At 56.8% G+C, this 66,057-nt stretch overlaps 3 protein-coding genes and 4 long non-coding RNA genes across 12 annotated transcripts; 4 read left to right on the plus strand and 3 right to left on the minus strand.

Annotated features, from left to right (window-relative positions):
• Positions 1-1,414: 1,414 nt before the first annotated feature.
• LOC124505131 (uncharacterized) lies at positions 1,415-3,330 on the minus strand. Its single transcript, XR_006960565.1, has 3 exons — positions 2,908-3,330; positions 2,566-2,666; positions 1,415-2,205 (listed from the first exon to the last, which is right to left on the minus strand). It is a non-coding gene; the product is annotated as an uncharacterized LOC124505131 (long non-coding RNA).
• A 1,022-nt stretch (positions 3,331-4,352) lies between these two features.
• GRK2 (G protein-coupled receptor kinase 2) lies at positions 4,353-23,555 on the plus strand. 4 transcript variants are annotated; one of them, XM_047070027.1, is made up of 22 exons: positions 4,353-4,536; positions 11,525-11,725; positions 14,737-14,813; positions 16,577-16,650; positions 16,763-16,864; positions 16,987-17,061; positions 17,187-17,248; positions 17,979-18,030; positions 18,305-18,396; positions 18,777-18,876; positions 18,971-19,049; positions 19,139-19,269; positions 19,557-19,651; positions 19,726-19,833; positions 20,033-20,099; positions 20,381-20,481; positions 21,024-21,090; positions 21,170-21,265; positions 21,474-21,636; positions 21,793-21,929; positions 22,043-22,153; positions 22,264-23,555. In XM_047070027.1, exons 1-22 carry the CDS (start codon positions 4,424-4,426, stop codon positions 22,426-22,428), a joined length of 2,268 nt encoding a protein of 755 aa, XP_046925983.1. In that variant the 5' UTR covers positions 4,353-4,423; the 3' UTR covers positions 22,429-23,555. The 4 variants fall into 4 exon arrangements, with proteins under 4 accessions (XP_046925983.1, XP_046925982.1, XP_046925984.1 ...); XM_047070026.1 differs by having other exon boundaries at positions 4,355-4,536; positions 22,040-22,153; XM_047070028.1 differs by lacking the exon at positions 11,525-11,725 and having other exon boundaries at positions 4,357-4,536; positions 22,040-22,153.
• LOC124504591 (uncharacterized) lies at positions 11,485-15,097 on the minus strand. The gene is made up of 2 exons (XR_006960491.1): positions 14,762-15,097; positions 11,485-12,743 (listed from the first exon to the last, which is right to left on the minus strand). It is a non-coding gene; the product is annotated as an uncharacterized LOC124504591 (long non-coding RNA).
• A 2,842-nt stretch (positions 23,556-26,397) lies between the features above and the next one.
• Positions 26,398-36,614, plus strand: ANKRD13D (ankyrin repeat domain 13D). Its single transcript, XM_047071607.1, has 15 exons — positions 26,398-26,575; positions 26,999-27,134; positions 27,249-27,373; positions 28,136-28,181; positions 28,265-28,408; positions 28,661-28,850; positions 33,094-33,160; positions 33,560-33,641; positions 33,857-33,918; positions 34,022-34,152; positions 35,117-35,274; positions 35,363-35,485; positions 35,567-35,730; positions 35,810-35,901; positions 36,238-36,614. Exons 1-15 carry the CDS (start codon positions 26,486-26,488, stop codon positions 36,449-36,451), a joined length of 1,824 nt encoding a protein of 607 aa, XP_046927563.1. The 5' UTR covers positions 26,398-26,485; the 3' UTR covers positions 36,452-36,614.
• An 853-nt stretch (positions 36,615-37,467) lies between these two features.
• Positions 37,468-45,913, plus strand: SSH3 (slingshot protein phosphatase 3). 3 transcript variants are annotated; one of them, XM_047071298.1, is made up of 14 exons: positions 37,469-37,882; positions 38,388-38,425; positions 39,012-39,243; positions 40,443-40,561; positions 40,642-40,713; positions 41,066-41,131; positions 41,242-41,430; positions 41,514-41,607; positions 42,008-42,136; positions 42,214-42,260; positions 42,960-43,106; positions 43,302-43,502; positions 43,592-43,865; positions 44,931-45,913. In XM_047071298.1, exons 1-14 carry the CDS (start codon positions 37,817-37,819, stop codon positions 45,201-45,203), a joined length of 1,947 nt encoding a protein of 648 aa, XP_046927254.1. In that variant the 5' UTR covers positions 37,469-37,816; the 3' UTR covers positions 45,204-45,913. The 3 variants fall into 3 exon arrangements, with proteins under 3 accessions (XP_046927252.1, XP_046927254.1, XP_046927253.1); XM_047071297.1 differs by having other exon boundaries at positions 37,470-37,882; positions 38,385-38,425; XM_047071296.1 differs by having other exon boundaries at positions 37,468-37,882; positions 38,385-38,425; positions 42,960-43,502.
• Positions 40,185-41,519, minus strand: LOC124505357 (uncharacterized). The gene is made up of 3 exons (XR_006960641.1): positions 41,320-41,519; positions 41,052-41,188; positions 40,185-40,699 (listed from the first exon to the last, which is right to left on the minus strand). It is a non-coding gene; the product is annotated as an uncharacterized LOC124505357 (long non-coding RNA).
• A 3,232-nt stretch (positions 45,914-49,145) lies between the features above and the next one.
• Positions 49,146-55,962, plus strand: LOC124505715 (uncharacterized). The gene is made up of 3 exons (XR_006960705.1): positions 49,146-49,454; positions 52,442-52,564; positions 55,620-55,962. It is a non-coding gene; the product is annotated as an uncharacterized LOC124505715 (long non-coding RNA).
• Positions 55,963-66,057: the final 10,095 nt, after the last annotated feature.

Here is a 66,057-nt window from a genome sequence, read left to right on the forward strand (position 1 = left end):
AGGCTTAAGAGAAAGAATGACTGGGGTGCCTGGGTGGCTCAGTCAGTCAAGCATCTGACTCTTGATTTTCAGCTCAAGTCATGAGATTGAGTACCACATCGGTCTCTGCACTGACAGCACGGAGCCTGCTTGGGATTCTCTCTCTGTCCCTCTGTCTGTCTGTCTGTCTCTCTCTCTCTCAAAATAAATAAATAAATATTTAAAAAAAAATTTAAAAAAGGACGAAAAGAACAAATTTACAATCAACCTTCCCTCAACCACTAGAGGGCAGCATCACCCCCCAAACCTGCCTCCCCAGGGCCAGGACGCACCTCAACCTCTTCCCACCCAGGGCTCCAGAAGCTGCTTTCTGGGGTTCCAGGATTTAGCGAGGGCTGCCCTGGAGGCTGGCTTTCTCTCAAAGGACCCCGGCTTCAGGCCTGCTGGGGATGTGGGTTGGGCCTGAGCAGGGGTAGCGTAGGGTTTTCAGCCGGGGAGGAGAAGGTAGGGCCACCTCCTGGAGCAGGTGGCTGGCCTTTCAGAACCCACAGGGATTCTAGTCTGACAAGTTCATCAGAAAGAACTGATGTATGTATGTATTTTTAAAAGTAACTTCGGGGCGCCTGGGTGGCGCAGTCGGTTAAGCGTCCGACTTCAGCCAGGTCACGATCTCGCGGTCCGTGAGTTCGAGCCCCGCGTCAGGCTCTGGGCTGATGGCTCGGAGCCTGGAGCCTGTTTCCGATTCTGTGTCTCCCTCTCTCTCTGCCCCTCCCCCGTTCATGCTCTGTCTCTCTCTGTCCTAAAAATAAATTAAAAAAAAAAAAAAACGTTGAAAAAAAAATAAATAAATAAAAGTAACTTCTATATCCACCACGGGGCTTGAACATACAACCCGGAGATCAAGAGTGGCAGGGCGCCTGTGTGGCTCAGTCGGTTAAGCATCTGACTTCAGCTCCGGTTGTGATCTCACGATTTGTGAGTTCAAGCCCCGCATCCAGCTCTCTTCTGTCAGCATGGAGCCCACTTTGGATCCTCTGTCCTCCTCTCTCTGTGCCTCCCCCACTGCTCTCTCTCTTTCTCAAAAATAAACATTAAAAAAGGGGGGCTGCAACTGAGCCATGTAGCTGCCCCCTCAGGAAGAACTTTTAAAATAGGGGCTGGGGGCACCCGGGTGGCTCAGTCAGTTGAGCATCCAACTCTTGATTTTGGCTCAGGTCATGATCTCACAGTTCATGAGCCGAGCCCCACATCAGGCTCGCGGCTGTGAGCACAGAATCCACTTCAGATCCTCTGCCCCCCCTCACTCTGCCCCTCCCCCCCCTCAAAAAATAAACACTAAAGTAAAACTAAACTAAACTAAACTAAAATAGGGACTGTTCCAGAAAACCCAGGCCAGTGTGTGGCTGTAGTCAGTCCTGGAGAGTTGAAGAGTCGGGTGGGGTAGGAGGAGGGGAGGCCAGAGGCCTCCTGTGAGGCATCCTTGTGTGCCTCTGGCCCTGTTCTGCCCCCAAACTCTATATGCAACGTTGGGCTGAGGAGCTCATTCGTTCAGTCCCTCATTCATTGATCGAACAGACTATGCCCTTCTGTGTCAGGTCCTGTGGTGGGCCCTGGGGCAAAAGATGAACTAGGAGCATCAGTCACACTTGGAGACTGTATGTACGTTGTCTTTTCTCTTTTCCGTCAGCATATCCAACATCAGGATGCCTTTTCCAATTGATACAAACATTTAATAAAGCTCCACCCTCCCACCCCCTTCAAAAACTTGATACATTTTGCAATTGATGATGTTTTCAAATCAAGGAAATAGGTGCTAAGAACACAATTGGAGATGTACACAGTTTGGGGTCAGGGAGGCTGGGGGAGGTGGGTCTTTTCTTAAAAGGATGCGCAGGAGTCAGCCAGGGAAGAAGGCCCACAGAGCGCTTCTGGACACGGGAAAGAACAATGGCACAGAGGTGAGAACGGGTGGGTGGGCAGGTGCAGAGAATGGTGACAGTACAGGCAGGAGAGGGGAGCAGGGTCCAGTCATCCCCGTTCCTTGACTTAAGGAACTTGCTCACCTGATCTGCTTTGAGTAGAGGTGGGCGGGGGGGTTGCCTAGAGCACCCAACCCCCATCCGCCACTCTCAGCAGATTCCAAAGTCCCTAGTAACGCCATCAGGTCTAGATTTGGGAGAGGCGTCTCTGGTCAGGGCCTGCATCAGGGTAACAGCCATGGGGATCCTGAGAAGGGGACAAGTTTAAGAAGATTCTCAGGCCAGGGGCACCTGGGTGGCGCAGTCGGTTAAGCATCCGACTTCAGCTCAGGTCATGATCTCACGGTTCTTGAATTCAAGCCCCGCGTCGGGCTCTGTGCCGACAGCTCAGAGCCTGGAGCCTGCTTTGGATTCTGTGTCTCCCTCTCTCTCTGCTCCTCCCCCACTCATGCTCTGTCTCTCTCTCAAAAATAAATAAATATTTAAAAAATTAAAAGAAGAAGAAGAAGAAGAAGAAGAAGAAGAAGAAGAAGATGATTCTCAGGCCAGACAAGAGAGTGTGGCGAGAGATTCGGCCAGGGGACGAGGGAGTTGTTGAGGATGATACCTGGAGTTCTGACTTGGGGATCTGGGTGGATGGTAGTGTTGCCCACTGAGAAGGGACCTTGCTATTCCTGATGTCCTCTGGTGCTGACCTCAGACGGTAGCCTGAGAAATGCACAGAGAGGGGCTGAGGGGGCACTGCTTTGCCAGAGGGTTCTGGTTACTGGCCTGAGGTTCATAAACTGGCATGAGGCAGGCTTGAGTCCCATGTGCCCGGGGACTAGGAAGGGATCTTGTCATCTTGGAAAACAGAGAGAGGCTCTATAGAGATAGAGGGCGCTGCTTTGAGACACATGGACCTTCCCTCCCCACCCTGAGTGTTCTCCGTACAGTGAATTTCCCTTACCAGGAACCACTGAGACTCCTGTGTCCTCCTAGGCTGAGAGAGGTTTGATCCCACGTTGTAAAATCATGATGATTCCATTAGATTCCATAGATGGGATGGGGTGCAGGCCAAGCACAAGCTGGTCCAGGAAGGGTGGAGGTTGGTGCAGGGTCCTTTATCCTCGTGGAAATCCTTGGTCAAGAGTTGGGTCTAGAACAGAAGGGGTGGGGACTGGAGCTGGCATAGACCTGGAGTCTGACTGCAGTTGTCAAGTCCCAAGTTCATGGTGACCTGTTAAGTGTTCTAGGTCTAGATTGGGTCCCTGGTTGCATTGGATGTCCTGGTCCTGGGTCCATGTTGAGAGTGAGTTGTTGTTGTTACTTTGTTTTGTTTGTTTGTTTGTTTGTTTGTTTTGAAAGAGAGAGAGAGAGAGAACAGAGGGAAAGGGAGAGAGAGAATCTTAAGCAGGCTCCACACCCAGCTCAGAGCCCCATGCGGGACTCAGTCTCACAACCGTAAGATCATGACCTGAGCCGAAATCAAGAGTAGGACGCTTAACCCACTGAGCCACCCAGGCACTCCCATGTTCAGAGTTCTTGATATTGGGTCTGGGTCTGGGGTTCGAATCAAGGTTGGAGTTAGTAACCAGGATGGGACCAGTGTTTGAGATCATGGTCCTAAAACTATATCTGGGGTCCTGTGGGGGGTCTGGGGTCAGTGTCAAGGTCTGGGTGTGGAGAGAGCCACGGGGCTGTGACCTCCGGTCACAGAGTCTAATGCAGTGGTCTAAGGCAGTGGTCCGAGGTCCAGTCCTGGGGTCCTATTTGGAGGCCGGGCTCAGGAATGTCGTCGAGGACTAATATCAGGTCAGACACTTCCACCAAGATCCAGAAGTCAGCGGTTACGTCCGGCGTCTGAGGTCCAAGTCCGCGAGATCATGTTCTGAAGTGCCAGTCTGGCGTGAGGGCCACGGTCTGTTGTGGATTCTGAGGTCCGAGTCAGGATCCGAGCTGTGGTCAAGGTGTGGGTCCGGGGTCTTCTTCGGTCCCGGGTCCCGCGGCGAGTTCCAGGTCTGGGGTCAAGGGCCACGGCCCAGGCCCGGGGCGGGGTCAGGGTCGGGTCTGGGAAGGGGTCCGCGCGGCCAAGGGGGGTCAGGCTCGGGCCAGCCCGCGCGGCCTCCAGGGGGCGCCGCCGCCCGCCCGCCCGCCCGGCCCCTCGCGGGCTCGCTGGCGCTGTGCGCGGCAGGCGGGGCCGGAGGCGGCGGCGGCTCCGGGGCGCGGGCGGCGGCGGTGGCGGCGGCGGCGGCGGCGGCGGCCCGACTGCAGTCCCGGCGGGAGCGGAGCGAGCCGGGGCCGGGCCCGAGCCGGCGCCATGGGGCGGCGCCGCCTGTGAGCCGCGGCGAGCGGAGCCGCGGGCGCCGAGCGGGGCCAGGCGGGCGGCGGCGCCCGAGGCCGACGGAGCGGCCGGGCCGGGGCCGAGCGCGCCGAGCGGAGCGGAGCCGAGCCGAGCGGCGGGAGAGGCCGCCGCCGCCGCCAAGATGGCGGACCTGGAGGCGGTGCTGGCCGATGTGAGCTACCTGATGGCCATGGAGAAGAGCAAGGCCACGCCGGCCGCGCGCGCCAGCAAGAAGATCCTGCTGCCCGAACCCAGGTGAGGCGGCCGCCGGCCGGGCCCGCTCCCCGAACCCGGAGCCCGCGGCCCCAGACCACCCCGCCGCCGGCCCCTGACCCCCCCCCTCCCCCCAGTGCCCCGTGCCCCGGCCACCGCTCGGGGCTCGGCCACCCCGACCCGACCCCTCGGCCCCAGGCCCAGTGCACCTGAACCCGGGGCTTCCCGGCCCCGCCGGCTCCCCGGGCCGCGCAGTGCCCCCTGCCCCACTGCCTCCCTTCCCTTCGTACACGCTGCCTGCCCTCGCCCCCGGGGGCCCCGCGCTCCTGCCTTCTCCCACAGGGGCCCCGTGCTGCCCTTCATGCCCCTCCCGGCAGCCCCTGGTCCCCGTGGGGTCCCCTCCTCTACCTGCCACCGGCCACCTGGCCTGACTACATCCCCCATCCCTGAGCTTTCCCGACTCCCGGCACCCCGCCTTGGGGTTGCAGCACCCCCACTCCTAGCCCCCTCTCTCTGGTCGACACTTGCGTGAGGTTTTGCGGGAGGCAGCAAGTCTTCCTGGTCTTCCCCCACCCATCTGGAGGGTCACTGGCTTGGGGTAGGGTTTAAGAGTGCTTTGGGGGCCGGGGTGGTGGTGGGGGGGAGCAGGGTGTGGCGCGCGTGCCCCAGCCCAGCGGGGGAGACACCCACTGCCCCTCTCCCCTCCGATGCCTCCTCTGGCGGCCCTGCGTGTGGTGTCCCGTGGCTGCTGTTTGCCAGAGGATATCCCGGCACCTCTGCAGCAGCTGGACCACGGCTGCCACCTCTCCGTGAGACTATTGATGTCACTGCACCCGGTATCAAAGTTGAAACTGTTCAGGATGTAGGCACGTTCTCTTCAGGATATGGACCGTTGCTGAGGTTTGGCCAGCATTTTATGGCTCCTAGAGTATTTTCCCATCGTGTGAGCCGCACTGCAACCTGTCAGCAGGTAGGACAGGTGCAGTTTTGTCTCCACCGAACGGGTGGGGAAGCAGAAGCCCCGGAGGTGAGCGGCTCGCCCTGTGTCACAGGTAGTCCAGGCTGGCGCCTCGCCACCAGATCAGGGCTTCTGGCTTCCACGTCCACGTCATGTCTACTACTCAGGCCTGAGCCGGGGCCTGGCTGTTCTGCATCTGCGACAGCTGTGTGCCCACCACGATTGCTCATGCCTGAGAGCCGGCATGCTGGAAGCCTGGCTGGCCTGGGAACCTGGGCCTGTCCTAGCTGTCACGTGACTTTGGGCAAGTCCCTTCCCCTCCGCTTCTGGGCCTCGGTTTTCTCATCTGTGAAATGTGGGTAGCGTGAAACAAGGGTCGTGACCCCATGGCGTCCTAAGCCTTTGAAGCAGAGCGCAAAGCTGGGGGGAGTGCCTTGGCTACATCTCCAGCACCCTTCTCTGTGCCCTGTTCACTGGGTTTCGGATTGACTGAACACCAGGCCTGGGAGAGGAAAATTGGTCTGCATGTTGAAAAGGCCGTTAGGGCCCGTTTTTTTCTAAGACATTTGCAATCAGATTTCTCAAAACAGGAACCAGGCTGACTGTCAGCTGGGGGCTGTCCAGGGAGCAGCGACAGTTAGAACAAAAATGAGTTCAGAAATGACAAAGCCACGAGGGAGGAAACGGGGGGGAGTCAGCCTCTGGGGCTCACAACGGCTCTCCTTGGTGGCTGTGGCCTCGAGACCCTCCTGCAGGTTGGGGCTCTGCAAAGTGTCAGGCAGAACCTTTTCTGGAACTCTCTGTGTTTGGGTAATCTCTCCCCAGAATGCATTGCTCCCGATGGGGCCCCGCCTTGGGTTGGCCCTGCAGGTGTTAGAACCCTGAGAAATGAGATGTTCCTCTTTTCCTGTCCCCTTTACCATCTGTGGTAGTGACGACGCTGATAGGAACGATGGTGGAAATTATAACAATTTATTATTTATTATGACATCTGTCATCTCAGTTGATCCGAAAACCAACCCGTGAAGTTGGCACGGCCATGCCTCACGTGTAGCAGTTGCTCAAGAAATATCAGGACCGGGTGATGTCTGGAACCAGGCTGTGAGTTTTAGGGGAACAGCAGGAGACCAAGACCCAGGTGTCATGGCTTCTCATAGGGGGTCGCCATCCAGCAGCACAGCGTTGGACAGAGGCACCACTGCTGTGAGATGGATAGAGGCTCCCGCAGCGCCCGTCGGTGACCTGAGGCCAGGCCTCTCCTAACGGAGGACATGCCAGCCTTTGCGTTTAGGCTTCGCACACCTGGTGGTCGGATGCCTCCTGCCCTGGAAGGTCACGATGACTGTGTCTTACGTTTGCCTAGCGCTTCCCAGTTTGCAAGATAGCTTTTACTCCAGCTGATTCTTTCCACAACTGTGGGAAAGCAGGGCCCCGAAGGTGGTATTCTCCCGTTTAATATTTGGAGCAACTGAGGCCCAGGAAGGGGAGGAGACTTAGTCCCAGAGGCGAGCTGGAATTTGAACTCAGGTCTCCGGACCTCCTGCTGTGCTTCATTTCCTCCACACAACGCTGTACCCCCGCTGTTCTCCCCTCTGGCACCCCTCGTCTGGGTCGCCGTGGTCTGGGGGTTGGCCTGGAAGCGGCAGGGCACAAGGCCCGGCCCCTGCCCCGTCATCTGGGACAGAATGGAGCCGCTCTGACAAAGCTAGTACGCGGAGGAGGCAGCTCCTGCCTGGGGTCACGTCTTCCCCTCACCCACAGGGTCAGGGTCAGGAAGAATGGCCGTGGTTCGTCCATGACGAGATGCCATTTGGAGACGTTCCCACCTTGGGGTGGTCCGTCTTGGCAGCCTGCCTGCAGCTGGTGCCCAGGTTGTGGCTTGGCCGGGAGCTGGGGCTGGCATCAGCTCTGACTTGTCAGGGCCAGGAACAGGAGCTGTTGGGCAGGCACAGTGCCACTTTGAGTTGGCACAGGGTCCTCCCCTTCTGTCACCCTATAGAATCTGAGGGAACAGACCCATTTCTCGACCTCCTCGTGGAAGGAGGCAGTGTTGTGTGGCTGGGAGACAGGAGACCCGGCTTGTGATCCTGCTGCGATCCCAGCATGTCCCTTCTCCTGACCGCACCTGTCTCTGTTTTCCCTTCGGTAAAGCCAGGGCCCGCCCCCCCAGGGATGACCTCGCAGTGCTCCTTCAGCCCTCGGGCCTGTGGTCTGTGCTTCTCCCCGATGGAGCTGCTCTCCCTCCACCAGCAGCGGTCCTGTAATTACTGTCATTTGCTTAATATGACCACGGAGGCCGGGTGTAATTAATCTCTGGGCTCCTGGCTCAGGAGCCTCGCTCAGGCGGTCCCAGGAGATGCCCCTGCCCTCCCTGGTGACGGTGGCAGCCCCAGCAGCAGATTGTCGGAGCCGGGTGCCTCTTGCAGCCTCCCATTTTCTCAGCTCTTTCCTGGTCCCTCCCCCACCGTGGATTTCCTCCTTCCTGCCCTTTTCTGGCTTCCCTGTCTCCCAGACCGGGCCACTCTTCCTCTGCTTCTTCGTTCCTGTTAACTCTTTGCCTCCAGGACTTCCTGCCCACGATTTGTATGGGGGGGGGCGGGGAAGGGGTGCAGGGGAAGGTTTCCTCCCTTCCTCCTCCACTTCTCCATCACCAGCAAAACGCTGTTTATTTCCAGCCTTTGTCCCTCACCCAGAACTTTCTACCCCAGCGGTAGCTCTCCTCCTCACTCCCACACCCCGCCAAACAAGGTGATCTTTTCAGCAGTCATTCCCTCTGGGCCTTTGAAGCCCCTCCTTTGCTCAGGAGTGGGTCTCTGGGACGTCTGTTCCCATCTGCGCTCCTCTCCGTGCCATGGGGTTTCACATTTTTGCCATTAAGTTGCTTGCCCGCCCTCCCGCTGTTCCCTCAGTAAGTGGATTTGAAGGGAGCATGAGCATTATGGGTTGGAATCTGTGCAGGGGAATCTGGGCTCTGTCAAACCAGGAATAACGTGTCCTATTAATGCACGATCAATCCCTAGTAGTAAATTCCCGGTGACGTCAGGTGTAGGCACTCTGCAGCGGCGCTTCCTCCCCGCCCCGGGCACCCAGGGGCTGCGCGCGCACGGCTGGTGCTTCCAGGATATTCTGCTCCTGCCTCGGAGCAAACAGCCAACGCCAGGAGCACGTGAGAGTCTTTGAGGATCGCACAGCCTCCCTCACACCTGCCCCTTCCTCCTGTGGCCCCAAGGGGCCACTGTGCTCTGTTGGTCACGTAAGACAGAGAGTTGTGCTCAAGTTATCACTGATCTGTTTCAAGTAAGAGATACTGAAAATGACGTGTTTGGCTGCAGCTTTTTTCTAAATAACATTCCTTCTCTGCATCTCTGCTGCCTCGAAGGGTGGCATCTGTGTTGGCAGAGGAGCAGGGTTTCAGAAGCGAGTTTTCTGGTGTAAAAGTGTTAGCAGCTCTGTCTCTGAGCGGGGCATTCTCTGACTCTGGAGGCCACCCAGGTCGGGGTGGACAGCCCCTTCCTGGGAACCACGGGCCCCGGGGCCCCGGAACTTTGTTCTTGGTGCGTTTTAACATAATGGTAGTAAATTGCAGGGTGTGGTACTCAGGTCATGTTAGCATAGAAGCCGTGACATGTGACAAGGCCGCCAGAGAGCACCCCCCTCCCCCTCCCTCCCGCACATCCCGCAAGGAGCCGCGTCGTGGCCACCGCACTGACTGTTGGGAGCCTGGGTGGCTTGGGCGTTTGCGCGGGGGGGGGGGGGGGTGCTTGTGTGCATGCCACCTAGTGCGTGTCTCTTTCTCTTCCCTGGGCTTGGCCTTTCCGGGTGGCCTTCAGGGTTGGTCTCTCCCACTTGGTATGCGGCCCTGTTCTCGAGCTGAGGACACTGAGCCCCAGGGCAAGTCATTGAGAAATATTAATAAGAAGCCCCAGGGGACTTCCTCCTCCTGCTGCCACCTCAGTGCCAGGTTTCCTGGAAATGCCACGGAGGAGCCGCTGCCACAGCCACGGCCTCTGCTCCGCCGGCTCGTTCACTGTCCTCTCCCAGAGCGTGGCTATTCAAGGCGTGGCCGTGCCAGACCCACCAGGCCCTGCCGCCCCCGTGCCATCCTGCACCGTCCTGGGCTTTCACAACTCTGGCATCCCGGTGACGCCCCGGCCTGCCAGGTGCCAGCCGAAGCTGCCCGTAGCCCGCCGGGCTCCCAGGAGAGATGCTACCCGCTGCCCACAGCACTGGCAGTGGACGGAGGGGGAGGCAGCCGGGGTACAAGTCCGGGGTCCTCTGCAGAGCTTGCAGGGGAAGGCCCCTGCCTGGCGAGTCGCCTTTTCTCGGGGAGAGTTGGACGTTTTCTGGCTGCTGTCTCCATGTGGGATGCTGGGCAGGCCACTCAGCTTCCAGCCTAGATTTCCTCACCATCAAAACCAAACAAGCGCGTTTGCCCCCAGCCCTTGCTCGTCCACACGAGCTGCCGTCTGTGACCCTGTGTGGGAGTCGTCCGTGAGGGCCAGGATCGGCCTCTGTGCCACAGAGCAAGGGACCTTGCCTTTCTTCTGAACCGTGTGGTTCCAGAAGGCACCGGAAGTTCTCCCCCACAGCCCTCACCCCCTTCCTGCCTGCCTGCCGTCCTGTCACCCCTGCCCACACTCCGGGCTGCGGGGGAGGACGCGCTCTCCCCCTCAGTGTCAGGCTTGGCCTGCTCCTGGGAGCGGCTGGGGCCGAAGCGAACAGCCCTGGCCGTAGGCAGCAGGCCCTCCTGCCACGGGGCCCTTGCTGCTTCGTCAGGGGCTGGTATCAGGTTCTGTCCCCGCCCCCCTCCCCCCACCCCCCGCCCCCCACCCCTGGGTCCTCAGGCTGATGAGCATGAGTGTGTGAGGCTGGTCTGTGAGCCACTCACCCGGCCCCAGCCCTGGTCAGAGCTCGCCAGTCAGGAGGCCTGGCAGCAGGCGGCACCCTCTGAGGATGTGGGAGGGTGTGGGGCAAAGACCCAAACGAGACCAAATAGCTTATGATCATGTTCTAGAAGAGGTGCAGTCTGGGGGATCCCAGCGGGAGGGCTGCCTCCAGGAGGGGAGCTCTCACAGCAAGCTAGCGTCTTAGGACAATTCTGCTGTGTCCTCTCAGGCTCTCTATTTTTTTATTTTATGTATTCATTTTATTTTTTTTAGAAATTTTTAAAAGTTTATTTATTTTGAGAGAGAGAGAGAGCGTGTGCACACACACACACACACACACACACACACACACACACACTCACACGCATGAGGTGGGGAGGGGCAGAGAGAGAGAGAGAAGAGAGAATCGCAAGCAGGCTCTGCACTGACAGTGCAGAGCTGGACTCGGGCCTCGATCTCACAAACCATGAGATCATGACCTGAAACCAAACCAAGAGTCTGTTGCTTCACCGACTGAGCCACCCAGGCGCCCCCTCAGGCTTTTCAACTGGCCAGCGCGGTGGTGACAGTTCAGAAATTTGTTGACGTCCTCATTTCACAAGTGGGCCAACTGGACGGTTAAAGTCTGTGACTTGGCCTGGCCTCCTCCACGGAGGGGACTTGGGGAGAGCCGTTTGGAACTCAGGCGTGGGTGTCCCCCTGACCGCAAGAGCCAAGGCAGCCAGGGGCCCTTCCCCAGAGAGACTGAGCGTCTGAGGGTCCTTCTGGCGGGGAGGATGCAGGCGTCTGGCTGTCCTGACAACCCAGAGTTGGTCGGGGAGCCACGTGCTCCTGTATGTCGGACTTGTTGGCCTGGGTGGGGGCAGAAATGCTGCTCTGGGCTCGTCGCCACCCTAGACTCTGCCAGTATCAGGGAGCGGGTGTTGGAGATGAAGGTGACCCAGCCCAGGAGGCCACCACTGCTGCCCGTGCCAGCCTGTATTTGCCACCCGGCGGGAATGTGCCCCATAACACGTTTTTCTAAACTACCGGCTCCCTTGGCCACCAGCCCCATGAGAACAGACAGGAAACCCCAACGCTGTCGCTTTGGGGACCTTCCATTCAAGGCTTTGCTCAGTCCAATCTTGTGTTTGGATGGGGGGGCGGTTGTTTATTTTATTTAGAAAACTTTTTTTTTCTTTTTAAGGAAGAAAGTGAAGTGCTGTGGGCTGGGAAGAGAGGCGTCCCATGCAGCTCCAGAGGGGAGGCGGGGTCTGGCCACCGGTGCCCCACTTTCTGCTTTCTCCTGGGCTGACCCCACAGCAGAGCCACCGGGAAGGGAGAAGGCTGGGCTGCAGGCTGGCTCCCTCGTCCACGGGCCCTCGGGGAGAGGGCATTTCCCTGGAGGGTCCGGTTCCCAGCCGTTCTGGGGGTCACCGGGTCCTGTGATGGGAAGCGGGGGGTGTTCCCATCACGCTGCCTTCCCTAAGCTGGTGTCAGCCACGCCGATTCCCAGGAAGCCAGTTTGGGGCTCAGGGGGGCTTCCCATCTGGATCTGAAGCATCTGGACATCATCCCGCTTGACTGCACCTGACCTCCATCTGACCACTCACCTCCGTGGGGGATTGACATTTTGTGATTCCCCCGCCCCCCACTTTATTACCTTGTCCATCCCCTTCCATAGACCAAAATGTCCCCAAACACGGGATTTGGGTGCAGACATGGCGTGCCAAGAGCTGAGCCAAGGGGTGGTGAGGATCCAGCCTTCCTGTTCCACGTTACAGGTGAAATCCAGGCACTTGGCCCTTACAGAGCCCCAGGTTCCGAGCCCCTAACTCCTGGCTGCCTGGTCTCAAGACCCTGCCGGCCCTTCGCTGCCTTGCCCTGGGCCCTGGCTGCTATGCTGCACCCCAGCACGCCCCTGGCCTGCCCTCCTGTCCTCCAAAAAGGAGGTCCTAAGCTCTCCCTCACAGGAAATGAGGGGCTCTGGTCTCTGGGCTGCAGGCCCCAGGGCAGGTGTCTCTAGTTTCTGCCGTGTGTGAGCACAGAGCAGGCCTTGGAATCAGGCCTCGCCTCCCGAGTGCCTGTGAGTCTCTGTGGGTCCCCTGGGGCTGGGGAGATGTGTTCTTGATGGTGGCTGGTGGAAGTGAGCTGGCATGTGACGGTCAGGAGGGGAGACGGTGCCGGCCTGGGTGAGGACCACATCCTGGCCTCAGCCCCTGTCCACTGCAGAGGGCATCCTTGCTTTCCTGAGGGAACCAGCTCTGAAGTGGCCACCACTTTGGCGTGGGGCCACCAAGCCACTGGCCCTCAGCTGGGAGCTCCGCTCTCGTTGGTTGGAGTCGCAGGATAGGGACACGGGAGGGCTGTCCTGGTCATCAGCACCCTTCTTGCTGTTGGAGGAGGTCACGGCATCTTCCAGCCTTCTAGGGTGGGGAAGCAGAGGAGGGAGTCATTTAGATAGCTCTAAATTCTCCTGTTATCTTGCGTGGCCTTTCCTTGTGTGGCTCAAACTCGAGCGGAAGCCTGGGGGGAGTGGAGCCTGGGCTTCCGCTCAGACCGTCTCAGAAGGAGAGTGCTGAGCAGAAAAGGGCAGGAGTCCCCCCGCCTCCGAGCATAGGCCCAGCGGCTGGGCAGCGTCCGTGGGCCACACTGGCCCTGCCTGGAACGTTCTCACCTCAGACACCTCTCTCGTGGGCCAGACCATTGCAGGCCTGGGCTGCCGTCCCGCTGGCCTGGTCAACTCCTCTGCCTGCCCGATGGCCCGAGCCTGCTCGCACCCAGCCCTGTTTCTTTCCCTTCTTACTGGCCGTCCCTCTAGTGTCTCACTACCCGGGCTTCCTCCTGTGGGGCCTCCAGCAGACTCTGCCTTCCCTGGACTGAGCTTCCCAAGCGTCCCTAGCCGAGCTCCCTCCTGCCTGGGATAGCCTCTTGCTCACCTTGGCCGGGTCTTCCCCTGCTTGTCCCCACATCCACCCACCTGCCCTGGGCTTTGCCACCTGTTGACATCCTGTTTGCACTGAGGAACCCAGTGAAGTTCCTCCTCCACACAGCCTCTCGTGATGGCCCAGAACACTCTTCCCTTCCTGAGTGGGTCCTGTCAGGCTTTGTCACACACTGTGTCATGTCTTAGAGCCACGCATGCAGAACTTGCGCCCTGGGAGGGCCTGCCTGGAGGTCAGGGGTACGTGGTACCTTCCAGTAGAAAACGTGCAGCAGGCCCTGGTGACCCGCGCTGGGCTCCAAGAGGGATGCAGGGCCACAGAGCCCAGACTTTCTGATTCTGGTCCTCACCAGCTGCGACGTCTTCCGTCGGTGGCCTGCCGGTGGCCCCACATATCCTAAGGGCCTTGTGAGCATTGCCTGGCTCAGGTGTGACTGCGCAGCTTGGTCCCCGGTACAGGCAGCTAAGAGTGTTCCTCGGGAGCCTGAGCCAGTGGAGGCGTGACAGGCAGGCCGGCAGGGCTGGTGTACAGGTGACCCAGGAGCGGGGAGGAGGGGACGGCAAGGTCTGTCTCGGGCACAAAGGATAGCCCCGTGTCACTTGCCCAGACAGCCCTTGGCGTTGAAGGTGAGCTTTCCGGGTGGGGACCGTTGGGTTGGGCTTTCCATGGTCACAACGGCCAGCCTTTCCCTTGCTGCCCTCCCAAGCAACCCAGGGACAGAGGGGCATGTTTTTAATTCAGATGTTAGGAACACAGGAGCCGGGGCTTGGTTTTTGTTTCGTCTTGTTATTACTGTGTAAAAAAACCTGAGGTATAATTCACATAACATAAAATTCATCATTTTAAAGAGTGCGGCCCAGTGGGTTTTAGTACAACTCTCACCCTACCTAATTGGGCAGCTCTCACCCTAATTCCAGAACATTTCCATCACCCCCTACCTGTTGGCAGTCACTCCTCTTCTGTGCCCCAGCCCCTGGCACCCACTAATCTGCTCTCTGTCTCTGTAGATTTGCCTGTTCTGGACATGCGACATAAGTGGCATCATAGAACTGGGGGCCTTTTGTGACTCTCTTTTTTCGTTTCGCTGCGTGCTAGGGTTCATCCATGTCGTGGCATTTCTGTATATCAGTGCTTTGTCCCACCTTACGGCCGAGCAGTGTTCCGTGGTAAGGATAGGCCCCATTTTGGTTACCCATCATCTGCTGATGGTGAGGCCCGGCTTTTGAGGTTTGGCCAGGTTCCCGAAGCCAGCATGAGGCAGTACTGGGACTGGACTTCTGAGCAGCCACCTGCTGGCCTCCCTAGCTTTTGGGGACAGAGCCCAGGTGGGCAGGCCCGAGCTGGTAGTTTGCCTTCTTGGAGGGAACAGTGACATTCTGGATCCCGGGGGGAAGAGGCAAGGCCAGCAGGCCTGGCAGGAGCCCCGGGGGCTCCGGCTCACTGAGGGCACCCCCCCACCCCCGCTGTCTTTCAGCATCCGAAGCGTCATGCAGAAGTACCTGGAAGACCGGGGCGAGGTGACCTTTGAGAAGATCTTCTCCCAGAAGCTGGGTGAGTACGAGGTCTGCCAGCCCCAAGGACTTCCCGCCACCGTCCAGCTGCCCCGGGCCTGGGGCGAGGGGGCAGGAGGACCCTGAGGCCGCTCTCCTGCCCCCACCCCAGCCGGCTGGCCTCTGTTCCCTCCCTGGAGGTCTGGCCTCCCATCTGATGGGGCAGGATTGTGACGAGCACCCCGCGTCCCCCGGGATGGTGACCCACTGTGCCTCCCAGCCCCTGGCGGTCAGCCCCGGGAGCCCCGTGAAGGGGGTGGGGGCCCAGCAGTCTTCCAGGGCGGCCGGGGAAGTTCCTCCTTTGGGTTTTTGTTTTTGAGAGTTGCAGCTTCCCCTTGGCGCAGGCACAGCTGCTGCGGGGCCGTTGGTAGAGCTGACAGGAAGGGGCGGGGCCCTTCCTGTGGCGCCTGCCGAGCTGTGGTCTCCCGCCCCCGCCCCCATGGGCCCTCTTTGAGAGCAACCTGCTTCAGTGGCCCCTCGAGCCTCCTCCTCCAGTGCCCTTGTTTTACAGTGCCGCTGCTGCAGCACTGGCCCACGGGGCAAGGTTGGGTTGGGGTGGTTCCCGGGAAGCAGGCTTCAGGCACACACAGCTCTGGTTCGGCCTTCCCGAGAGGAGAGCAGGATCTCAGCTCTGAAGTGGGAGTGGCCTGGCCTGGCCTGGCAGGACCAGGCATTGGAAGTCAGTGTTGGGGAGCCAGTGCGTCAAAAAGCACAGTTTGGGTCGGCCCCCTGCCTGTGCCGTGTGACCCTGGGCACGTGGCTTTACCTCTCTGAGCCTGTTGGTGTCCTCACCTAGGAATTAGGACTCAGAAGCCTTGCTGCCCAGGACTGTTGGAGGGCCAGATGAGTTGGCCTCAGTGAGAGCCCCTTGCCCACTGGGAAACCCAGGTCACGAGTGACTCAAAGGCCAGGCCGCCTTTACCAGAAGTGACGGCTGTGTGCTCTGCCGGAGGTGTCCAGGCAGTGCCCCCAAAGAGGCATGGAAGCTATCTAGTGCGAGGCTGGTCACCCATGTCAGGCTGGAGGGAATGGGGACTGCCCTTACTTCCCCCTTGCTCTCCAGGGCTGCTCTGGGGCCGGGCCTCGGGTCCCCATTCCCTGGGAGGGGTGAGGCCTGGGAGCCCTTCCCATAGCTTGTCCCGCCTCTTACTTTCCCCAGTGGCCTCGGGCCCTTTGAGGCCCCACCCCCTGGCCTGTCTTTCCCAGCGCCTCCCAGCGGGTAGTAGAGCCGAACCTTCTGCTCGGCCCACCCGACAGGCCTCCGCCGGTGTGTTTCTGCAACTGTTCCTCAGGGCTGCTGTGAAAATCGGCCAGATACGGCGGGGGCACGATATGGGGCGTCCAGGGAGAGGGACGTAGGCCCCTTGGGAGGCTGCCCTCCTCCTTCCCGCCGTGCTCTGGCCTGACCCAGGTGGATCTGCACCCACACAGCCCGCCCAGTGGGGTGCGGTGCAGGCCCTAGATGGCAGGGAGAGGGCGGGGAGCCGGAGTCAGCCTCTGCTTCGCCAGAGCGCCCGGAGCACCCATCACATTCCAGCTGACATCTGGGGTTCTGGGAGACGGGCACCCCTCAACCTGAAACTGAGAATCTTCAGCTGGTGACAGCTTTTGGGGCGCCTCGTCCTGTCCCTGCCTGGGGCAGAGACCACCGCTGCTGCCTCCTTGGCCAGTTCTGCCCAGGGAGCCCCACGCCCACGCCGCCCGCCCTGATGGGAAGGCCAGCGAGGGGCGTGGCCCCCTGTGACCCAACACACTTGCTTTCAGGGTACCTGCTCTTCCGAGACTTCTGCCTGAAACACCTAGAGGAGGCCAAGCCGTTGGTGGAGTTCTATGAGGAGGTGAGGCCCCCGCTGCCTGCAGAGAGGGGAGAAGGTTGGGCTGCTTTCTTTCAGTCTCTAAGATGCCTGCTATTGGTGCCTCTGTGTCACCTGTGGGGATCTTGTCCTCTAGATCAAGAAATACGAGAAGCTGGAGACAGAGGAGGAGCGCTTGGCTCGCAGCCGGGAGGTCTTCGACACCTACATCATGAAGGAGCTGCTGGCCTGCTCACACGTGAGTGCCGCGGCCAGCCCGTCCCTAGGTCTAGACCCCAGCGCCGGCCCAGAGCGGCCTGGGGTGTGGGCAGAGATGCAGGGGCCCTGCAGAGGATTCACAGCCACCTCTGTCTTCTGCAGCCCTTCTCGAAAAGTGCCACTGAGCACGTCCAGGGCCACCTGGTGAAGAAGCAGGTTCCTCCGGATCTCTTCCAGGTGCGTGCTGGGCTTATCCCCGCTGCCTCCCTGCCCAGCCAGGGGCACCCTGGGACCGTTGAGGTCACGGAGCCTGGCCGGCTCCCAGTCTGGCTCAGTCACCAACCTCCAGCTTCTCCCCTTAGCCATACATTGAAGAGATTTGTCAGAACCTCCGAGGGGACGTGTTCCAGAAATTCATCGAGAGGTGAGAGCAGAGCATATGCGGGAGGGGCAGGGGAGGAAGAGGCAGCTCTGAGAAGGGGTGTGGATGGTGTGGAGGAGAGAATCCAGGCAGGCGGGTGCCTGGGCCCCGCCAACGGCCCCATGCAGGGACTCCTGAGAAGTAGGACAGGCTCCTAGCCGCCACCTCCTCCACAGTCCCACCCTGTCCTTCTTAGTGCCAGGCATCTCCGAGCCCCAGGGGATTCTCCCGGGTGTGAAGGACCACCTAAGCGTCATTCCTTCTCATGGACTGTTGAGCACCTTGCTGGGCCCATCTATGCTGAGAAGCATCAGGGCGGCACAAAAGGACACACCGTCTTCTTCTGTGGCCCCCGTGGCCAGAGCTGGCCTGGTGGGTGGGAGTTGCAGGCAGATTTCAGCTTAATGTGAGCAACAGCTTTCTCAGGGTCCCAGCTGCCAGGCAACGGAGGGGGAGTTTCACAGGGGTGAGTGCTGCGTCACTGGAGGTGTACAAGCAGGGATGAGATGAGCATTGTCAGGGATACAGTGGGAGGAAGTCCAGGTCAGACCGGAGGTCCTCTTTTCTAAGCTTATCTGAAACCCACTTGGGCCAGCGCTACTCCTGGGAGTCCAGGAGAGGACATCTGAGGTTCGGGACCCCAGACAACGGCAGTGGTGTGGGGTAGGCTCGCACCCAGCATCATTTTGCCCACTTTCTGAAGTTCACCTGAGCCCTGGTTCTTCTCTTACAGCGATAAATTCACACGATTTTGCCAGTGGAAGAATGTGGAGCTCAACATCCATGTGAGTGGGCCGGGTGGGCATGGAAGACCGCTCCCTCCCTTCCACCCTTCCCAGGGAGCTGGGCACCGAAGCTCGGCCAGGGCTGGGCGGGTCAGGGGAGCCTGCCCTTCAGCCCCCAGGGCGGTGGCTGTGGGCTCGGTGCCAGGATCCCAGTGAGGGTGGCTCAGGGCAGGTAAGTGCGTGGCGAGGGTGGTCCCGGGCCTGGGACTGGCCCCCCCGCTGCCTGGGTGTCTCTGCCCTGGGTGCTCTGACCCTGCTTGTTGCCGCCCCACAGCTGACCATGAACGACTTCAGCGTGCACCGCATCATCGGACGAGGGGGCTTCGGCGAGGTCTATGGGTGCCGGAAGGCCGACACGGGCAAGATGTGAGCGCCAGCTCAGCCAGTGTCGAGTGGGATGCCTGAGGGCGGGGAGGGCCCCCTGGGGGTGTGCATGGAAGAGCCGTGAGGGGATCGGGGCCCCCAGGTCCTACGTGGGCGGGTCTCTGCAGAGGCTACTGTCTCCCCCCTTTCTGTGTTGGTGCTGCCGCCCCCCACAGGCCCCCAGAGGCCCCGCCTCACCAGTACTCTCTCCTGCCTTCTGTCTTGCCTCGTCTCAGTGTCCAGTTCTCACCGCAAGAGCCCTGAGGACTTGCCCCCCCCCCGCCCCCCATGGACCGCCCCCCCAGACACAGCCCTGGGCTCTGCGCTGAAGGTGCGTGTGGACTGACTGACCAGCCAGCGCCCCCCCCCCCCCTCCCCACCAGGTACGCCATGAAGTGTCTGGATAAGAAGCGCATCAAGATGAAGCAGGGGGAGACCCTGGCCCTGAACGAGCGCATCATGCTGTCCCTCGTCAGCACTGGGGTGAGCCAGGAGGGCCCGGGCAGGTCACTGCAGCAGCCTCAGGTCCTGGAACCGTGCGCGGCCTCTGCTGACCTGGCCTCCCATGCCCTCCCAGGACTGTCCGTTCATCGTGTGCATGTCGTACGCATTCCACACGCCGGACAAGCTCAGCTTCATCCTTGATCTCATGAACGGTGAGTGCGCGGCCTGGCCCCCGGTGGGCCGCGGGGCTGGGGGCTGGGACAGGCAGCTGAGCGCCACCCTGCGGGGCTGCCTCCCTCAGGCGGGGACCTGCACTACCACCTGTCCCAGCACGGGGTTTTCTCCGAGGCCGACATGCGCTTCTACGCGGCCGAGATCATCCTGGGCCTGGAGCACATGCACAACCGCTTCGTTGTCTATCGGGACCTCAAGGTGAGGCTCTGCCCCCCCCTCCCCTCCACGCCACTGGCCCGCCTGGCCCAGAGCAGTGGCGTCTGGGACAGAGTCGGCTGGCTGCTGCCTTCTTCACCGGCCCCCCTACCCAGCCATTTTCTGGACTCCGGTTGTAACTGGGGAAAGGAGGGGAAGACCCCACCCGGGGCCTTGTCCCTGGACACCCACAACACTCCAGGGTGAGGACAGTGACCTAGCTGGCATCTTGCCTGGCCAGGCCCTGTCCTGAGTCACCCTTGAGGCTGCTCACTGGGCTTCCCCCACAGCCAGCCAACATCCTTCTGGACGAGCACGGTCACGTGCGCATCTCAGACCTCGGCCTGGCCTGCGACTTCTCCAAGAAGAAGCCCCACGCCAGCGTGTGAGTGCCCGGCCCCCCACTCTCCCTTCCCGCACCCTCCGCCAGACCCTCTCATGGCCTCCTTGCTCCCACAGGGGCACCCACGGGTACATGGCCCCTGAGGTCCTGCAGAAGGGCGTGGCCTACGATAGCAGCGCTGACTGGTTCTCCCTGGGCTGCATGCTTTTCAAGTTGCTGCGGGGGTGAGTGGGCCCTCCCCGGCCGGCGGGCGGGACGGGACAGGGAAGAGCTCATCCCTAGTCCAGGTAGGTGTCTAGGGGAGGGGGGCTACAGCTGCCTGGGTGTTAGGGCGGCACCATCCCTGGCTTTGGATGAGGATCATTGTCGCTCCCTGCCTCGGTTTCCCCATTCCTATCCTCTGACCTTGTGCCTCTTGCCCAGGCACAGCCCCTTTCGGCAGCACAAGACCAAAGATAAGCACGAGATTGACCGCATGACATTGACAATGGTGAGTGTAGGGAGGCTGGGTGGAGTCCATGGGGGGCGGTCACCGTGGGGATGGGGTCTCCTGTGCGTGTCAGGGTCATGGATTCTTGGTTCTCACCAAATAACAACAAACTTGGGCCACTCATCCTTACTCTGGCCTCCTGCCCCAGAGGCTTCCCATCCCTGTGTTGTCAGAACAAATGTGCCCGCTGGGGGCAAATGAGGAAGCTGGGCCCTGTCTTTCCCTGTGCCGGGGGCCAGGTCCCATCCTCGGACCCTGCCAGTGTCCACTCCTCCCCGCAGGCTGTGGAGCTGCCCGACTCCTTCTCCCCCGAGCTCCGTTCCTTGCTGGAGGGGCTGCTGCAGAGGGATGTCAACCGGAGACTGGGCTGCCTGGGTCGAGGGTGAGTGCCCGGGACCAGGGCCAACTGTCCCAGGCCCTCCCTCCCTGCCAGGCCCTGGGTATTTGGGCATGCTGCTAGGCTAGCCTGAGGATGAGGGCTGTGTCCCGTCACTGGAGCCCCCTCCTGGTGCCAGCCTCTTTTGAGGGGTTCACGGGTTGGGAGATGGCCAGCCCCATCCAGTGTTCTCAGGGGACGGGGCTGCCTGGCGCACAGCTGCCGGAGCTGCTGGGGGACCGGCTTCCAGAAGGGCCCCTGTAACAAACGTGGCGATGATAATGATGATGGCAACAGCTTTTTGTGTTTATTAAGCATTTACTAAGTTGTTGGGCACGATGTCGCAAGACTTACAAATGTGAAAACTCCCAACGGCCCTATGGTGTGGGAACCGTTCTCCCCATTTTAGAGATGAGGAAACAGGCTGAGGTTTGAGGAACCTTCCCGGGGTGGCAGAGCCAGAGAACGGCGGCAGCAGGAGTTAGCCTGGGCCACCTGCTCCGGCGCCCAGGCCTCGCCCCCGCCTGATGACCCACATCTCCCCACAGGGCCCAGGAGGTAAAGGAGAGCCCCTTCTTCCGCTCCTTGGACTGGCAGATGGTCTTCTTGCAGAAGGTACCAGCCTGGGGCAGGGCCAGGCGGGCGCCCTGTAGCCCCTGCCTGGTGCTGATGCCCAGCCTGTGCTCTGCTACAGTACCCTCCCCCGCTGATCCCCCCTCGAGGGGAGGTGAACGCTGCTGACGCCTTCGACATTGGCTCCTTTGACGAGGAGGACACAAAAGGAATCAAGGTACCGGGCCTGCCCTGGCCTCTCACATGAGCCCTGATCCTGGCCTGCAGGGCTCTGTCAGCCGCTGGGCCTCAGGCTCCTCCTCCCCAGACGTGCCTGGGAGGGTGGGGGGCCGTGTGAGACCAGACCCCCTCCTGCCTGGGAGCCCTGGGGCTGGGCAGGCCTGTGGCTGATGGATGGATGTCCCTGCCCTGTCTACTCGCTGAAGTTGCTGGACAGTGACCAGGAACTCTACCGCAACTTCCCCCTCACCATCTCGGAGCGGTGGCAGCAGGAGGTGGCCGAGACGGTCTTCGACACCATCAATGCCGAGACTGACCGGCTGGAGGCCCGCAAGAAAACCAAAAACAAGCAGTTGGGCCACGAGGAAGGTGAGGGTTCGTAGCTGCCGTGGGCACCCACTGGGCAGTTTGGAGATGAGAAATCGGCTCAGGTTTCGGAAAGCCACCGAGGTCGCTGGGAGGCCGAACCAAGGATCCGGCCCCGGGCGGGCCTGGCTGAGCGCGCCTCTCACTCTCTCGCGGCAGACTATGCCCTGGGCAAGGACTGCATCATGCATGGCTACATGTCCAAGATGGGCAACCCCTTCCTGACGCAGTGGCAGAGGCGGTACTTCTACTTGTTTCCCAACCGGCTGGAGTGGCGGGGCGAGGGCGAGGCCCCGGTAAGGAGCGGGCTGGTGCCCGCGGGTGCCGGAGGCGGGGTGAGTGCCCGGGCCGCCAGCCCGCGCCGCGTCCTCACCGCCCCTTCCCGCCCCTCCCGCCCGCCCTGCAGCAGAGCCTGCTGACCATGGAGGAGATCCAGTCTGTGGAGGAGACGCAGATCAAGGAGCGGAAGTGCCTCCTTCTCAAGATCCGCGGCGGCAAACAGTTTGTGCTGCAGTGCGACGTGAGTGGGGCCAGGGGCCGGCGGCGGGTGGGGCGGGCTGGGAAGGGAGCCTCGGGCACCCAGGCCCCCCCCCCCCCCCCCCCCCGTCTGACGGCCCCGGGTGCCCGCAGAGCGACCCTGAGCTGGTGCAGTGGAAGAAGGAGCTTCGTGACGCGTACCGCGAGGCCCAGCAGCTGGTGCAGCGCGTGCCCAAGATGAAGAACAAGCCGCGCTCGCCCGTGGTGGAGCTGAGCAAGGTGCCGCTGGTCCAGCGCGGCAGTGCCAACGGCCTCTGACCCGCCCGCCTTTTATAAACCTCTAATTTATTTTGTCGAATTTTTATTATTTGTTTTCCCGCAAAGCGGAAAAGGTTTTATTTTGTAATTATTGTGATTTCCTGTGGCCCCAGCCTGGCCCAGCCCCCAGGGGGGGCCCGCTTGCCTTGGCTCCTGCTGCCACCGACCCAGCCACTGTCCGGCCGCCCTCAGCCCCGACCCTCCAGGGGCCTCCCCTCCCAGTGTCTTCCTGTGGGTGGGAGCAGGGGGCGGGGGGGAGCAGCAGCCCCTGCAGCCCTCCTGGCCCTTCTCCAGGGACGATGCCGCACCGCGTTGTGTCCCCTCAGGCTCTGTGCCCACAGCACAGCGGGGTGGCCCAGCGTCCCCCACCCCAGGGGAGGCCGCAGCACAGGGATACTACTTGAATTTTCCCACCGAAGCCCCTCCCGTGACAGGGGCACAGTCCTGCACTGTCCTGTCCTCCAGCCAGTCGGTGGAGGAGGGGCCCATTATCTCCCTGACCCCAGGGCCCGGCCACAGTGACTCGAGCTCTTGTGCCCCTGCCCAGGAAGAGCCCCTGTATCACTGGCCGCCTCCATTCCCACATTCCCTGGACACTGAGGGACTCTGGCATTGGCAGCAGGTGCGGCTGCCCTCCCTGCGGTCCCCCCTCCCTCCCCCGCCGAGCATCCGGGCTCAGGGACCACAGAAAGGCAGCTGTGGGTTGTGTCACACTGGCCTAGCCTGGCCCTGAGGTCCCCCGCCCCCCCTGGGCTGGGCGAGGCCTCATCTGCCTGGGACCATAGGTGACCAGCTTTGACGGGCCGGGCAGCACAGTGAGAGGGGCCAGGCGGGGCCAGCCCTCGCCACCCTGGGCTGGTCAGTGTGCCCCCCCGCCCCGGGCTGTCCAGCCCCATAGCCCCACGTCCCGTCAGTGCCACTGCCCACAGGGCGCCACCCCCGCCCGCCGCATGCCCCCTTGTGCCAGTCGCGCTGCCGTGTGTGGTGTCGCGCCCCCTCCCCCTGGGGCTGGGTTGGTGCACCCTCCCTTCCCATCTACTCCCGGGGGCGCTCCTTTGCCGATTTTTGAATGTGATTTTAAAGAGTGGAAAATGAGACTATGCGTTTTTATAAAAAATGGTGCCTGACTTGACCGTGTCCGATTCTTTTGTGCCCAGTGACCATTTTCAGCCACCGCTGGGCTAGGGCCTGAGGAGAGAGGGTATTGGTGGTGCCAGGTCCCCTCTGCTGCCACAGCGGACATCAGGGCCAGCCTGCCTTGGCCCAATCCCTCCCCGGGGTAGGGCGGGGGGCTCCACGCCTCCTCTCCCGCCCCACCGGCTCATCCTCCCACACAAGGGGAAGAAGGAAGAGGGGCTTGGTGTCACATTTGGACTGATCGGCCAAGCACCTCAGCTCGCCAGGCATTGTGCTGAGGACACCCTTCGGGCAGTCAGGCACCTCTGCCCTTGGGGTCACGCAGTAGCCTCTGGGCCCTTGGACCGCTCTGGCTTTGGCCTGCCCTCTTGCCCTGCTGTGCAGCCCCCCAGTAGGGGTTCCTGCGGCCTGAGGGATCCCCCAGCACTTGGTCTCTCCCCGGAGGCTCTGCTCAACCTCATTTTCCCCACATACTTGCCCTACAGGCCCATGTGGTGATGCTGGTTGCCGCCCCTTCCGTGCTGGACTCTGCTGGGCAGGGCTGAGGGGCCCACAGCCAGAGCACAGCACGGCAGGTGGAGAAGGAAGGCTGCTGGGGGTAGAGGCTGAGACTTGGGAGGGAAAGGCCTTTGAGCTAGGCCTGCAGCACTGGGGTGGGGCGTTGGGGAGGATGTTCCTGATGGAGGAAACGGCCAGGCAGTCAGGAGTGCCTCAGGTTGGTAGGAGCACTGTGGGAAGGAGCCAGCCCGGGAGGCCCTGAACACTAGGCTAATCCTGGCCCAGAGCCCAGCGTGCACTTAGTGATGAAGTTGGAAATGGATGTGGGGTCTGAACTTGGCTAGGCTCTGGGAAGTCCCTTGAAGGCTCTGGACGAGCTGCATGATGAGGGCCGGCTGTAGAACAAGTCACTGATTTCCCAGCACATGATGCATGGAGGGAGGCAAAGGATAGGGGGCAGGGAGGCCAGATGGGAAGAACACTGCCCACCAGGAATGGGCTGCACCTGAGGACAAGAGAGAGGTAGGAGTCTGAAAGGGCACACAGGGAGGTCTGGGGCATGCCCAGCCTTACAACAGGCAGTGAGTGCAGCCTGGGGAAAGAGGGTGAATGTGACCAGATCTGGTTTTAGTAATGCTAATGGGACAGCATGGGACACCAGGCATAGAGATGTCCCATGAGAGTCCCATGATGACTGATGAAATGCAGTCCTCGGGGTGGCATCAGGGTGATTAGAAACAGGCTTTCAGGCAGGGAGAAAGAAGCCTGACTTGGGGGTTGAGAGGGACAAGGGGTCCTGGAAAAGGGTTGAGAAGACAATGGAATTAGGATTCACAGGCTGGTGGGGAGTTGTGTTCAAGACTGCAGAAATCGGGAGAGGCTGGGCCTGAGAAGTGCTGTTAGATTTGGGTTGAAAAGGTGGGGAAAGGGAGGAGCCCCTTTCAAAAAAGGTGGAGGTGAGAGAGGGCTGCAGCGGGGTGGCCAGCAGGGCCTGATGTAGAGTTCCGGACCTTCAGACGCCTTTGAACTGCTAGAGAACCAAGGACATCACAGTGACCCGACAATACCACAGGGTGGGGTGGCAAAGTGATCCCAGATAGCACAGGAGCCACCTGGCCCCAATGAGAGGGCAGGGTGAAAATGGCAACCTGACCCTCCCAGCCCAGAGATTCAGCGCAAACTTCTAGGTTAAAATACGTAGTCAGTCATTTTACAAACCGGGAGACTGAGACCAGAGGATCAGCCTTGGCCAAGCCTGGCGGCTGCCTCATCACCCACCAACACCAGACCCCAGGCTAAGTCTAGGGTAACAGTGCCAGAGTTCAGGCAGCTAGCTGAGGCCTGCACCCCAGTTCCGGTGTGGGTTGAGGGACCGGCCCTGATTTCGAAACTCTCCTTCCTTTCCCGACACTGGCAGCACAGTGCAGCCTCTGCAAAAGGGATCTGTGCGGTGGGCGAAGGCAGCCATTTACGGTGGGCAGTCCACCAGGAGAGGTCTGACTCCAGCCAGGCCCACTGCCCCCACTCCCCAGTGCTCTCATCCCTGACTGCGGTGCCCCCGCGGGGCGTCTCCCCGCATGGCTGGGCCCAGCCCATGGTGTGGCGACCACTAAACACTGGCCTAGGTCCCTGGGGAAGGTGCTTTACGCTAAGCTGGCCAGCAGTTAGGGACATCTCGGAGGCGACGGCAAAGGGAGCCAGGCTCCCCCAGCTCACCCGCCCTTACAGGCATAGTCGGTTCCCGCGGCGGGTAGGAAAACCCGGGAACGGGCGGACGGCAGCGGGAGAAACGCGGATAACCCAAGGACAGGAGGACCACTGCCCGCTGAGCACGCACGCGCACATGCGTGCGCACGTCCCGGGGGCCCAAGCTCCGCCCCTGATTGAACCGCCCCGCCCCCGGACTCCCTCCTTCCTTTTCCGGACCCGCAACCCGGGTCTGAGCTGGACCTGGGGCGCCCCCTGCAGGCTGAGGGCGGAGCCGTAGTCAGGCCCAGCCCGCCAGCCCGCCCCTCGCAGACCCAGGCCCGGCTGAGGCCAGGGTCCCGCAGACGCGGGCCCCGGCTCCTTCCCCGGCGCGCGCGGCTGCCAAGGCGACTGGGCAGCGCCCCCCCCCCCCCCGCCGGCCCCCCGCGCGCGCGGGCCCGGCTGCGGTCGCCATGGCTGCGGGAGGCAAGGGGTCGCGCGGCCCGACGCCCCGCCCCGCCCCAGCGAGCCCCGCCCGCGCGGCCCGCCCTCCACGCCGCCAGCGCCGTAGCCGCCGCTGCCGCTACAGCCGCGGGGCGCGGGGGCTGCGGTGGGCGCAACTCCGCGCCGCGCGGACTGGAGGCGAGGGGGCCGCGCCAGGCCCGAAGCCGAGGCGGGGCTGGGCCGCCCCCGCCGCGCCCGCCCTCCCTCCCGGGATGCGGTGCTGAAGCCCAGCATGGCCGGCCCGGGCCCCACCTTCCCGCTGCACCGGCTCGTCTGGGCGAACCGGCACCGCGAACTGGAGGCCGCGCTCCACAGCCGCCAGGTGAGGCCCACCGGGCACCCGGGCCGTCCTCCGGGCCGCCCACCCAAAGCCAGGTCTCCGTCCTGGAGGCCGCCAGGCCTGATCCGAAGCCCGGGTCACCTGCCCCTCTCGCTTGAGCCACTGGCCTCCGCTTCCAGCGCTGGGCCTTGCCCAGCCCGTCACCCCGTTTCACATTGCATCCAGCCCCCGAATTCGCGCCACACCACCCCTGAGCCAGGCGGAGAGCCAGCAGCCTGGTTCTGGCCCCCAGGCTCTTCCCACCTGCCCCCTCCCCCTTCCTATTAGGACACGCAGGCCATCCTCTGCCATTTCCATGGTCTGTCTGCTATCTTTATTTCCCACAATGACTCCCGACCAGGTTCAGCCTAGTGGCCTTCTTGCTTCTCCTTACTTGCCCTGTGCTGAGTGTCCCATCTCTCCCAGCACGACATTGAACAGGAGGACCCCCGGGGGCGCACTCCCCTGGAGCTGGCTGTGTCCCTGGGGAACCTGGAGTCCGTGAGAGTGCTCCTTCGACACAATGCCAATGTGGGCAAAGAGAGCTGCCAGGGCTGGGCAGGTACTACAGAGGGCAGAGGGGCTCCCCCGAGGCTGGCAGTGGGGTTGGTGCGGCAGCGAGTGGTCAGGCCTGGGGCCGTTGGTGAGCTCCCCCCCAGCAGCCCGGTGCCCCTAGTCCTGCAGGAGGCGGTCAGCACTGGGGACCCGGAGATGGTGCAGCTGGTGCTCCAGTACCGGGACTACCAGAGGGCCACACAGAGGCTGGCTGGCATTCCAGAATTGCTCAGCAAGCTCCGCCAGGTACAGCAGGGTGCACAGGTGTGGCCGGTAGGGAGGGGTAGGGTGCCACGTCAAGGGGCCATGACGGACTGCACGGGGGTCCCTCGGGTCACCTACTCGGTCCGTGCAGCCTGTTTTCCCAACGCTGTAGACGACATCCCTCTCTCTGGACTGCAGCCCGGGGTTGTGTAGGAAAGACGGGAGTCCAGGCCCACACGGGTGACATCAGGCCCTGTGGGAGGAAAGCCGTGGCCAACGACATCCCGGGTCCCTCATACCAGAAGTCTCTGCAGAGCTTTAGATGTGGGCCTCCTGGTGAATGCATATTTCCTGGAGGGAGAGTTTCATCTGACCAGCGGGTGTGGCCTGGTACCCCGGAGTACCTGTCCGCCCTCCTCAAGCATGAAGAAGCCTGGCTGGGAGGGCACCCTACCTCGTGGCCCCCGCCCCAGGGGCAGGCCCAGATCAGTGATGAGGACTCTGGGACCCAGGGGGAGCAGAAGTTCCCCCAGGGCCCCTCAGCAGGCTAGTGGCCAGGTGGAGACTGACCTCCAGGTCCCAGATACTTACCATCTGATTATTCCAAGACCTTTTTAGGGCCCCACTTAGCCCACCCTTTGCTGGGTGGGGTTTGGTTGTGGTGGGGGCATATCTGGGACATAGCAGCACTTTAAGACTTCCTGAGGGGCTGGGCTCCCAGAGGGGGCTATAGACAAGGAGCCCCCCAGGCCCGCTGGTCCCCGGCACCAGGCACACCCTGACAGGTGCTCTGGTCTATCTCAGGCCCCCGATTTCTACGTGGAAATGAAGTGGGAGTTCACCAGCTGGGGTGAGTGAGGACCTCTTGGCTTCCCGGGGGCCGGGGAGGGGCGATTTGGGAAAGAACCCCGGTGACCTCCACACCCCCTGCAGTGCCCCTCGTGTCCAAGATGTGCCCGAGTGACGTGTACCGAGTGTGGAAGCGGGGCGAGAGCCTGCGGGTGGACACCAGTCTCCTGGGCTTTGAGCACATGACCTGGCAGCGCGGCCGGCGGAGCTTTATCTTCAAGGGCCAGGGTGAGCTGTGGGGGACTCACCGCGGACACGCGGCAGGCCAGAGCAGCCCAGGTTCTCCCGTGGCTCGTGAGGACAGTGCCCTTCTTCTCTGCTTCCCAGGTGTAGAAACAGAGGTTGAGGGCGGAGGGGCCCCGGGGGCTGGGGCCTCACCCACTTAGCAGCAGGTGGCTGAGGGCACCGTGGCGGCCCTTTCCCCACTGTCTGCGGCCCAGCACTGACGTGTCCCCCTCACACACCCGTTCCGGCTGGCAGAGGCGGGAGCCTTGGTGATGGAAGTGGACCACGACCGGCAGGTGGTGCACACCGAGACGCTGGGGCTCGCCCTGCACGAGCCGGAAGCGCTGCTGGCCGCCATGCGGCCCAGTGAAGAGCACGTGGCCAGCCGTCTCACCTCTCCTATCGTCTCCACCCACCTGGACACTCGAAATGTGGCCTTCGAGAGGTCAGTTGGAGCCTGGCCACACTGTAGGTGGTGCCCTTGAGGCTCCCGGCTCGGGCCTCTGGGAGGCTGGGCCACCCACAGAGGCTGCTCAGATGGGGGCGGGGGTCGCTGCGGGCCCAGCGGCTCGCTCAGACCCCCTGTGGCAACCTTCGGGGCCCTGTATGGCTGTCCGTGGGCAGAGGAGGCTGGGTCAGGGGTCCCCAGCGCCTTCACTTCTGGCCTCACGTGTTTTCCCATAACAACAAGGGTTTAGGTTGTGGCTCAGGGCGCTGTGTGCCCCAGTGTTGGTTTCTCAGTAGGATGGCTGTTTCTGGGCCAGAGTCCTTTGTGGGTAGTAGCTGAGGAATCTGACCCTACCGGCCCGGCTGTTCTCGCTGACGACGTATGTCCCAGTTCCAGGAACAGACTTCAGGACTACCTTAAAAAACAGACAGGCAAACGGCTTAATCGGAATATAGTTTTATACACCATACAGTGCAGCGATTTTTAGTGTGTTCACAGATAGGCAGCTATCCCCACAGTTGATTTTAGAACATTGTTCTCACCCCAGAAAGAAATTCTTTAGCTACCAGCTCCAGTGCCTGGAGCCCCCGACCTCCTCAGCGCTAGGCAGCCAGTGGTTGACTGTCCCTACAGATTTCCTTATCCTGGACTTTCAGATGCATGGAATCCTACACTAGGGCGTCTTTTGTGACTTCGTTCACCGAGCAGAGTGTTTTCCAAGTTCATCCAGGTTGTAGCGTGTGACCACTTCATTCCTTCTACGGCTGTCCATCGTATGGCTATGCCACATTTCGTTTATGGGTTCATCTGCTGACAGACAGTAGGATCGCTTCCATCTTTTGCCTGTTATGAATAATGCTCCTGGAAACATCAGTACACGAGTTTTTGTGTGGACATAAGCTTTTATTTCTCTCCGGTGTATACCTCGGAGTGGAATTGCTGGGTCACATGGTAACTGGATGTTTAACTGTTTGTAGAACTGCCAGACCCTTTACCGAGGGGGCTGCAGCATTTTACACACACACACACACACACACACACACACACACACACACCGTGTATGAGGGTTCTGGTTTCTTCACGTCCTCACCAACACTTGATGTTCGTTTATTTATTTTTGGATTATAACCACCGTGGTGGTGGGTGTGAGAAGTGGTATCTCATTGTGGCTTTGATTTGCATTTCCTTAACGATTAGTGATACTGAGCACCTTTTCATGTGCTTATTAGCCATCTGTATATCTTCTTTGGAGAAGTGTCTGTTCAGATCCTTTGCGCATTTAAACAATTGGGTTATCTTTCTAAAAAAAATACATATATATATATATATGTATGTATATTTTGAGAGAGAGGAGAGAAGAGAGAGCACGAACAGGGGAGGGGTAGAGACGGAGGGAAGGAGGGAGGGAGAGAGAATCCCAAGCAGGCTCTGCGCTGTCAGCGCAGAGCCCAACGCAGGGCTCAAACTCACAAATGTGAGATCATGACCTGAGCTGAAATCAAGAGTCAGATGCTTAACCAGTTGAGCCACTTAGGTGCCCCAACAATTGGGTTATCTTTTTATCATTGAGTTGCAAGAGTTCTTTACATACTCCAGATGTACATCCCTCATCAGGTACATGATTTACAAATGTTTCCTCCCATCTTATGGGCTGACTTTTCACACGTCTTGATGGTGTCCTTTGAAGCACAGGTTTTTAATTTTCACGAGATCCGATGCATCTGTTGTTTCTTTTGTCACCTGTGCTCCTACCATCACACATCTACCAATATTTGACTTTGTCAAATCCAAAGTCACAAAGATTTTCCCCTGTGTTTTCTTCTGAAAGTTTTATACTTTTTTTTTTTTTTAACATTTCTTTCTTTTTGAGACAGAGAGAGACAGAGCATGAACGGGGAGGGTCAGAGAGAGAGGGAGTCACAGAATACGAAGCAGGCTCCAGGCTCCGAGCTGTCAGCCCAGAGCCCGACTCGGGGCTCGAACTCACAGACCGTGAGATCATGACCTGAGCCGAAGTCGGACGCTTAACCGACTGAGCCACCCAGGCGCCCCATATACTTTTTAGTTCTTACTTCTGACCCATTTTGAATTCATATTTGTGGGAGGTAAGGGTCTGACTTCATTCTCTTAGAGGTGACGATCCATTTATCCCAGCACCGTGTGTTCAAGAGACTGTTCTTTCCCCATTGAATGGTCTTGGCACGCCTGTGGAAAATCAATTGACTCTTCTTTCCATTCTGTTGATTTCTGTCGGTCCTTGTGCTGGTGCCACACTGCCTTAATTAAGCGCTGCCTCGTAGTAAGTTTTGAAATTGGGAAGTGTGTGTCTTTTGACTTTGTTCTTCTTTCTCATGATTATTTTGGGTCTTCTGGGTCCCTTGCAATTTCACCTGAATTCCAGATTCAGTCTGTCAATTTCTACAAAGAAGCCAGGTGGGATTCTGATAGGGTTTGCGCTGAATCTGTAACTCAGCTTGCAGAGTACTGCCATCTTAACAATGTTGGGTGCCCCCTACCAAGGACATGTGATCATTTCCCACTTACTCAGGTCTTTACTTTTTTCTTGTCATTTACAGCTGTAAATTTCCCTCTAACCACTGCGTCAGCTGCGTCCCTTAAGTTTTGATGTATCATATCTTTCTTTCCATTTATTTCAGAGCATTTTCTGATTTCTCTTTTGATCTGTTCATCAATCCTTTGGGTTTTTTAGGAGTGTGCTGTTTACTTTCCACACATTTGTGAGTTTCCCAAATCTTTACTCTGTTATTGATTTCTTATTTCATCCCCTAGTGGTTGGGGAACATACTTTATAGGATTTTTCTCCTTTCAGTTTTATTGAAGCTTCTTTTATGGCCTCGCGTGTAATGCATCTTGAAAAATGTTCCACGTGCACCTGAGAAGAAAATGTGTTCTGTTGTGGTTGGGTGGAGTGTTCGAGGGAAGTCTGTTAAGTCTGGCTTATAGGGTTGTTCAAGTCTTCTGTTTCCTTGTTGATCTTTTGTCTGCTTGTCCTGTCCATTATTGAAGTGGATGTCTGTTGATGTGTTGCAATTATTGTTGTCGTACTTTTATTTTTCATTTTGTATTATGGCAAGTTTCAAACATGTACGTATGAGAGGAGAGAGAATAGTTAGAAAGTTCCCATCACCCCACTTCAACACTTATCAACATTCTGCCTATCTTGTTGAATCTATTCTTGCTTTTTTTCCTTTTTACCCCAGATTATTTTATTTTGTTTTGCTTTGTTTTGTTTTATTTTATTTTAATGTTTATTTATTTATTTTTGAGAGAGAGAGAGAGAGAGACAGAGAGACAGACAAGAATCTGAAGCAGGCTCCGGGTTCTGAGATGTCAGTTCAGAGCCCGATGTGGGGCTTGAACCTGTGAACCGTGAGATCATGACCTGAGCTGAAGTCGGACACTTAACTGACTGAGCCACCTGGGATTATTTTATTTTATTTATTTATTTTAAAAAAATTTAATGTTTATTTATTTTTGAGACAGAGGGAGACAGAGTGCAAGTTGGGGGGGTGGGGGGCAGAGAGAGAGGGAGACACAGAATCTGAAACAGGCTCCAGGCTCTGAGCTGTCAGCACAGGGCCCAACGCGGGGCTCAAACCCACAAACCGTGAGATCATGACCTGAGCCGAAGTTGGACGCTCAACCAACTGAGCCACCCAGGCGCCCCTACCCTGGATTATTTTAAAGCACATCCCAGCTGTCCTATCATTTTAACAGTAAATGCTTCTGCACACGACTCTAACAGAGGATTTTTTTTTTAATTTTTTTTTTTAACGTTTATTTATTTTTGAGACAGAAAGAGACAGAGCATGAACGGGGGAGGGTCAGAGAGAGAGGGAGACACAGAATCTGAAACAGGCTCCAGGCTCTGAGCCATCAGCACAGAGCCTGACTCGGGACTTGAACTCACGAACTGCGAGATCATGACCTGAGCCGAAGTCGGACGCTCAACCGACTGAGCCACCCAGGCGCCCCCAGAGGATGTTTTTTAAAACCAGCCCCAGCACCGTCATCACATCTGACAAAATCAATGATAATCCCTCAGTACTTTTTAGTCCCCAGTCCTTGTTTGATGGTCGCCAGCCGTCCAGGCATCCTCATCAAGGCCCTTGCGTGTTTCACAGTGGGAAGGCTAATTGGAAGGGGTCTTTGGAAGGGAAGGCTTTGGCTAAGGTTGAGGGGCACGGGTCCTCATGAGCTCCTGTTTGGTTTGTTTCAGGAACAAATGTGGTATCTGGGGCTGGCGGTCTGAGAAGATGGAAACCGTTAGCGGCTACGAGGCCAAGGCAGGAGAGGCTAGTGGTGGGGGCTGGGGTAGGAGACAAGGCCCAGGAACCCCACCCCTTCTCCATGTCCACCCATGTGGAAGAGAGACAGAGTAGCCCACGGGCTCTGGAGGCCCTGTGCGGCGATGGGAACTCAGTGGGGCCCGAGTGCCCAGGCCCCGCCAAGCACATAGGGATCACCCCGGCACCAGCCCCGACCCAGGTTACCGAGATGAAATGAGCGTTTTCCCCTCGTTACTGAGTCCCCATGGTTCAGACCCTGCCACCTCCTCCACTGTGGGGGGCGAGGTCCTGTCTGTCCCTGCGGAGAGGAGGGCTTGGGTTCTGTACTGGTGAGGCTGAGTGTGGGGGGACAGGCTCTGAGCCCTTAGCTCTGCCTGTGTCCCCCCTGCTCCCCAGGTATACAGTGCCACCAACGTGGAGCTGGTGACACGCACTCGCACGGAGCACCTCTCTGATCAGGACAAGTCGAGGAGCAAAGGTAAACCCAGGTGCGCCTGCCTGTGGCCCAGTCACACCATATGCCGGGGTCACCCTGCTCCGGGGTCAGGGCCGCAGAGTCCGGCACGAGCTGGGAGGCCTCCCCGTTCCCGTGTGCTCAGTCTCCCACCCGACAGGCTCCCAGGGTGGATGGTGGGGGGGGCAGTCGGGGGGCAGTGGCCCAAAGTCTCCTCACGGGCTCCCACCCCTTCTCAGGAGGGAAGACTCCATTCCAGTCCTTCCTCGGGATGGCCCAGCAGCACTCCTCTCACAGCGGGGTGAGCCGGGCCCAGGGGGCTGGGGGCCAAGGGCAGGGGGCCGTGACGCAGGGCCAGGCAGCCACCCTCCCGAGCACTAAGCCCAGTCCTGGGGCCCTCCCAGGCTCCTGTGCAGCAGGCCGCCAGCCCCACCAACCCCACAGCCATTTCCCCCAGTGAATACTTCGACCCCAACTTCAGCCTGGAGTCGAGGAACATCGGCCGCCCCATTGAGATGTCCAGCAAAGTGCAGAGGTGAGGTCGTGGGGCTGGCTTGGGGACTTCCCTCAGGGACACGGATGCCGCCTGGTCCCCCGAGCCCCTTGTAGACTCCTGTCACACATGGGGCCCACCAGAGTGGGGGACCCACTCACCCAGCCAGCTTCCTTCTAGACTCTCCTCCTTGGGGGTAGGAGCCAGGTCTGTCTTAACCATGGTTGTTGGCAGAGGGCTTGGACCAGAGGATTGGTTACTCTTCTTTGGTGAATGAGTGAGTGAGTGAGTGAGTGAGTGAGTGAGTGAGTGAATGAATGAATGAGTGAATGAGCAGCACCACCCATTTATGGTTTTCTGTTCAACTGAATGAGCACCTCCTGGAGGCCAGCTTGTGGCCGAGGGGAAGGGCTCACAGCTCTACTGTCTCCCGGCTTTGTGGCCCCAGGAAACGTCTTCTCCTCCGAGAGTCTGTTCTCTTCCTCAGTAAAATACCAGTCACACTTAGCCACCTGCCCACAAGGGTGCTAAGAGGATCTCATGAGCCATGACATAGAACTTGCGGTGAGCCCAGCACTGCCCTATGAACCACAGGCAGACTTAGCCACCGAGTGGTGGATTCGAACCCTGGTCGTCCTGACCTCTGGGCTTTGCTGGACCCAAAAGTGTGGCAAAGTGTGAGGTGCTGGCCAGCCGTGGGCTGGGGAGGAGGACCCGGCTGTGGACAAGGCCATGATTGAAGCCAGCAGCCCGGCCCTGCCCTCTCCATCCAGATGAGTTGAGCTGGCTCAAGCTGCCACAGGCCCCAGCCTGGGCCCAGGGTCTGGGTGCCGCCCGGGCGGTAGGGCCAAAGGACAGAAGCTCCTGGGGCAGGCAGGCGGGGGCAGCTGAGCAGACGAGAGGGCACCTCAGGCCCGGGAGAGGGTGTGAGTCAAGGCAGGTGTCCAGAGTGGGTGGGTCTTAGCAGAGGGGCCACCAGGAGTTCCTTGACTCGCGTCCTGTGCAGGTTCAAGGCAACACTGTGGCTGAGCGAGGAGCACCCACTGTCCCTGGGTGACCAGGTGACGCCCATCATTGACCTGATGGCTATCAGCAACGCTCACTTTGCCAAGCTGCGTGACTTCATCACCCTGCGCCTGCCCCCCGGCTTCCCGGTCAAGATTGGTGAGGGGCGGTCTGGGGCAGCCGGGGGTCTGGGGCAGCTCCCGGGGTGGTGCCGGCCTCTGGCTCAGGCTCGGCTGTCTCCTCGCAGAGATCCCCCTTTTCCACGTGCTCAACGCCCGCATCACCTTCAGCAACCTGTGTGGCTGTGACGAGCCCCTGAGCTCGGTGTGGGTGCCGGCCCCCAGCTCTGGCTCTGCCGTCACAGCTTCAGGTACCGCCGCGGGCGAGGGGGGCCGGCAGTGCTGCTCGCTGGTCTCTGAGCCCCGGGGCTGAGTGCTGCCCTTCTGCGCAGGGAGCCCTTTCCCGTGTGAGGTGGACCCCGCCGTGTTTGAGGTGCCCGAGGGGTACAGCGTGCTGGGCACGGAGCGCAGCGAGCCCCTTCGCGACGAGGATGACGCCCTGCTCCAGTTCGCCATCAGGCAGAGCCTGCTTGAGGCGGGCGCGGAGGCGGAGCAGGTGGGACACGGGCAGCGGCCAGACCCTGGGGGTGGGCAGGGGCGCCAGAGGTGACAGCTCCGGGCTCCGTCTGCTGCAGGTGACTGTCTGGGAGGCCCTGACCAACACCCGGCCCGGTGCCCACCCTCCTCCCCAAGCCGCCGCCTACGAGGAGCAGCTTCAGCTGGAGCGGTGAGGCCCGCTAGCACCTACTGGGACAGTATCTCGGCCTGCCCTGCCCCAAGGAGCCTGCCGGCCAGGGGGTCCTTGGCTGGTGGCGGTGGGTAGCGGGGAGGTGCTGGTCCCAGGACCCCATGCCCTCTCCGAGGCCACCCTCCAGAAGCAACATGGCCTGCCATCAAAGGCAGCATGAGGATGGGAGACACAGGGTCCCCTGCCTCGTCTCTTCTCTCCGGTCTCCCGGGTCCCAGCCACCTTGTCCTCCATAGCTATGTCCCAACACTCGGCCTTCTTCCCCAGCCGTAGCGCTCACTGGTCTGTTCTCCCCTCTCACGCCTTGCCTGGAAGGGCCCTCCAAGAGAGCCTGCGGATGTCCACAGAGCCCAATGGCCCAGAGTCCCCTCACAGGACACCCCCGGCCCCGGCCCCCCCAAGCTTTGAGGAGCAGCTTCGCCTGGCCCTGGAGTTGTCTTCGAGGGAGCAGGAGGAGCGGGAACGGCGGGGGCAGCAGGAGGAGGAAGACTTACAGAGGATCCTGCGGCTCTCGCTCACGGAGCACTGAGCACCGAGTACCCAGTCCCTGGGAGGGTTGTCTGGTCTGCTCCCCCACCTGCTTTTGTAACTTATTTATTTATAAACTCTCTGCTGCTAAGCTGCCGGCCCGGAGCCCTGGGGATGGGCTTGCATTGGAGACCAAGATGGAAATAAAGAGACTTTCAGCAGCAGGCTTGTTCTGCTCAATGGGATGACAAAGCGGGGGAGGCGACATCGAGGGGAGATACTGTGGGCAATGGCCTCAGACCTGGCTTTGAATCCTGGCTGTGGCCCCCTTAGCTTCTCCGAGCCTGTTTCCCCAGCTGTAAAATGAGACCACCTCCCAGCCCCCAGGGCTGTTGGGAGGGTGAAGTGAACCAACAAACCAACATACGTCAAGTCCCTTACAGAGTATGTGCCTCACAAACGTCCGCTCCCTGTAGTCTTGTTCCACCTATTGGGGACCCAGGTTCCTCCTGCCACTTACTCGGGCTTTCCCAGAACCCACCCCTGCTCCTATCAAGGAGGGGAAAGGCTGGGCCTCCAGACTATTCCCAACCGACTGGGAGGAGCCCCCTGCACCCCAGGCCTGGGTTCCTGCCTGTTCTATCCGAGCATGTTCTATCTGAGTGACTTTGGACAAGTCCCTTCCCAGGCTGCAGTGTGAGCCTGCTCAACTCTGCCCTGCTCACCTCCAAGGTGGCCCTGAGGATGGCCTGTGACCCTGCGATGGGTTAGTTCTAAGTTCTGCCTGGTTTCCCCCCGAAGCTCTGCATGTCTCCCAACGATTGTGCAGAGAGTGGAAGCATGAGGGCCAGTCAGCAAGAAGAAATAATTTTGGGGTGCCCTCCAACTTAAGACCTGCTATGTCTGATCCTCTCCGAGACCTGTGTCCCCCGTCCTGCCTCCCTAGGTGCCAATCTGGGTAACTGAACGGTTGAAGCCCAAAGCAGAACTCAGGTGACCTAGGTGGGCGGAGCCAGGAGGGCAGGGGCAGGGGCGCCTCCAAGAAGGAGGGACCGAACCCCGGAACCCCGGAACCCCGGAACGAAGACTGCAAGTTGCTGGACCTCTGGCCACTTCCCGCCCAGTCGCCGCGCTCCGCACCTGCGCCCCGCCCCGGGCCCGCCTCCAAAGTGCTGGGGGGGCGGGGGCGAGGCGGCCGAACCGAGGAGACGCAAAGGGAGGGGCGGCGGCTGCTCGGTGCTGGCTCCGCAGACCGGGTTGGACGCGGGCTGGACGCGCGTCTGGCCCTTTAAGGGCCGCCCCCGAGGAGGTGCCAGGCCCTGGTGGCTCCGGTCTCTCCTTCCTGGTCCTGCGGGGCAGGGACTGTCCGTGGGGCCGTGGTAGGGCACCGTACCCGGACGGGCCCAGGTGTGCCCGGCCTGGCCCCATGGCCCTGGTCACAGTGAGCCGCTCCCCTCCGGCCAGCGGCCACTCCACGCCTGTAGGGCCCACGGTAAGTCTGGCTTTGCCGTGCTCCGGCCCACGCAGTTGGCTGCCAGCTGGGCCCCGGGGAGCGCGTCCTGCCCACTGCCAGCCTCCCCTTGAGGCTGGGGGTGTGGGAAGGGGGACCCTAAGTGTCTCGCTGGAGGGGACTGGGAGGGGGTCTGGAGGCTCCCAAGAACTTAGACCCAGGCAAGATCCGGAGCCCCGAACACCAGCCCAGCCTGCGGAGGCCCTACCCTCTTCCAGGCCCAGATCTGGGCCAACCCCTTGGACACCTCCAGCACCCCCACCCACTCACCCCAGCTGCCCTACCTGGACCTTTGCCCAGGCTCCCCCCCCAGTGCCTCCAGGTGGGGAGTGGACTGGGGTGGGAAGGGATCTGACATCCTTCCTGGTTCCAGTCTCCAGTTGGGGGGTGGGGCGATCCCACCCCCACCCCCACAGCCCTGATAGCAGAGAGGAGAGTCCTTGCCACCCCCCACCTCACTCTGCCCCGGGGGCTGCTTTCTCAGCAGGACCAGGCATCCAAGCGGAGAAGCCGGCTCCAGCGAAGGTGAGCACCTCTCCCGGACAGACAACTACCTCCAGCTGCCAGGCCTGGCCCCTGCCCTACTGGAGGACTCGGCCAGAACCAACTACTGCATATGTGGGGCAATGTTGCTGGTGGGCACAGTGGGCTTGCAGTGCTGACCGGGCTGCCTTTGCTTTTATCTTCCTCCCGGTCAGTCGGGGCTCCTCCACCACTATTCTGGACCCTGGCTCGGGCCAGTAGTCACAAGCCAAAGGGCAGGGATGGGACGGCAGAGCCCAAGGGCTCCTGGGTCCCCACCAAGTTTACAGCATCTCCTGAGATAGGCAGGGGGGAAGGGAAAGGGAGCAACCCTTGCCTCCCCCCCCCCCCACTTAAACAAGTGGCTCGGGGGCTTGGCAGCCTCCAAGACAGTAGTTCCCCAAATGTGGTGGCCTCAGCACTTGGGAACTCCTTAGAAATGCACATTCTCAGGCCTCCACCCCAGACCTGTTGACTCCCCCGGGACGGGGCCCAACACTTGTTCTAACAAGCCTGGTGGGTGAATCTGATGCACGTCTGCCCTGAGGGGGATGACGGACGTAAAGTGGTTTCCCTGCTGCCCTGCCAGACAGAGCTTTGCAGTGCTCCGTGGGGCTGTCCTGGGACTGCAGGACGGAGAGGACGATGGAGAAGCAGCTGACGCTGGCCCTGAGGCAGTGGAGGGACCCCCGGGGGAAGAACAGCCCCACAGCGACCAGACAGACGATGGGCAGGGGCCCCAGAGTCCCCAGAAGCAGCAGCAGAGTCAGCACCTGCACCTCATGGTGGAGCTGCTGAGGCCACAGGACGACATCCGCCTGGTGAGGGGCCGCCGAGCCCTCAGAGAAGGGGAGAGAGCCAGCTCTTGAGGGGTGGGGGGGGGGGGGCGGGGCGAGGCGAGGGTAGAAGGGAGCCAGCGTGTGTGTCTGCTGGGGAGCAGTGGTATGAGGGCAAGTAATACGGATCCCCCAAACCCTGATGAGCCTCCCGGTTCAGCTAGTTGCTTAAACAGGGCACGATCACGTCTTCAGGTCTCTGGAGGAGCGGGAAATGATGGGGGTCTGCCCTGCATGAGCCTGTAAGGCCCGATCGGGTCCAAGAGCTGGGAATTACACGGAGGTGGGGTTCTGTGCAACCAGCACAGGACCTTCCTGACCCCATGAGTTGTGCGCACACCTCAGGCCTGGCCGGCCGCTCCGGAGGGCCTGCTGAGCTGGAGGGGCGCCAGGCGGGGTGGGGCACAGGTGGGAGCCGGTGGACCAGTTCCCAGATGCCTGTGGGGCATCTCACTGTCTGCAGCAAGATGGGAAAAACAAAATGGAGGCAGTCTTTCCGAAAGCTGAATTTATTCCACGGAAGCACTGTCCTTTGTTATGAGATTGTGTCTTTAGTATTCCTTTGATGAGAAACCTTTCTTGAATCAAATGATGGTAATGGCAAGTGGAAAAGGTTTTTGGGTTTTTTTTAAACCTCTTTCCTGGGCAGAAATTGAAAATGGGCAATGGGTGCTAGGCCCATTCTCCCCTTTTTTCCATACATACCCCCTTTGCGAAAAATCTTTTTTTTTTAATTAAAAAAATTTTTTTTAATGTTTTATTTATTTTTGAGACAGAGAGAGACAGAGCATGAATGGGGGAGGGTCAGAGAGAGAGGGAGACACAGAATCTGAAACAGGCTCCAGGCTCGGAGCTGTCAGCCCAGAGCCTGACGCGGGGCTCGAACTCATGGACCGTGAGATCAGGACCTGAGCCGAAGTTGGTCGCTTAACCGACTGAGCCACCCAGGTGCCCCACGAAAAATCTTCTTAAACATTCTGTTGGACCATGGAATCCCAAAGTTGGCAGCCACTGGGTTATAACTACCAATCTGGAACCTGGGAAGAGGAGGATGGGCACAGAGCAGGCAGGCAGCAGGTCTCTTCTAGGCCCACGTGTATGCCAGGTGGGGGGCGGGGGGCGGGGGATGCAGGGTCTTCTTGGGCCGCTGTGACCCTGGGCTTCCCCCTCCCCATCTTCCCCAGGCAGCCCAGCTGGAGGCGGCACGGCCCCCTCGGCTCCGCTACCTGCTGGTAGTTTCCACAAGAGAACACCAGAGCCAGGATGAGACAGTCCTCCTGGGAGTGGATTTCCCCGACAGCAGGTGCGAGCAGGGAGAGGAAGGGAGGGGGGCAAGGAAGTGAGATGCTGGGGAACAACGGCTTTTCTTCTGTCCCCTGCCAGCTCCCCGAGCTGCACCCTGGGCCTGGTCTTGCCTCTCTGGAGTGACACCCAGGTGTACCTAGATGGAGACGGGTAAGAGATGGCGACTGGAGGGAGGAGAGAGGGGAGAGGGCGGTCGGCAGGGTGATGGACCGGATAGGGTGACTGGGCAGTGGGGAGCAGTGGAAGAAACGCAGGCTGGGTATCTGGGGCCTGGGCCGACTCAGCTCCATCTCGGATTTGCTGTGTGACTCTAGGCAAGTCACCTAACTTCTCTGGGCCTCGGCCACCCCAGGTGTGGCAAATGGGGCTCATTTTGAAGCCCAGATGCTGTGTATGTACGTATTCTGAGGGCCAGCCTCACGAGGTGGCGAGTGGGTTGGCCTCTCAGGAGCTCTGTCCCAGAGCCTGGAGTTGGATTCTACCCGCACCTGGTCTCCCTCAGGGGCTTCAGTGTGACGTCCGGTGGGCAGAGCCGAATCTTCAAGCCCATCTCCATCCAGACCATGTGGTAAGGGTTAGGGCGGCCCCGGTCTCCGGCCGGCCTCCTCAGAGCCAGTTGGAGGGTCTGGGGAGGGGCGGCAGGGAGGAGAGTGTGACCCAGCCCGTCCTCTGTCCTAGGGCCACACTCCAGGTGTTGCACCAGGCATGTGAGGCGGCTCTTGGCAGCGGTCTTGTGCCAGGGGGTAGTGCCCTTACCTGGGCTGGATACTACCAGGACAGACTGAGCTCTGACCAGAGCTGCCTCAACGAGTGGATGGCCATGGCCGACCTGGAATCCCTGCGGCCTCCCAGCGCCGAGCCTGGCCGGTCAGTGCGGGCAGGGGAGGAGAGGGGAGGGTGCCATGGGGGAGCCGGGAAGGGGTTCTTGGACTGACGGGCTCGGCTCCCAGGCCCTCAGAGCAGGAGCAGATGGAGCAGGCGATCCGGGCTGAGCTGTGGGAGGTGCTGGACACCAGCGACCTGGAGAGTGTCACTTCCAAAGAGGTGGGCCGGGGGGTTCCGTGTCTGGCTCAGTCGGTGCTGCATGCGACTCTTGACATCAGGGTCATGAGTTCAAGCCCCCACGTCGTGTGTAGAGCTTACTCAAAAAAAATAATAAAAGCTGGGCTGGTGCTGGGGAGGAGCAGGGGCCAGGAGAGAGCTGGGCCCCCGGCAGGGGGTGGGGGTGGGGGTGGGGGTGGGGGTGGGGGTGGGGGTGGGGAATCCTCCCACGGGGGCAGAGCTTTCCCCCAGTCCTGAGCCAGTCCCCCACGCCTGGCTTCAGCTCCTCTGTCTAGATGGACAGGTGCTGTCCTCTGAGGCCCCGGAGGGAAGGGCGGGGCATCAGGACGCTTGCAAGGCACCCCCCCCCCCAGCCTCTCCTCCCCTTTGGCTCCGCCTGCAGATCCGCCAGGCCCTGGAGTTGCGCCTGGGCCGTCCTCTCCAACAGTACCGCGACTTCATTGATAACCAGATGCTGCTGCTCATGGCCCAGCAAGACCGCGCCTCCCGCATCTTCCCCCACCTCTACCTGGTGAGCAGCAGGGTGAGGGCGGCGTGAGGGCGCCGCAGGTGGGGGAGACGGAGGGTGAAGCTTCTGTCCCTCCGCAGGGCTCAGAGTGGAATGCGGCAAACCTGGAGGAGCTCCAGAGGAACAGGTAGGGCTCTGGGCCCTCAGGACCACCTACCCTGTGTCTTCCCCTTCCCTTGGCCTCACCCCAAGGGGCAACCTGGCCAGAAACCCCCAGATCCCCCCGAGCAGCTGCTAGCTCTGCCTCCGACCCCCTCCCCCCGGCAAGGTCTTGGGGGCCCGCTTCCTCCCCACTCTGTAGAGCAAGCCCCATATGGAAGGCCGCAGTGACACAGAGAAGAGGGGCGGCAGTGGGGTGGGCGCCCCGAGGGCCTTTCCCAAGCGGAAAAGCCCCTCTCCACCTGACCACGTCTCACAGAGACAGGCAGGGGGGCTGGCTGCCTGCCCTCCTTGGTTCCTGCCATTTGTCCCCCACGGGCTCCCGGGAAACCTACTGTGGCCCCCGTCACCGTCACCCAGCTGCTGCAGATCCACCCGGTCTCAGCTTAGATCAAAGCTGTCCTCCCACTGACTTCTGAGACTAGTAGGCTTAGTGCTTCAGTCAGCCCAGCAGCTACCTGGACCAGAGGGGGAAACTCAAACCCCGGTGGGGCGGCATGATTCGCTCAGGGTCACGGCCATCTTCTCCTCCCCTCACGACTGCACCGTCCCCACCCGACTCTCAGAACCAAGGACTAAACAGAACCAGCAGGGTCGGCCGGGTCTGCTGGCCAGTGGGCCTGGTGCCCCTGGCAACGTCAGCCGGGCCGCATACCCTCTGCTACAGGGTCAGCCACATCTTGAACGTGGCCCGCGAGATTGACAACTTCTACCCCGATCGCTTCATCTACCACAACGTGCGCCTCTGGGATGAGGAGTCAGCCCAGCTGCTACCCCACTGGAAGGAGACACACGGCTTCGTGGAGGCCGCGAGGTGGGGCTCCGCCTGCCCCAGCTTCGAGGGGTCCCCTTGCCTCTTCCCTCCGGCTCAGGACCTCTCCCGGCCCTCAGGGTCTCGACTCCCTCCTCTGCTCTGGGCGGAGCACTCCCTGTCCTTCTCCCACACCGCAGGGCCCCTCACAGCGATGGGGCGGGGAAGGGGGGTGCTGACCGTGTTCTGCCTCCACAGAGCACAGGGCACTCGGGTGCTAGTCCACTGCAAGATGGGCGTCAGCCGCTCAGCTGCCACGGTGATAGCTTATGCCATGAAGCAGTATGGCTGGAGTCTGGAGCAGGCTCTGCGCCACGTGCAGGAGCTCCGGCCCATCGCCCGCCCCAACCCCGGCTTTCTGCGCCAGCTGCAGACCTACCAGGGCATCTTGACCGCCAGGTACGAGCCGGGCCGGGGAGCAGCTGGGTGTGGGCGCTGGGCGTGGCTGCTGGGTCACTCGAGGCTGACTGAGGCCCACCTCTTTCCAGCCGGCAGAGCCACATCTGGGAGCAGAAAGTGGGTGGGGCTTCCCCAGAGGAGCCCCTCGCCCCGGAGATGTCTACACCGTTCCCGCCTCTTCCGCCGGAACCAGGGGGCAGTGGGGAGGCGAAGGCTGTGGGTTTGGAGGAGAGCCGGTCAGCCCTGAAAGAGGAGCCTGGGCCACGGCCCCGTATCAACCTCCGAGGGGTCATGAGGTCCATCAGCCTCCTGGAGCCTTCCTCGGAGCTGGAAAGCATTTCAGGGGCCAGTGAATTGCCAGAGGTGAGGCTGGAGCTAGGGAAGGAGCCCAGACTGAGGCACATCAGGGGACAGAAGTAGGAGGGGCAGATGGCAGGAGGAAGGAGAGAGACCAGGACCGGGGCCCAACTTCCCGTGGGGACCATTCCCTGGGCCGCTCACTTCTGTCCCCTCGAAGCAGCCAAGGAGACCTCGCGGGCGGTCGGCGAGCACTGCCCTCCGTGGGAGCTGCAGAGCAGCCATGGGGCCGGAGGCACCTGCGTGGGCTTCTCAGCCGAGCCAGCCCCGGGGTGAAGGCTGCAGACAACTCTCAGCCCGATGAAAGGACTTGCCTCCTGAGGGGCAGGGCTGCCCAGCCATGGCACGAGCATCCTCCCCAGGCCAAGAGCTGGACACCCAACTGCCAACCCCAGACGAGGTGGAGAAGATGCTCTGCGGCCCCTCCCAAATCTGAGGGGAACCCACCAGAGGATGGGGTACAGAGGGGTCATGGCACTCACGTGACCAAATACGGGCTGGGCAGTTGAGCATCCCCTGTGCTAAGTGCTGCAGGGCACAAGCAGAAGACCAGAGACTAGCCTTTGCCTTAGGAAGCCAGACCCACCACGGGACTGGAGGCCAAGACGGCTGGCCTGAGGAGAGAGAGCTCCTTGCAGAGGGCGGGAACCTTTGGGAGAGGCTTCCTGGAGGAGGTGGCACTGGGTATGGATGGTTGATGGGTGAGCGAGCGTGGGTGTTCCTAAAGGTAGTGTCTTCACTCGGTACCCGGAAGGTGTTTCACCTGCAGCTCTCAGGACTGACTGCACAAAGGCAGGGGGGCAAGAGGAGGAGGAGGGGGCCTCAAGGATATGGCAGGTGCAGGGGAGCTCAGGAGGGCTTCTGGGGCCAGAAGGAAGACCGGTGGGGGCCAAGGAGCAGGGCAGTGGGGCGGGGGTGCTATCTTCCCTCCTATGGAAATACGACCATGAGTAGCTCAGATTTTCTACATCCACTTAACATTCCACACCTACCCCTTCCCAGGCTTTGTGCTCAATAACTCTGCCCTGGAAAGACTTCTCAGTGATTCTTCTTGCACTCTGACCCTTCTAGGTGTTTTCTTCAAACGAGTCTTCAGAAGAAGACCCTCCGGTGCCCTTCCCTCAGCTCTCAAAGGCCAAGGGAAGCGAGCCGGGTCCCAAGGGGCCTTGGCCTGCCCTGAAGTCCCACCAGTCTGTGGTTGCCCTCAACAGCGCCGCCCTGGTGGCCAGCCGGACCCGGGCCTTGCAGGAGCAGGCAGAGGCCGCCCGTTCCTCCACACCCAGGCTCCGGAAGGTGGTGAGGCAGGCCAGTGTGGATGGCAGTGGGGAGGAGGGCGAGGCTTGAGCCCTCACACATGCTCATGGCCCCCTAGACACAAATAGAGGCGCCTGAACACAGCTCCTGGGACGAGCGCCCTTCATTCCTGTCAGCTTGTCCACGTTCCTTTTAGCTCCTCCCCAGTGGCCCCGAGATTCCATCACTACAGCCTCAGCTCCTATGGCCTTAAGTCTCAGACATGTCCACCTTTCCAAGGGCTCAAGATCTTCTCTATAACGGGGATGTGACAGAGAGACTGAAAGTGCCTTTGGGGGCCAGAGCACCTTGCTTCGTTCCCAGCTGCTGCCTGAAACACTCACTTGCAGCCAGGGAATAAACCCAGTGAAGAAAGGCTCATGCTTCCTCCCTCACCCACTCCCATGTGCCTCACCCCTGCCCCTCTTCATTCCTGGGGCCCGCTAGGCCAGAGAACCAGTGGCCCTTAAAGGCCAAGAGTAACCTCAGTTCCCAGTTCTGGAGGCTCTGAGGAGCAGAGAGCGGTCCCGCCGATGGGGCCTTCCTCCCGCACTCCACACCCAGCCCGTCTTCTGCTGTTGTCCCCCGCCCCACGCCACTCCCCGACAGCAGTGCGCTGGGTCACAGGGCACCAGGCCAAAGAAAGTCTTCTTCTTGTCCTTCACGGCCTCTGGCCGGTTTTTCACAGTCTTAATAGTATCTGGCTTTGTACTTAGAAATAAAAAAAAACATTTTCATATTATTTTCACTTTTATGCTAAAGCTGTGTGCCTGTAAGTCTGATTCTTCTCTGGTTACACACGGAGTTTGGCCTCTCTTAGCCCTCCCGGCCTCCTCATAGCAACCACCAGGTGTGTTGAGGCAGGCCCCGTTTTGGAGGACTGGCGGGGTGGGAGGGTAGTGGTGGGTGGGGCCGGAAGAGGAATGGGGAAGAGAAGAGGGGAGACCAGTGTTATCTCCCTCACTTCCTAGGGCAGGGCCTGGGTAAATGTTAGCTGCCCCTGCGCCCGTCAGGCAGGTTGGGGTGGGGGACAAGTCTACGCCGGGCAGCAGGTGCTTGGCTCTGTTGGGACAGCTGAAGCGAGTTACCCATGAGGAAGTGGGAGCTGCCGACGCCTATCTGGACAGGACCAAGCCTGTTCCGGAAGCTAAGGCTCTGTTTGGACACTTGATGATTGTTCTCGAGCACACTGTGGGCCCCAAGAATCTTCCTCTTGCTACAATGCAAGACAGCCTGATCTTCCAAGCCAGTCCCTCCCTGTCAAGGAAGAAGGACCCTCGACGGGCCCTCCCCTTCTGCATCCAGGTTCCTTTTGCTCTTTACTGTTCAAACAGAGTAAGTTATTCCATCTTTGTCACTTCTGTCTTCTCTTCCCAAGATCATATCCTCTGCCCCATAAACACACTACTTCGGTTGGGGGGGGGGTGGATATGCAACTCCTTCCTTCAAAGCAGACTCAGAGGTAGGAGCTGGCACCACTTGAGAACTCATGCCCCATTTTAAGGGCATTTCTCACCTAGACCCCAGTGGGACCCCAGCACTACTCTACTCCTAGAGTACCAAGGGACAAGAAACTTGGGGTCTAGCCCTGGCTTTGCCACTTATAACTCACTTCACTTCAAGTCTCTGTTTCTTTCTGTAAAACAAAGGGATTAGACTAGGAAATCCCTAAGTGCCCCCTTCCCACTTTGGTATGTTAATGATACATGTCACCTACAAATTGACAGAATTCACCCCCAACATGCTCTCTAGAAGAACCGTGTGTACCTGTGTGTAGGTGACATGCCTAGGGGCCCAGGTGGGGTCCAGAGAGGCTCGCCTGATTCTTGATCCACCTCGCTGGTCCACCCTTCTGAGCAAACAGTGGGGCTGCCTGTCATCCTCCAGCCAACCATGCGTCTCACCCAGGCTGCCCTTTCAGCAGTCCTAAGCCAGGGTTAGGGGCAGGCAGGGTGACAATGTCAGGAAGGAAGCCAAGGCCAGGCCCTGCCTTCCTACAGCCTCTGCGGCTGGGAATGGAGAGTCCTATCACGAACTCAGAGCTAGGGGCTGACCAGAATCTATGGACAGGAACAACTGGCTGGCTCTCAGTTGGTAGAGCAACTGATAATCTTGATCTCAGGGTCGTGAGTTCGAGCCCCACATTGGGTGTAGAGATTACTTTAAAAGAATGCAAATGATTTAACACACACACACACACACACACACACACACACCTCACACAAATTGCTAAAGGGGCAAAAAAAGTTAAAAAAAAAAAAGATATACAATGAAAAGTATGTGTCCTTTAGATCTTATTTTCCAATCCTTCACAGGCAGCATTGCTACAGCTTCTGAGTCCCTCCAAAGACGTTCCATGCTTATGTCATCAAATATATTTATGTATTGTTTTAAAAACATAAATTATAGGGGCACCTGGGTGGCTCAGCTGGTTAAGCGTGACTGGTGGTTTCCGCTCAGGTCTCTGGGTTTCGTGAGTTTGAGCCCCGCATCGGGTTCTGCACTGGAAGTGGTACGGAGTCTGCTTGGGATTCTCTCTGTCTCCCTCTCTGTCTCTGCTCCTCCCCCACTTGTGCTCTGTCTCTTCCAAAATAAACAAATAAACGTAAAAAAAACATAAATTACAGCATATTAACATTGACACTTTGACATTTTTTTCATAGCACAAAGAGTGGCACATCAGTTCAGAAAGCTCTGCCTAATTCCTAAAACAATCATACACATTCTATTCTATGGACTCCATTTATTTAAGTGCTCATCTACTAAAGAACATTCAGGTTGCTTATGGATATATATTTTTTTCATTCCACGTAATGCTTAAGTACTCTTGCATATACTTTCTGGTGCACACAGGGCCACTAAACCTGTAGGACATATTTCTTTTTTTTTTTTTAATGCTTTTATTTATTTTTGAGACACAGAGAGACAGAGCATGAGCGGGGGAGGGGCAGAGAGAGGGAGACACAGAATCTGAAGCAGGCTCCAGACTCTGAGCTGTCAGTACAGAGCCCGACGCGGGGCTTGAACTCTAGGACTGTGGGGACGCTTAACCGACTGAGCCACCCAGGCGCCTACTGTAGGACATATTTCTAGAATTGCTGAAGCAAAGGGTATATGCATTTAATCTGGAAGGCATTGCCTAATTTCCCTCCACGAAGTTGCACCAATGTACAGCAAACAGGAATGTCTGTGCGTGTCCTTAAAGGACTGTCCAGCCTACACCACAACAACGTCATCTCCAGCGAATCTTAACAACACTCCCAGAGGAGAAAAAGCACGCATTGTAATTACCACGTTTTGGAAATAGGAAACTGAGGCCCAGAGAAGTAACTGGGTGATAGGGCCTGAAATCGATCCTAAGTTTCTAGATCTCAGCCCGGAGGCCGAACTCGGAGGGACAGGGCGGCGTCCAACTCGCACTGCTTTTTCACCAGTTCTGCTCAAGGCCGTCGTTCGCAAATCCCACGTCGACTCCCACCCGCAGCGGGAGCCTCTCGGGAGCCGGGCCGGTCGCCCAGCCCAGACGCGAACCCTTGCCCGAAGCTCGCCTCCGGACAAGCAGCAGGTGCCTCCCAGCAACCCCCTTCCCAGAGTTCTCCCTCCACCCGGCCCCGGTCGCCGGGGCCAGGGAGGCCCCTCGTCAGGACTGCATTTCAAACGGCACAACTGAACGCGGCGAAGAGAGCGCGTCCCGGCCTCCTCCCCCTACACCCTAGACACCTCAGAGCCGCGGCTGCCAGGAGTAACTACCTTTCGGGCCTCCGCGGCCTCTCCTACGCCGGCAGCGCTCGGCCTGGGGGTAGTGGGGGAAACGACCCCGGAGGCGCGGAACCCACCGCGATGCTCGGGCGCCATCTCGCGTCCGTGCCTTTGGCCGCCGGGTGGCAGCCCGGAAACTACGATTCCCACCGTGCCTAGCGCGTCCGCGCAGGCGCGAAGAGCCTCTCTCGTTTCCATGGGAACCTCGCCCTCTAGGGTCCCAGGTGCTTGACTTCTGCGCGGCGCGTGGCTGTTGTTCCCCCTCAGGTGCCCTCGCGCTAGGCTGGGTCTGCGGACAGCCGAGGGGGCAGAATAGGGGTCTCGAGGGGAGGAGGCCAGGCGGCTGTGCCTCCCGGGACCAGCGCTGCCAAATTCTCGGCGTCCGGCGGTCCGCGCGCTTCCTGGGCCTCGGAGTTTGAGGCGGAGGGGCCCGGGGAGGCCCGGGTTGGCGAGGCCAGCGTCCGTCCGGCTCTGACCCGCGCAGCCCGCCTCGCTCCGCGCCAGCGCCCTGTCCCCGGCCGAAAGCCTGCGCGCCGCAGACAGGTACTGCCGGGGCGCGGGTCGGGCGCGGCCGCCCGCGGGATGGGTGGCGCCGCAGGTGAGCGTGGAGGGGCGCCGGCCGGGCAAGGCAGGGAGCGCCCCCGGGGTTGAGTCCGGCTCTGCCTCTCATGGGTCCGGGACCCGGGGCTCACCAAACGTGGCTTCAGTTCCTCCTCCGTCAAGTGGGGCTTGGGCTGGAATTCTAGGGCACCTTGCGATCCCGTTGCGGAGCAGCCTCTGGCTCCGTGCCACGCGGGGGCGGGCGGGGGGGGGGGGGGGACAAGTCCCTTTATCTCTCTGAGCCCGTTTTCCTCTATTGCAAAGTGACGAGGTTGAAGCAGATGATCTTTATGGTCTCTTCTAGAGAATATGGGATCATTACCCCCACAGTGCGCCCCGCGTGCCAGACACGGGGAGCTGGATGGTTTTGAGCGACAATCTCAGCTCAGGATCTGGAGTCAGAGAAACTCGGGTGTGTGGTTTTGGACAAAGTTTATCACATCTCTTGAGCCTCGGTTTCATCAGTTGCAAAACCAGGGGTAATCATACTGTCACCTCAAGTGTTTGAAGGTTAAATGAGATAATGAACGTAAGTTTTTAGCCCTAGGCCTGCACCTAGTAAGCGTTGTCCCAAGTCGCAGCCATCATTTCCGATACTTTAAAGAACATTCCGGGGCGCCTGGGTGGCTCAGTCGGTTGAACGTCCGACTTCGGCTCAGGTCATGACCTCTCGGTCTGTGAGTTTGAGCCCCCCCCCCCCCCCCAAGTCAGGCTATGTGCTGACAGCTCAGAGCCTGGAGCCTGCTTCAGATTCTGTGTCTCCCTCTCTCTCTGCCCATCCCCCGCTCATGCTCTCTCTCTCTCTCTCTCTCTCTCTCTCTCTCTCTCTCTCTCTGTCAAGAATAAATAAACATTAAAAAAAAAGAAGAAGATTCCTTAGCTACCGTGAGACCTTTACCTTATTTTTGGAGTCATTTTTCTTGATGGGTAAATCCATTCTCCTAGGCAGAATGGTTTCATAGGCTGATTCCAATGGGGAATCCTGAGTCTTCTTACCCAAGGCTGGATGCTCTCAACCTGTGTATCTCCTTCCTTCAGGAATAGTCTGAGTTATATCATTACCACTTGGTAGGGAGGGAGCATGCAAAGCCCAACACCACGCAGTGTTGAAAATACTTTTTCTTCCTTATAATTCATAGAAGATGTGAGCACCAGGGTGCCTGGGTGGCTCAGTCAGCTAAGCACCTGACTTCGGCTCAGATCATGAGCTGGCAGTGGTTCATGGGTTCGAGCCCCACGAAGGGCTCTGTGCTGACACCTCAGAGCCTGGAGCCTGCTTCGGATTCTGGGTCTGCTTCTCTCTCTGCCTCTATCCCGCTCATGCTCTGTCTCTCTCAAAAATAAATAAACATTACCAAAAAAAGCAAGATGTGAGCACTTACATGCTATGGTGCAGAAACCGCAGAATATTGAATTATAATATTTATATAACATTTACCTAAGACCAGATGGATACACACACAATTGCAAGGAATACGTAAGAATCGTATACTACTTGCATTGAGTTCTAACTTTGTGTTCGTTGGGAAAATCCCAACAAGGAATTTTAAGTTAGTGATAAAATGTATTATTTATTAAATCTGGGAACTCCCAGTGGCTTCACAAACAAGTTTCCGTTCATCCAAAGAGCATCTGTATGAGGAAGCCGCATTGTACGAATAGTTTTTGGCCACGTATTATGTACCTGGTATTGTGTGGCGTGGTCTGAAGGACCCAGAGATGTGTGAGATGATCTTTGCCCTCAAGAGAACAGAGTCTGTAGAGGAGATCGACTGTGCATACCAAACACGTAATACAAGAGGAACATGACACATCATGAGAGAGATACAGGCGTCTACTGTGAACATTCAGAGGCCGGAGACACCACTGCTAAGTGGCTGTGTCACGAGAGCAGCAAGGAGCAGACAGCACTTCAGCGGGGCCTTGAGGGATGTAGACAATGTGGATGTGCCAAGGAGTGGGGAAAAGATACTGTGGGCACTCCCCACCCCCAGTAGCCCCGAGAATGGGGGAGAAATGCCTGGAGCCCCATCTAGATGTGAACTCTTAGAGAGCAGGGACTGGATTTTGGTCAGTGTTTTACTCCCAGCACGGCACACACGTGTAGGAAATATTAGTGGAGGAACAGGGGCTCTGAGTCTTGGCGAGACAAGGTATTATCCTGAGACCCTTGTGTTAAGCTTACACGCTGTCTTACAGACACCCCGGGAAGGGAAGAATGTGATCGGCAGGCGTTTGGGGGGCCATATCATTGGCATGTCTAGTACAGTGACTAGGAGTCAAGTGAATAGGGTCTGGTGGACGGGTAGGAGGGTTCGTGAGCCTCCTTCCCCGGAAGTGAGCTGAACTACCACAAGGGGAGGAAACTACAGCGCAGGATTATGAAGCAGTCTTGAGGGCCAGTGATGGATACTTTGGTCTCGTGGCATTTGTGGCTGTTCTTGGCTCTCCTCTGTCTGCGGCCCACTCCTCCCCAGAGAATGTCTCTCCCGTCTGTGACCCAGCTGGGAGCGGAAACTGTGTCCCCCATGCCAACAGATTGCCAAGGCCCGTAGCCCCCGCAGAGGAAGGAAATTGGCCTCGGTGGCGCCATCATCAGGCTGACCTCAGGGCCGTGCCCTTCTAGCCCTGAAGGGGACCACCTAGAACAGCTGTCCAAAGACCCGGGAAAGGGAGAACCACCTCAGCACTTGGGACAGAGGTGTCGCAAAGGACGACACCTTTTGAGGACGGCAAAGCAGAGACTATTGAGAGGAGAGTGGCTTGAGGACAGGGCAGACCCTCCCAGGTCCTGTTTAGGCCCCCCTCTGGGGTCCTTTTGTTGCTCACAAAGCGTGAAATCATCCTCGGATTGAAGAAACTGGGGGAGGGTTAAGTGGGTTCAACCAAAGAAGGGATGGGGCACGACTGATTGACTGTTTTGTCCCTAGATGGGGGATGGCGCCGGACTCCTGGAGGGACCCAGAACCCGCTGTCCTTTCATCTTCCCGGCAGCCTGCACGTCCACTCTGGAGTCCTGCTCTTCCAGTTTGCTCCCACTCCACTGGCTGCGGGTAAGTGCCCACTGGGCATCGGGATTCCCGAGTAGCCAAGCGCCACGCGAAGCTTTGGCAACTCCAGGCCTGGCGTTTGAGAGGAGGTCACCACAGCCGAGGGCCTGGCCCGGAGGCCTACGTCAGCCTGCTTCAGGGGCGTGCCGTCCTTTACAATTCACAACGGCCAGAAAGTCTTACATCATGACCTTGACTTTTCCACCTGAGAGATCGGAGTTTTGGGGTTATAGACCAAAGAGCCAGACGGTGGCATGGAGACCGGCGATCTTTCCGCTCCCTCGGCTGTCACCGAAGGGGTGCCATCTGCCTACCGGCAGGGCCGTAGTCGTAGGCTGACCTGAAAGCAGAGCCGTACGCCCCTTCCTTCTCATTTCAGTCAGAATTTCCTACCCCTTTGCCTCAGTTTTCCAGCCTGGCCCAGCTGTTCTCAGACACATTTGGCTAGAGTCTCACTCCCGTACCCGCGCTAGACTCTGACTTGTTCCCGTGGCGGCGTGTCGCATTGGGGAGCCGGTGCCCCTTCTCCTACTCTGCAGCTGCCTGGACCGCTGGCATACCAGAGGGGATTCTGGGTCTGGGTTGGAGAGCTGAGAATACAAAGCTGTCCTCCCACTGGGTGGGGAGGCGAGTTGGCGAAGTTTGCCCGGTGAGCTTCCCCGGCCTGGGTACAGATGCCACACTCCACCCCACTGGCGCGACCCGCAGAAGCTCGGCGAGCCTCGGGGGTGAAGATGGAGAGGGAGGGGTGGCAGAAAGGGGCGGGTGGAAGAAGACCCGGATAAAAGCAAGGGCCACATGCTGGCCTCGCTCAAGTCAGACATAATCGTGGGGGAGAGCGAGAGATTGGGAGAAGGAGGGTGCCCCTAAAGGCCGGGGAGACAGAGCTCATTATACGTACCCCCCCCCATAAGTTATGTGGCCCGGGAAGGCTTGGAACTGGGCGGAAGTGTCCAGAACAGCAGCTGCCTGTCTATCCCAGCAGTACACACGGCTGTGCAGCTCGTTTCTTCACTTGGTGGGCCTCCTCCACGGCCTGTGGCATTAACTACATTCACTATGTCGTGCAACCCTCCTCACTAGCCATTTCCAGAACTTTTTCATTAAACATCCCATCCACCCTGGCAGTCTCTATTCTACTTTCTCTCTCCACACCTTTGCTCATCCACCTCATGCAAGTGGAATCATTCAATCGTCATTTTATGTGTGGCTCATGTCCCTTAGCCTAATATCTCCAAGATTCATCTATTTTCCTAGCATGGGTCAGAGTGTCATTCCTTTTTAAGGCCGAATAACATCCTGCTGCGTGGATAGATGCCATTTGCTAGGCTTTCACCTGTTGGTGCACGTAGGGGTTATTCCCATCTTCTGGCCACTCTGGATGATGCCGTGAACACGGCTGTACAAACACCTGTTTGAGTCCCTGCTCTGATTCTTTAGCGCGTGCCTGGAAGTAGGGTTGCTGGATCATATGGTAAAGTCTGTGTTCGACTTCCTGAGGAGTCGCCAAACTGTCTTCACAGCGGCCAAGAAATTTCACGACGATGCAGTATTATTATCTAGATTGCCTACCATAATTATATTTCCCCAAATAGCCCTAAATTTTCCATTACAGCTTTAAAAAAAAAAAAAAAGTTTCAAGATCCAATCAGGGATCACAGACTGCGTTTAGTTGTCATGCCTCTTGACTCTTCTTTGATCTAGAATAGTGTTCCTTCCTATTCGTTTTTCATGACACTGCCATTTTTGCAGAACCCAGCCCAGTTGTCTTATAGAATATCCTCCACTTTGAATTTGCTTGAATGTTTCCTTGCAGTTAGATTCAGATTAAACCTTTCTGCAAGAATACTGTATGAGCAGTAAGTTCTCTCTGTTTCATTACTTCAACCATTTAATGTTGCCCGATCTCATTATTGCTGATGTTGAATTTGGTTGCTGGTTAAGATGTCATCTGCTAGATCTTTCCATTGTCCAGGAACCCTTTCCCTTTGTAGTCATGAGCTGTGTGGTAAGTTGAAGTTGTGTGAATATCCTGTCCCCAACAATCTGTCAATCATTGGTTTTAGTATCAAGGAGTGATCTTGGCCTAAATTATTATTTCATTGTGTTTTTCTTAAATTCTATCATTCCTTCTACATTTATTATGTGTTTTGTATAATCTATTATTCTGAGGCACCTGGGCGGCTCAGTCAGTTAAGCATCCAGCTCTTGATTTCAGCTCTGGTCATGATCTAATGATTCATGAGATCAAGCCACACGTTGAGATCTGCACTGACCGTGTGGAATTTGCTTGGGATTCTCTCTCTCTTCCTCTCTCTCTCTCTCTCTCTTTCTCTCTGCAATGTCCTCCTCAAAATGAATAAATAAACTTAAAGAAAAAAAAAGAAAAAAGTCAGCGGAAACATAATCATGAGATGATACCAATGTTGAAATTAGCGTACAAGGACTGCAAAGTAGTTACTATGAATATGACTAAGGACTTGAAGGAAAATATAGTGGTCTTAATTGGGAGTCTTAACAGAGTAATTAAAACTGTAAAGAATTGGGGCACCTGCGTGGCTCAGTGGGTTAAGCGTCCAAGTTTGGCTCAGGTCATGATCGCACAGTCCTTGAGTTCAAGCCCCGCGTCAGGCTCTGTGCTGACATGACAGCTCAGAGCCTGCTTCTTCAGAGATGTCTCCTTCTCTCTCTGATTCTCTCTCTCTCTCTCTCAAAATAAATAAACATTAAAAAAAATACAACTGTAAAGAACCAAATAGATTGAAAAATCCATTGGAGTGGCTTACCAAAAGATTGAAGAAGGCTTGGAAGAAGAATAGACTGTGAGTTTAAGGACAAGTCTGGAGAAATGATCTCATCTGAAAATCAGAAACAAAAGGACTGAATAGAAATTAACAATGCCCAAGCGATCTGTAGGACCATCTCAAGCAGCCTAACGTATGTGTCTGGAGTTCCAGAAAGACAGGAGAGAGAGGATGGGACAGAAAAATATATGTATTTGAAGACATAATGGTAAGAAAAAAAAATGTGAAATTTGATGAGAAACATTCACTTACAGATTCAAGAAGCTTGGCCAGCCACAAACAGGATGAGCACAGGAAAATCACACCTGGAGTAAGCATGTCATAGTCCAAGTGCTGAAAACCAAAGGTAAAGAAAACATTTTGAAAGCAGGTAGGTTCCATATCGGGGAACAGTGATGTGGAAGAGTGGAGGACAGAGACAGTGAGCTCACACTCTGAAGTGCTGACAAAGAAGACAATCTAGAATTCTGTAGCCAATGAAAATATCTTGCAGTAGGAGAGACAGGTAAAGACATTTTATGAGAAATGATAGAAGATGGGGCTCCTGGGTGGCTCAGTCAGTTAAGCAGCTGACTCCTGATTTGGGCTCAGGTCGTGATCTCGTGGTTTGTGAGTTCAAAACCTGCACTGGGCTCTGTGCTGGCGGCGTGGAGCCTGCTTGGGATTCTCTCTCCCTCTCTTTCTGCCCCTTCCCCGCTCTCTCCCTCTCTCAAAATAAGTAAATAAATAAACATGTACATACATACACACATACATAAAACTTAAAAAGAAAAAGAGCGACAGAGAAGAGACTTTGCTGCCGGCGGGCCTGCGCTCCGAGAAATGCTAAAGGGCGTTCTTCAGTCTGAAAGGAAATTTGGGAACTTGGATCCATAGGAAGGAATGAAGCACCACAGAAATGGTAAAAGTTGGGTAAATTTAAAAGCGTTACTTTTTTGTTTTCTCAATTTCCACAAAAGACAAGTATCTGTTTACAGCAAAAGTAATATTATCATAAGATACAGTTTATGACATATGGAGGAATAAAATATAATAGTAGAAATAATGGGAGAACAAATAAACTTATATTGTTGTAAGGCTCTAATATCTGTGAAATGTGAAGTTCAATTAGATTGTGATCAACTAGTGATGTGTACTATAATTTCTTTTTTTTTTTTATGTTTATTTTTGAGAGAGAGAGCGAGTGAGCGAGCACAAGCTGGGGAGGGACAGAGAGAGAAGGAGACACAGAATCCAAAGCAGGCTCCAGGCTCTGAGCTGTCAGCACAGAGCCCGACGCAGGGCTCAAACTCACAAACTGCGAGATCATGACCTGAGCCGAAGTTGGATGCTCAACCTACTGAGCCACCCAGGCGCCCCTACATACTATAATTTCTAAGGCAACCATTAAAAAATAATAAAAAGAGATCTAGCTAAAAAGTAAAAAAGGAAGTAAAATATAATATTAATGATATTTAAATCCTGACTATTGAATTATAATATGTAAATATGGTATTAATTATATTCAGTTCCTCAGAAGAAGGCAGGAAAAGATGAACCGAGGGATTAAAGGACACATAGAAAAAAAGTAGTAAGGTGACAGACCTTGCTCTGTTTCTCCAAATTCATATGATGAAATCCTCACTTCCAGCACCTCAGAATGAGACTGTATTTGGAGTTAGAGCCCCTGCAGAGATCCTAAGTTAAAATGAGGTCATTCGGCTGGACCCTAGTCCAATATGACTGGTGTCTTTACAAGAAGAGATTTGGATACAGACACATACAGAAGGAAAAGAACGTGAAGACGCAGGGAGAAGTCAGCTGTCGACAAGACAAGGAGAGAGACCTGGAATAGATCCTTCTCTCACAGCCCTCAGAAGGAACCAGTTCTGTCAACACCTTGATCTCAGACTTCTAGCTTCCAAAACTGTGAGAAAAGAAATCTCTGTTGTTAAAGCCACCCAATCTGTGGTACTTTGTTATGGTGGCCCCAGCAGACTAAACCCAGACTAACACAGACTAAACATAGACCTAAAGCCAACTGTATGAATAATTCCAGTAAATGTAAATATTCCAGCTAAAACACAGAGCTTGTCAAGACCCCACTATATAATATGTAAAAGAGAGAGAATTTTTCTACAGACACTGAAAGTAAAAGGATGAAAACAGATATGCTAGGCACTTAGAAAGCACAAGAAGCTGGTACAGCTACATTCGTATCAGGCCAGGTTAACGTCCAGACAAGGAGAATTAGAGATAAAGAGAGGCGTTTCGTAATCCGAAAAGGACCCACTGAACAGGAAGCTATAACCCTAAATGTATATGCACCTAATAGCAGAGCTACAAAAAAACTGAAGTAAAAACTGACAGAACCAAGGGAAAAAAAGACAAATGCGTAATCACAGAGATTGGAAAACTCTTCGTTGGTAATTGATAAGTGACTAACTGGACAAAAAAGCAATAGGATATAGAAAGTCTGAGCAGGACGACCAACTTGACAGAGCCGACATTGTATGTATCTGCGGGAACTCTATCCCGTAATATTGCAGAACCGCAGTGTTTGGAAGCACACATAGAGCGCTCCCTGAAATAGATCGTATCCTCGGCACGAGACAAACTGCGAAAGATTAAAATCTCACAGAATATGCTCTCTTAAATCAGAAAGAAATAATAATATATCTGGAAAACCCCAAATGTTTAAAAATTAAAGAATATATTTCTAGGGGTGCCTGGTTGGCTCAGTTGGTGGGACCTGCAACTCTTGTTCTCTGGGTCATGAGTTCAGGCCCCACCTTGTGTAGAGATTACTTAAAAATAAAATCTTAAAACAAAACAAACAAACAAACAAAATATATATATATATATGATTAATGAGTCAAGGAAGAAAACACAATGAAGGCAAAATATCTCAAACTGAACAAAACAAAAGCACAGCGTATCAGAATTTGTGTAGTGCAGCTGAAAGAAGTGCTTTAGAGGGAAATTGAGAACTTTAAATCAGAAAAAAAGAAAGCTTTAAAATCAGTATTCTATGGTTCTACCCTAAGAAGCTGGAAGAAGTTTGGCAGGTTTTCCAAAAAGTTAAATATTTTTACCATATGACCCAGCAATTCTACTCCTAAATATATACCCAAGAGAACTGAAAACATATATTTACACAAAAACCAGTACACAAATGTTTATAGATGCATCAGTCCTATAGTCAAAAAGTCGAAACAAAGAGCAAAATAAAATAAGCCAAAAAAAAAAAAAAAAAAAAGAACAAGTTAAATCCCAAAAAATGAGTAATGAGAGCAGGAATTAGTGAAATAGAAATACATAAAGAACAGAGAAAGTTAGCAGAACCAAAAGTTGGTTCTTTGAAAAAAATCAGTGAAATTGATAAACCGCTAGCAAGATGGATTAAGAAAAAAAAGAGGGAAAATGCAAATTACCAATTATCAAGAACAAAAGGGTGAAAGAGAGCAAAGGAGAGTAAGGAAACTTTCAGGCTGATCGAATATTCTAGATCTCAATTGGGTTGATGGTTACCCCAGTGTATACATTTACCAAAACTATATGCTTAAAATCTGTAGATAAATTATATTTCAATAAAGTGAAAAAAATTTATGAATTCTAGGGGCGCCTGGCTGGCTCAGGAGGTAGAGGTCACAATTCTTGATCTCGGAGTCATGATTTTAAGCCCCACATTGGGTGTAGAGCTTACTTAACAGCAACAACAACAACAACAAAATTCTGCATACTGTTATCTCCAATTCAGATCTGACATTTCTGGATTTTTCCTCACCTTCCTTCATTCCATATTTTATCTCCCTTTTTTCACAGTGTAATCTCTGATTTCCAACATCTATATACTTATTCATTTTTTTGTATCTTTCATACAAAAACAACAGTTCTAGAATTCCTACGCTATTATCAACAACAAACCAATTAAGTAAAGCTCAAGTGTTTTTTTTTTTTTTTGTAGTCCTTAGGAAGTCCATGAACTGTATTGAACATTTATTTGAATTCTTGTGTTATTTTTTCTGTACAATTATGTTACCATTCATTTCTGGTTTACCCCTCCTGTGTTTCTTTTTTCAGATATATATCTTATTTTCTTATTTTCCCTTCTTTCTTACACAAAGGTAGCATACTACATATCTGGCAATCTATCATGGAAATCACTGTATCAGCTAATGAAAATCTTTTTTTTTTTTTTAATAGCTACACAGTATTGCACTGATGGGTTTATTTAATCAGCTTCCATGGAACTTAGGTGCTTTCCAACATTCTGCCATTACAAATAATGCCACAGTGAATAAGCTTGTGCATACGTTGCTATAGGTCTGTGGAAGTGAATCTTCGGGAGAAATTCCTAGAAATAGCATTTCTGGGTCAGAGGGTAAATGCCATTCTGTCTTATTAGCACTACCAAATTCCTCTCTCTGGGAGGCTGGGCCAATTTTATACTCTTACAAGTTTCCCCTCAGCTTGCCAACTGAGATATACTGTCCAAGTTTTTTAGTTTTTGCCAATCTTATTTAAAGGTGGGAATCTTGGGATGCCTGGGTGGCTCAGTAGTAGATTAAGCGTCTGACTTTGGCTCAGGTCATGATTTCGCAGTTCGAGGGTTTGAGCCCCACATCCGGCTCTGCGCTTACAGTGTGGAGCCTGCTTGGGATTCTCTGTCTCCCTCTTTATCTGCCTCTCCCCTGCTAGCTCTTTCTCTCTCTCTCTCTCTCAAAAAAAAAAAAAAAAAAAAAAAAGTGGGCATCTTGTCATATATTTAAGGCTAGACTAGAAACTCTTTAAGGCTCGGAACCCAAGGTGCGGACTTCACATACTGCTCACACTAACAGGTGCCCCTGCCCTGTACTTGTTAAATGAGTAAAGGAAAAAACTGGTCGGACCTCTACCGGACTCATCATGTTGGGACTGTTGTGAAACCGGTCACCATGACAGTTGACTCATGTCCCAGTGTGGGCAGTGCCAGACGCCTGGCTGGGAACTAGTGAAAAAGAAGAGGAGACGGGTCTTCCCCCCTGCCAACACTCCCCCTCCCCCCCAGAACAGGTAGAAGACCCTTCTCTCCCCGTGGAACGTAGTAAGAGTACAGCTTTATGAGTCCAGAGATATCCAGAGCCATTGCAATGCATGGCACAGTGCCCCCTTTACCCTAGTAGAATTGTCTCTAGTATTTATGTTTAATGTTTGTTTAATGTTTAATGTCTCCTCTTATCATTGAGGAGAGGGAGGGGGAGAGAGGGAGGGAGACACAGAATCCAAATCAGGCTCCAGGCTCTGAGCTGTCAGCACAGAGCCCGATGCGTGGCTCAGATCCACGATTGGAACCGTGAGATCATGACCTGAGCTGAAGTTGGATGCTTAACTGACTGAGCCACCCAGGCGCCCCTCTAGTATTTATACTATTTGTTAAATATGTCGGCATGAACATGGTAAGACTTTTTTTTCATTCTTTTTTTTTTTTTAAGTGTATTTATTTGAGAGAAAGTGCAAGTGGGAAAGGGGCAGAGAGAGGGAGAGAGAGAATCCCAAGCAGTCTCCGCACTATCAGTGCAGAGCCCAATGCAGGGCTCGAACTCACAAACTATCAGATCTGAGCCAAGATCAAGAATTGGGTGCTCAACCAACTGAGCCACCCAGGCGCCCCGAGATTTTTTTCTTATTGATTGATTAAATGGGTAATACAGCCGCATAGTTCAAAATTCAAAAGTACTGTCAATGAAGATTTCCCTTCATTCCCTATTTCCAACCCACCAAATTACCTTCCTCTCAAAGGTAACTAATGGCATCAATTTCCTAGGTGTCCTTTCAGAGATATTTATGCACAATACAAGTGAATACACACATCTTTACCCAAATAGTAGCCTGTTCTATAAACCCTTTTTTTCCCCACTTCACTTTCTTCACATATATTTTATTTTTTTTAAATTGATTTGAATCCTCAGCAGCTTTTTTTTTTTAAGTTTACTTATTTTTGAGACAGAGACAGAGCATGAATGGGGGAGGGGCCGAGAGAGAGGGAGACACAGAATCGGAAGCAGGCTCCAGGCTCTGAGCCGGCAGCCCAGAGCCCGACGCGGGGCTCGAACTCACGGACCGCGAGATCGTGGCCTGAGCCGAAGTCAGACGCTTAACCGACTGAGCCACCCAGGTGCCCCTCTTCACATATATTTTAGATTTCATTCTATTCTACACCAAAACATGCAGAGCTTGCTTGAGCTTTTTCACAGTACAGTGTCCTTCGTATACTGTAACTTACTCTACCGGTACCTTAGTGATAGACATTTAGGCTGTTTATAGTCTTTGCTATTACAAATGGTAAGATAAGAAATAACCTTACGTATGTTCTTTTAGACATACAAGTGTGTCAGTAGGATAAATTTCTAGATGTGGACCAAAAGGGATATGTGCATTTGTAATTTTGACAAATAGTGCCCATGTGGCATCCTTGGAGCTGTACCAGTTTACATCCCAGCAGGGTGGGACTGTGGGGGAGGATCCTGGGCTGCCATCCCCCTGAGAGCATGTGGGCGGTGGGGGGGGCGGGGGGGGGGAGGTGTAGCCAGATGGCCCTTTGCACTCTGTATGGGATGATCCTCTCTGCCCTGCACCTAAGCGGACCTCGGATGAGTGCTCTGTGGGCAGGCCCAGTGGAGGCACAGGCTTCGAAACGGGAAGTGAAACAGAGCCCGCTTTGACAGCTTCTGAAGTTTGACAGCTTTGACGCCCTCCGTGCTGAGCCGGCTCTAGAAAAAGACGGCTCCTGCCATCAAGGCCACACAACCCCCAGGAGAAGCGACTTAGACAGGGACCAGATTTCATTCGTCCGGCACATAAACAATCCTCACAGGCTGGACAGGACCAACAGCCCAAACAGGAGGCGTGAGTGCCTACTACGTAGCCAACCCTGGGCTAGACACACAGCACCAGGATGAGGCAGTCTCTAGCGGAGGCAGTGAGATGTATTGTAGCAATGAGACGTGCCCTCATAAAATATAAACACAGAAATCCTTAACTCTTCTTGGGGAAGGCTGCCCCGAGAAACGGCATGTGGCCAAGGGCGGGACTTGCAGGTCTGGAAGCCAGCAGAACCTCTCCGCGAGGTGGAGGCATCTGCCCCAAAGGAGGTTTCTGGGAAATGCCTTTTCCTTCAAGAGACTAAGGACCGCAGCAGAGCTCAGGAAGGACCCGGGACCCCGTCCACCTTCCGTCCTCCCTGCTCGTTCTGAAATACTTAGCTACGGGGCCGTCTTCGGGAAGTCCGCGTGCACTCCTGTCCTGTGGCCCTATTCGCATTAGCTCCAGGACCCCCTCTCCCACCAGGAAGCCCTCGGAGCTGAGGCACCGGAGCTCCAACCGTCCGCATCTGCCATGACCGGCACGAAGTTGTTTTCTAGTGTAGCACTCGGCTGAACGAACTATGGAGAACACAAGCCGTCATGTTGAGGATCCCGTAAGTCCTGGAGGTGGAGCTGACCCCAAACCACGTCAAGCTGCCACTGCTGTGGCCTCATTCCACCTCTAGACCCTTTCGGAGACATGTTCCTTTCCCTGATTTACTTGAGTTTCTTGGCAAATTAGCTCCTTAAGCCTGACGTTACCGGTGCGTTTGTCTGAGTTTGAGGGTGGAAAAATGCCGCCACACCTGAGTCACTAGAGAATGAATCAGTGTGGCCTTCATCGGTGGGTGTGGCACTGGTAGTCACTGTGGCAGCTGGGGACGGCAGAATGGGGACAGAGGGACATAGGAAATGTGAGGGCAGAGGGTGGGCCGTCCTCCTCTTTCCATCTCCTCCTCATGATCTCTCCCTTGACGTCTGGCAGCATGACACCAGCCGTTTGCGAAGTTCTCGGGAACCTCCCGGACACTGCTCTGCCTTGGCTCTCCTGCCACTCGGCCACTCTCCCTTCTCCTTTGCTGGTCTTCCACCTTCTAGAGAGGATTTCCCGAGCGCCATCTTTGGTCTTGTCGCGCCACCTCCCTGTCTCTCTTCACCCCCTGAGAACCCCTCCACGCGCATGGGCTCAATTGTCGCTTCTGTGCAGGCGGTCCCCCCTGCCCTGGATGCCACCTCTCCCTGACCTCGCCACTGGACTTGACCTCTACGTTGCCGCTGCCTACTGGATGTTTCCTTTTGGGAGTCCTGTCATCGTCTTAAACTGAACAGGCGTGAAATCGAGCTTGCTCCTCCTCCCAGATTCCAGTCTCCTGCCCATGGCATCAGCCTTCTCTCACGCACCCGTGCTCAAATCCTGAGTCATCTTCGACGCCTCCTCCCCACTCCTCCCTTCCCAAACGCAGGCCTTGCCACCTGCCTTTGCAACATCTCTCGTTGCTCTCTGTCCTTTGCATTCTGACTGCTAACCCGGCATCTCAGCACCCATGTCCTGAAATTTTAATAGCTTCTGCTGTGGTCTCCCTGCCTGCACTTTCTTCCCTGCAAGTCTTTCCTCCTACCTGGCCGGACAGATTCTCCGGAATGATTATTTTCACCCTATGTCTCTCTTGCTCAACAACCTTCAGGCGCTGTCTTCGCTGTGGATAAGTGCAGATTCCTTCACCTCAGGCTCCAGGCCCTGTGTTTGGCCCCAGCCCTCCTTGCTGGCTTTATCCCACATGGCGTGAGTGCAGGCATCAGATTCCGTTCCCGACACTTACGTGCTGTGTGACCCTTGGGCAAGTACTTAACCTCACTGTGCCTGAATCTCTTCCTCAAAGTCTCTTTATAAAGATTTTAGCATCTGAGAGGATAAACAGCACTTAGAACAGTCTGGATATGGAGTAGGCACTGAAATGCTAGCTGTTTAGTGCACCGATTCTCACTAAGCAAGTGCTGCAATCTGCACGCCCTCCCCTGGGCGCACACGTCCGCCTCTCCTTGTTACCTTTGCTCTCAGCCCAGTCCCTCAATCTAGAATGCTCTTCTCTGCCCATCTCCTCTTACTCACCCTTCATGGGCCCCTGACCTCCCATTTTGCTTCTGGTAAACGTTTCTTTGCCACTTCCTGCAGGGCTGCTCCGCCTGGTTGGGTGGTGCTGGGCGTGTCGAGCCAGCCGCAGGCCACTCTCGGCACATCTTCCTGGAGGGGTCGTTTTACTTGACAAGTGAGTTCACCCATTTTTAACGCTGCAGCAGCTACCTCAGTAATATCGTGGAGTAGAATGCAAGACTGGCAGAAGATTTTGAAGAAAAAAGATGCAACTAGTAAGGATATTCAGGGGCGCCTGGGTGACTCAGTCAGTTAAGCGTCCGATTTTGGCTCGGGTCATGATCTCACAGCTCGTGAGTTCGAGCCCCGCGTCGGGCTGTGCGCTGACAGCTCAGAGCCTGGAGCCTGCTTTGGATTCTGTCTCTCTCTCTGTCTCTCTCAAAAATAAATAAACAGGGGCGCCTGGGTGGCTCGGTCGGTTAAGCGTCCGACTTCGGCTCAGGTCATGATCTCACGGTCCGTGAGTTCGAGCCCCGCGTCGGGCTCTGTGCTGACCGCTCGGAGCCTGGAGCCTGTTTCAGATTCTGTGTCTTCCTCTCTCTCTGCCCCTCCCCTGTTCATGCTCTGTCTCTCTCTGTTTCAAAAATAAATAAACGTTAAAAAAAATTTAAAAAAAATAAAATAAATAAACATTTTGTAAAAAGAATATTCAGAGTGGAGGTGTCTCAGGCCACCCCCCAGCTGCGGTAGGGGGTCTTCATTCATTCTGCAGCGGAAGGGGTGAGGTGCTAAAGTAAGGCAGGGACAGCCAATGTAGCGGGAGGTGGCTGTCTCTGTGCTCAGGGTCCCCACAATGAGCGTCCTTTTAAGTGCAGGGCTCTCTCCTTCCTGAAGACTCAGTATCTATACCACTCCCAATTGCCCCAAAGTAGCCTGTATATTGTTTTCTTCACTTTCCACATGGGTAGATCTCATCTCTCCAACAGCGCCCTCACCACCCAGGGCGCAGGCCCAGCGGGGTGCAGGTGTTGGGTAACGCACTGCGGAAGGCAGCCCCAGGTGTGAGTCCTGCCCCGGGGTTTACTGATGGAGAAAGTTGCTTTTCTTTCCAGCCTCCTTATCTGTCAACTGTGGCTAATACTTACCAATGAGAGTGTTTTGAGTCACTCCAGTCAACTAGATAAGGAATGTGCAGCTTTCAGCTCAGCAGATGGCACGCAGGGCACTTAGTAAACATCAGACCCCTCCGAGCTACGTGAGGCTCTCAGCAAACATTGGATTCTCGAATGTTCCCACTGATAACTGTACCTTCCCACCTGCATCTACACCCACGTCCTTGGCCTCCCTTCCTGTCACGCCGGATGCTCCTACCTGAGGCCAGCCTCTCCCTGGGTACCAGTCCTGGCCCTTGTCACTCTCATGCTGTGGTGTCCCTCTCTCTAAAGCAAAAGACAAAACGACACATCAAAACCCCTCCTTTCACCCCACGTCCCTCTGGTCACCGCTGTATTCCTCTGCTCCCTTTCCAGTAAAACTCCCTGAAAGAGTTGGCACGCTCCCCTTCCACTTCTGCCACTCGCTCTGAGCCCCCTGCAGCACACTCTTACCTGGCAGTCATGGAAACTTCTTGTCTCTGGTGACCTCTGCATGGCCAAGTCCAGCATTCGGCCCTCCGGCTTCATTGTACCAGCCTCTCCAAAGCACCTGAGACCCTGAAATGCCTTCTGTCCAGGCCCCCCGGGCCTGCAACTCCTGATTTTCTCCTCCGGCCCTGCC

Source organism: Lynx rufus, unplaced genomic scaffold (assembly GCF_022079265.1).
Source record: "Lynx rufus isolate CCGP_SWC_20201006 ecotype Redwood Valley unplaced genomic scaffold, mLynRuf1.p SCAF_9, whole genome shotgun sequence".
In the NCBI taxonomy this organism is placed as follows: Eukaryota; Metazoa; Chordata; class Mammalia; order Carnivora; family Felidae; genus Lynx; species Lynx rufus.

Excerpts from the sequence above, each read along its gene's own strand:
- GRK2 (XM_047070026.1), top strand. The coding sequence starts at position 4,424 with ATGGCGGACCTGGAGGCGGTGCTGGCCGATGTGAGCTACCTGATGGCC. Across the intron at positions 11,726-14,736 it reads AGAGGGCATTTCCCTGGAGG|CATCCGAAGCGTCATGCAGA; the intron begins GTCCGGTTCCCA and ends GCTGTCTTTCAG. Across the intron at positions 21,930-22,039 it reads GGGGCGAGGGCGAGGCCCCG|CAGAGCCTGCTGACCATGGA; the intron begins GTAAGGAGCGGG and ends CCCGCCCTGCAG.
- ANKRD13D (XM_047071607.1), top strand. The coding sequence starts at position 26,486 with ATGGCCGGCCCGGGCCCCACCTTCCCGCTGCACCGGCTCGTCTGGGCG. Across the intron at positions 28,409-28,660 it reads CTTTATCTTCAAGGGCCAGG|AGGCGGGAGCCTTGGTGATG; the intron begins GTGAGCTGTGGG and ends TCCGGCTGGCAG. Across the intron at positions 33,642-33,856 it reads GGACAAGTCGAGGAGCAAAG|GAGGGAAGACTCCATTCCAG; the intron begins GTAAACCCAGGT and ends ACCCCTTCTCAG.
- SSH3 (XM_047071296.1), top strand. The coding sequence starts at position 37,817 with ATGGCCCTGGTCACAGTGAGCCGCTCCCCTCCGGCCAGCGGCCACTCC. Across the intron at positions 41,132-41,241 it reads ATCTCCATCCAGACCATGTG|GGCCACACTCCAGGTGTTGC; the intron begins GTAAGGGTTAGG and ends CCTCTGTCCTAG. Across the intron at positions 42,261-42,959 it reads GAGGAGCTCCAGAGGAACAG|GGTCAGCCACATCTTGAACG; the intron begins GTAGGGCTCTGG and ends CCTCTGCTACAG.